Below are 71,234 nucleotides of genomic sequence, written 5' to 3'. Positions count from 1 at the left end.
CTTAGTGAGACTCTGTCTCTGCGAGGTCCTGGGTTCAATCCCTAGCATCACAATTGGGATGTATTTTCAACTAAATAAAACAAATAATATGTACTTAAATTTGTGGAACTCAACTTCTCAAAATTAGAAGGAATTTTATTATCTTGCTTAAATGGTTGTGATAGAAAATAATAGTGAAAATTGATGAACTGAAAATATAATTCAAGAAGTTAAAAAATTTAAAAAGGACCAAATAAACCAAAAAAAGAAAGGCAAGTAATGATAAGGGCAGAAATTAATAAAATAGAAAACAAGAGGTTTAAAACAGCTAATAGCTGGGCTTTGAAAAGAGTTCAAAAATTGGGAAAACTCTCCACAGACTGATGATGAGTTAAAAGAACAGAGAAATTACAGGTAATTATTATTATTATTACTATTATTATTAGGTACTGGGGATTGAACTCAGGGGCACATCCCTTTTTTTTCAGGGGCACTTGACCACTGAGCCACATCCCTTTTATTTAGAGACAGGGTCTCACTGAGTTACTTAGCACCTTGCAGTTGCTGAGGCTGGCTTTGAACTTGAGATCCTCCTGTCTCAGCCTCCCGAGTCGCTGGGATTATAGGTGTGCACCACACCAGCTCAAGTACATATTATTTTAATGTGAGTTCTCATTCTTTTTGCAGTGAAGCAAGTGCTTATTTCCTTAGGCCTGTTTGCAAGTCTCTTCCAGGGAGGAAATCCAGCCAAGGAAAATATTAGAGGACATAGGTTCTGCAAACACAATTTGGCTTCCAATTATTTCATCCCAGTGTTAGAGAAGCAACAATGATGCTGAAGATTGAAACTGATTTATAGAAAAAAATGTGGTAAAGTATTATACAGTTTATAGATTTCAGGCACTGCACAATATTCTTGATTCAGTAATGTCCTTCCACACCGAAAGGTGGAAAGAGAGGCATGTTTCAAAAGACAGGCAAAATAAATCAGAAAATGCTAGACTCTAGAGCAGTGGAGAAATAGTAACACGCAGGTGAGCACTCTCCTGACCTTAGAAGAAAAGGAAAAATATCAATGAACTAAGATTACTCTGCCTGGTTTTTTTAAGTAAATTATGTAAAACTTTAAAAACTACATTAATTCTGGGGCTGGGGCTGTAGTTGAGTAGTAGAGCACTTGCCTAGCACATATGAGGCACTGGATTTGATTCTCAGCACCACATTAAAAAAAATAAATAAAGATATTGTGTCTATCTACAACTAAAAAATAAATTTAAGTTTAAAAAAGACTACATTAATTCTTTTTTTGTGTGTGGTGCTAGGGTTAAACCTAGGGCCTTGGGCATGTGAGACAAGCACTCTATAAACTGAGCTAGCTATCTCTCCAGCCCCAAACTACATTAATTCTAACTTTAAAAACTAGATGATGTAGCTTTCTATTTATCAGGAAAAAGATGGCCAAAAATACTTTGATATTCTTAAAATTTTTTTTTTAGTTATAAATGTACATAATACCCTTTATTTTATCTATTTATTTTTTATGTGGTTCTCAGGATCAAACCCAGTGTCTCACACATGGTAGGCAAGCACTTGATATTATTTTTTTTAAAAAAACATTAATTTTTTAGTTGTAGTTGAACACAATACTTTTATTTATTTTTATGTGGTGCTTGAGGATTGAACCCAGGGCCTCTCACATGCTAGGTGAGCGCTCTACTGCTAAGCCACAACCCCAGCACTTGATCTTCTTTATCAGAAATAAATATAACACTGATCTAAACACTAAAAAGGTTGATAAACTATAAACCAATTTCACTTTGAATTCTAATGTGAAATTTTAAAGCGCTGACAGGCAGAATCTAGTATCATACTAAGGAATAATGCATCATATCCAAGTGAGCTTCATTCCAAATGCAAAGACCACTACTAGAAAACCTGCAAACCAAAACTGAACATATAATATAAAATCATGGGAGAAATCTAAAAATATAGAACTGACCTTTAACAAAACTCCTAGACATTTTGAGGGGAAAAGAGACAACAGATAGGAATAAGTATACATTTCCTTAACAGGATACAATATATTCATTTCAATCCAAAATACAGCACTACACATTAAAGCCAGGAAAAAGACAAGGGTACCTTCTCACCTATTTTTATTTATACTGAGTTGGAGCTTCTAGCCAAATCAAGTCTACAACAGAAAGGAATAATGATTATTAAAAATTAGAAAGGATGAAATGAAACTATTACTCTGTTAAAGATATGACTGTATAACAAATAAAAATACAAACAATAAGAACACATAAAGTTTAATAAAGCACCACAAAATAAATGAAGAAAAAAATCAGCAGCATTCAGTTTATAAATGACAAAACTTCATTCACAATAGCTATAAACCAACCACCAATCTTGGGATATACTTAAAAAAAATGGGCAAGACCTATAGAAGGAAACATTAAAAACAAATCTTGGGACATGAAAAGTACATGAACAAATGAACACTTACCACGTTAGTGGAGAGAAAGACATTAATTTTCACATTAAAGTATATAAATTGAATGTAACCCAAATATAAAATAAATAGCATCAGCTTTTGTAAAATCTAGAAGTCAAGTTGATCCTCAAGTTATATGATAGCTAGAAAAACTTTGGAAAAGAAGTGCAATGAGGGTGGAATAGCACTCCTAGAACCTAAAACATTCCAAACAATTTTAATGTTAACATTTAAAACCAAAGTATTCCTGCAGGACATAGTGGCAAACGGCTGTAGTCCCAGCAGCTTGGGACACTGAGGCAAGAGGACTACAAGTTTTCAAAGCCAGCCTCAGCAATTTAGGGAGGTCCTAAGCAACTTGGCAAGACCCTGTCTCTAAATAAAATATAAAAAGGAGGCTGGGGAAAACACCTCTGTGTTAAAGGACCCCTGAGTTCAATCCCCAGTACCAAAAGTAACAACAGAAACAAACAAAACGAAAAATCAAAGTATTCCTTCATAATCCAGGAGTGGCAAAGCATTTCTAACTATAACTCAAGCTCTAGAAGCCCCTTTTCTAGAAGAAAAACTGAATATATCCAGGTAATTAAAACAGTTTTATGCATGGAAAAAGGATCAAAAGCAATTCAAACAGAGAAAATGTATTTCCATCTCATACCACAAGGGGCAAATTTCTTTAGTGACTGATAAACAAATAGTCTTGCAAGGCATAAAAAAATGAGTAAACATATGGACAGAGTTCACAGAGAAGCAACAAATGGCTCTTACACACTGAGACCACACATCTGCCCTCACAGCTAGAGAAATGCAAATTGAAAAGACAGAGAGGAATGATTTTTTTCACTGTCAGATTTCCCAAAGCCAGATCTGAATGGCCAGGCTGTGGAGTAATCACAAGTCATCACCAGCTGAAGGGAAGGTAAACTGGGAGAGCCCCAAGGAGGGCACTCTGGTAGTACTTGTTAAAATTCCCAAAGCATATGCCCTTGAATCAAGAGCTTCCACTTACAGAAGTCTACTCTATGGAAAAACGAGTAAACACACAGAAATACACAGAAAATATCAAAACATTTTGGAAACAACCAAGATGTCCAAAAGATTAGTTCATTAGATTGAGATACAGCCTTACACTGTAGTTGCTTAAAAAAATAAAGAAAAAATATCTACAACATAAGTGGAAAAAAAATCAAGATGCTGATAGAGGCATATAATAATATGCTACCTTGTCATATTCTACCTTGACTTTTAAAAGGGAAACAAGTATGAATATCTAGATTGATATTAATTTGTGTATATGGTAGGAAACTGTTGAAGGCATAAGTTAAAAACCAAACAAAAAATAAAACCAACCAACCAAAACCAAAAAACCTAAACAACTGATAACCTGTTAGGAATAGTTTTCAATTATCCTGTCTAGAGGTTGATCGGGCTAACTTCTCACAACATATCTTTTGATACTTTTTTTGAGTCTTGTAAATAGATACACATACTAGAATAAAAACAGTTTAAACATTAACAAAAGCAAATCTATTCCCAAACCTACCCCAATTTTGCATGGTCTTGAAAATATGTTAATCTCACAATGAATATGTGTTTTTGCATTTGAATATTTACTATTCATCTAAAGAACTTCAAAAGACACAAAATTAACCTTACACTAAGATCTGAAGGCTGAGAATGAGAAGACCACAAATTCTGAAATTCCCAAGTTCTTTCAATAGCCTTCCAAGCCTCATGACTAAAGATTCCCTAACTGTATCTGCTTAAATTCTTTTGTCATCTTGGTTAATTTCTATGGATTCTGTAACTGGCCATTTTTCTTAGATTTTGTTTGCAAAACCACTCTTTCTGATGAAGTAATCTTGAGCTTCCACAAACGCAGACAGGGATCGCTCCACAGTCACCAGGTGGTAAGTCAGAGGCTCCAGAACCTCTCTGGAAGCCAGCTCCACGCTTCTCAAGTGCCTTGAGTTCTTCTTCCGAGTGCTGTCTGTCCGCGGTGGCTGCATTGCTTCCTAACCACTGACTGCACGGGCACGGCCTGTCGCCTGTGCTCCGGGAGGCACCTCCCTTCCTCACCACCTCTTATCAGTCACAGCCAGCTCAGTCGGCCAGAGGACTGCCAGCTTCCGAGGAAGTCAGGGCTAGAGTAAAAGCTACGGCCTCGGAGTCCAGCGGAGGGGGATTCGCATCGAAGGCCGCCTCCCTGGCCTTGCAGCCTTCCACAAACAGCCTGCGGCGTTCCTCGATAGCTCGGAGCAGTCTGACTGGGACCAGGGGGCACCTGTCCAGGTACTGGTGGAAGAGCCGCTGCTGATTAACTCCCAAAAGGCCAAGCTGCCCTGGAAGGTTTGGCAGTGACATCGGGCCTGGGGCGAGGCCTGGGTCGCGCCTGTGAGTCGGGCCGAGCACCCGCGCCATGGGCTGGGCGGCTCCGGCTACTGGCCCTTCCTGGGCCTCCGGAGCCCGACTCCTGCCGCCTACGCCAGCCTGTAAGACGTCGCTGACGCCATTCATTGGGTTCATCTCGGACATCTCTACCGCTGAGCCCACTCCGCCAACGCCAGAGCGTTTCCACACACACACACACACACACACACACACACACACACACACACACACACACACACACACACACACACACACACACACACACACACACACACACACACACACACACACACACACACACACACAAAAAAAAAAAAAAAAAAAAAAAAAAAAAAACGGTAACGGGGTCGAACGCTATTGACGGTGCGCATGCGTGAGTGGCGATGTGCGCGAGCGTAGAGCGAACACTCTCCCGAGCGCCCCAAGCGGTCCTGGATGCTATTACGGCAGTAGCTTCCTGCTGTATTTTAAAATACAAGTTCAACACTCATGTGAATATTGAGGAATAAGATCCTTTTCCAGCTCCCATCTTAATTAAACTCTGCAGATTTTAATTCTGCAAATTTGAAGCAATCCTTCTGTTGCTTTCAGGAACCTTTTCTTGAGAACTGGTCTCCTGCCTCATAGGCACCTCCTTTTTGTCTACTCTGAAAAATGAACCTCTAGGTTCATTGTTAGGCTGGTGCTGTTTATGTAGACAGACTTTCAGGTGACCCCCAATGACTTTGCCTCCTAACATTCATATCTTTTTTGTGTATGTATTCATATGTTTCTGCTGCGTCAAGGTCTCTACCAACACCATGAGCATGCCAACCAGGTGACCAGGAGCACCAGTGTATAACCTTGGTTCCTGCCACATGTTCCCCTTCGTACTTCCCTGGCCATGACCTAATAACAATCAAAGTACCCATGAAATCCCTTGCTCATTTTCTTGTGTGGTCCACCCTGGCTCCCAGTAAAGGCTCTTGCCCACAGGTCATCTGGTTCTCTGCTTCCCTCCAGCTTGGTGGATCAGGCTCCCTCTGCACTTCTTTCATGAGACCTTCCTGTCACCATGCAGTGACTCTGTTTTTCTAGGACCTGTGAGTGTAATAAACTGTTTTCCTGAGCCTCTCCCATGCTACTTCGTTTGACAGCACCTGCCTGATCATCATCTCAAAAAACACAGAAGCGTATGTGAGATCAATTATGGCAAAGGTGATGGGATGCCACTTGTGATTCTTAGCCTATGTAGTTAGAGACTTCCTTGGTGACCTTTAAAAAGTAGGATGTTGCTGGTATGGTGGCACATGCCTGAAATCCCAGTGATTTGGGAGGCTAAGGCAGGAGGATTGAAAGTTTGTGGCCAGCTTCAGCAACTTAGTGAGGACCCTAAGTAACTTAGTGAGATGCTGTCTCAAAATAAAAAGGGACTCAGTGGTAAAGCACCCCTGAGTTCAACCATGGTACCCCCCAAGTAATAAAATAATAATGATGGTACCAGGACTAGGGTTGGAGCTCAGTGGTTGAGCATTTGCCTGGCATGCATGAGGCACTGGATTCGATCCTCAGCACCAAATAAAAAATAAATAAATAAGGATATTGTGTCCATCTACAACTAAAAAAAAATATTTTAAAAAATGATGCCATGTCCAGTAAAGGTATATCTGGGATAAGAGCTCCAGTTGGAATCACCATCTGATCAAGTTTATGATTATCCAGTCATTCTTCCAGATCCATTCTTTCTTCTACACAGGTTGAGTTAAATGGGGATGTGTCAGGTACTACACCTATGCTTCTCTGAAGTCTTTGGTGGCATCAGTCCCCGAAATTCTTACAGGGATGTAGTTTTTCTTTCGCTCACTGTATTGGAGGGGAGTGAAAGTTCTAGGGGCTTTCAATTGGCCCTTCCCACCCTAATGTATGCATCAACAGCCAATATAGAGAATCTTCCATTTGCCAAGTGTTTATATTCCAATTATATACTCAGACACTGAGAAAATGCCTATATTTGATCAGCTGGTCCTATTATGATTTGAACCTTTGCTAAGACTCCATCTATCACCTGACTATCATAAGTCTCCACTTTGACTGGTTCCTCCATATTAGCACCAATTCAGAGCCAGTATCTAGAATTATCAAAAGGTCTAGGTATTTCCTTTTCCCCAAATGCACTATCACTCTAGTAAATGATCATGGGACCCAGTGGGAAAGATTTAGATGAAGTTTTATAGGGTATACCTTGGCAACAGTGCAAGGTCTTTCCTCAAGGGGACCTGATCTCCTACTCAATCAAGCTTTCTGGGCCTGTGAATTGACTTAGGTTTAGAAGTAGAATAAGAGTCTATAACTTTCCATTGCAGAGGACACCCAGCTGGTGTTCACTACAGTACTGACTGCTTGCTTGCTGTTGGAGAGAAATCCCCTAATCTTTTGAGGCCATAGAACTGATCTGTGTTGTTAGGGTACAGTAGAAGAAATTGAGTCACAGTTTGTTTTTTCCAACACTCTTCCCATGAACATCATACTAATATTACCACTGTTCTCACTGTTTAACCAGTCACTAGGTACCAGGCATAATACACCATACTTTGTTTTTGTTTTTTTGGCACTGGGGATTAAAACCACAGACACTTAAACATTGAGTTAGATCCCCAGCTTTTTTTTGTGTGTGTGTGTGTATGTGTGTGTGTTGGGATTGAACTCAGGGGCACTCGACCACTGAGCCACATCCCCATCCCTACTTTGTATTTTATTTAGAGACAGCATCTCACTGAGGTGCTTAAGGCCTCACTAAATTGCTGAGGCTGCCTTTGAACTCGAGATCCTCCTGCCTCAGTCATCTCAAGCGATGGGATTACAGGTGTGCGTGACCGGCCTGGTATATCAGAGCTTCTCAACTAAGAGTCCGTGAGCCCCAAGGAGTCAATGGATAGAATTCAAGGCAGCCATGAACCAGGGTGGAAAAATATTACATGTTTATTTTCACTCAATTCTGAAATTTAGCAATTCCATCATCTCTTCCCTAGATTTTTATAGTAGCCTCCTACACTGCTGTCTGCAATCTAATTTTTTTTTGGGGGGGGTACCTGAGATTGAACTCAGAGGTGCTTAACCACTGAGCCACACCCTCAGCTCTTTTTAGTATTTTATTTAGAGACAGGGGCTCACTGAGTTGCTCAGGGCCTTGCTAAGTTGCTGAGGTTGGCTTTGAACTTGCGATCCTCCTGCCTCAGCCTCTGGAGCCGCTGGGATTACAGGCATGCACCACCATGCTCAGCTGCAATCTAATTTTTTTTTAAATATTTATCTTTTAGTTGTAGTTGAACACAACACCTTTATTTATTTATTTACTTACTCATTTACTTATATGTGGCACTGAGGATTGAACCCAGGGCCTCACATGTGCTAGCGAGTACTCTACCTCTGAGCCACAACCCCAGCCCTGCAATCTACTTTTAATGAAGTATTCATAATGATTATTTTAAAGGTCAGATAGCTCCCTCATATTATAATAACTCATTTCACTCAGAATAAAAGCCAAATTTCTAACAAAGGTCTATAAGGCATGTATCAACCTTAAAGAAAAGTGGGACAGTCAAAACACTGTGTCCCTGAATGCCTCCTTTCTGTTTCCCAAGAGCTATCCATGTTAAAGTAACAATAAAAGCAAGCCTGGGCCAGAAAGTCCAGATACATACTATCTTAAAGGACATTGGTGTTCTCTCCTGCAGGCTTCTGTAGAAAGTTACTTTCTTGCAAGTACATGGGGACAACTGGTCCTTGGGATGCTGCTTATAAAAGCAAACAAGCTAATGCTGATAATGTCACTGCTTCTGCAGCTTAACAAAATTCTTGAGTGGGCAGGGTGTGGAATTGAGGGCATTATGGAAAGGGTATGTGCCACTCATCCAGCTGGCTGCCACTAGACAAAACACTGCTTGTCAAAGCTCCATGAGGAATGGAGGTGCTAGTTGTCAGCCTGTCGCTATTACTCTTTTGGGGGGCAGTCTCTAATCTAGTGTAAGCCCTGCCCAATGACCAAGTCTCATGCTGTGTCCAGGAATGTTCTTTGACTAGTCTGCAGCCTACCCTGCTTGTCACAGTGGGCTGTGGAGGGGACCAGGCCCCACTCTGGCACCAAGTTGGGCCCTCTTGTTACTACTCCAACTCAGTCACACCACCGTCCCTTACTCACTCTGTGCCATGTCACAGGGCTTCCTCAGGGGTCTTCAAATACCTCAGAAAACTCCTGCCTTAAGCAGTGATTGTTAATTTGCCTGAATACATATAACGACATATAGTACCATGTTATATATAGCCATATAATTATTTTTTAAAATATTTTTTGTTATACATGGACACAATATCTTTGTTTTGTTATACATGGACACAATATCTTTATTTTTATGTGGTGCTGAGGATTGAACCCAGTGCCTCACATGTGTGAGGCAAGCACTCTGCCACTGAGCCCCAGCCCCAGCCCTATGTTTTTATGATATATAACAACATTCTGCCCATTTCCTTTTGTCTGAATTGAAGTTAAATTCCACAAGGGCAGGGAATTTTTAAAATTTACTATTTTAAAATATTATTCTCTATTTAAAAACCAAGTTTTTCTCCTGATAGCACTTCTGCCACTAAATATATTTTTGTACATTAATTCTCCAACACCATTGGGTGTCTTACAAGTCAATTCTCACACTGTCTGCAGTTAATGAAGCCCCGCCCCCAATCCCACAATACTGCCCTGCTATCAGATGCAAGTCTCAAATGGGATGCTCAAGCTACCCACATTTCTGCCCAGCAAACTACAAATTTGGGGGTTCCCATCATCCCTCTCAGGGTTGATAATTCACTGGAATGACTCACAGAGCTTAGCAACTTTATTTACTTCAGTTTGAGTTTCTTTTATCTGAAATGCTTGGGACCAAAAGTGTTTTGGATTTTGGATTCTTTTAAATTTTGGAATTTTTGCATAATCATAATGAGATATCTTGGGGATGGGACCCAAGTGTAAATATGAAATTCATTTATAAACACAGCTTGAAGATAATATTATATAATACTTTTAGAGCATCTGCCTCTTAACTACAGCCCAAAGCTAGGTGTGGAATTTTCCACTTGTGGTGTCATGCTGGCACCTCAAAGTTCTGGATTTTGCAGTATGTCGATTCCTCAAAGATGAGGAGTGGAACCACCATGTGACCCAGCTATCACACTCCTAGATATTTATCCTAAAGAATTAAAATCAATGGTACATACATGCCCGTGTAAATAGTAGCACAATTCACAATAGTCAGACTATAGAACCAACCTAGGTGTGTCCATCAATGGATGAATGGATAAAGAAAATGTGTTGAGGTGTTGGAACTTCTCAGAGGTGGGGCATAGTGGGAGGCCCTTTGATCAACTAGGGGTGTGCCCTCAGAAGAGACTGCAGAACCCTAGCTACTCCTTTGCTTCGTGTCTTGTCATGGGACAGCTTCCTCCAGCTGCCATCCTCCATGATGTAATGCAGCCAGAGGGCACTCATCAGAGCTGAGTCATGACAGCACCATGCCCTTGAACCTCCCAAACTGTGAGTTAAATAAACCTTTTCTTTATAAAATTATCCTGCCTCAGCTAGGTGTGGTGGCTTTTACCTATAATCCCAGCAACTTGGGAGGCTGAGGCAGGAAGATTCCTCAGCAGCTTGGTAAGGCCCTGTCTCAAAAAAAAAAAAAAAAGGCTGGGGATGTAGCTTGGTGGTAAAGAGCACTTGGGGGTTCAATTACCAGTACCCAGAAATAAACAAACAAATAAATAAACATTATCCTGCCTCAGGCATTTCATTATAGTAATGAAAACAGACTAATATGGGATACTCAACCTGTATTACAGTTTCCTATAAAGGACACCACTCAGAATAGTTAAATGGAAGAGATGCACAGGGTTAAGGTGTGGGGGTGAGGGATGCACAGAGCTTCCATGCCCACTTTGGGAACTCCCCTCCAGCATGATTAACTCATTTGCAATTGGTGATTAACTGAATCTCTAGCCCCTCTTCCCTGGGAGATTGGAGGCTGGATGGAAGTTGAAAGCTTTAATGAAGGCTTGGTCTTTCTGGCATCCAGCCAGGAACCAGTGACAAAAACCAAACACATTTCTCATTATATCACAAAGGGTCTTTTAACTTGAGGAGGAAATGAATTCTCACCTGGTGTTTGCTCCTTTTGGTCCCAGGTGACTCGTCCCTTGCAGGAGAAATGGAGGGATTTTTGTCCTCCTTTCCTTGCAGAATAGGAAGGGGCAGATCTTGGAAACAGGAGGAAATAGGAACCATTTAATCATTTTCATTAGCAGGCAGAGAACTGTTCTCCCTTTCTTTTTTCCTAAGATTTCAAGCATTTTCTTTTCTTTCTGGGAATTTCCTTTCCTGGGTCTTCCTTTCAATCCCTAAAGAAGATAGATCCTTTCCCACAATCCTATTCACATTCAACCCAGGGAAAATTGTTTGGTGCCTACTCATTTGAAGCCCTTCCCTTGCTCAGAGTTCTGCGGGTATTTCTTGATCAGCTCAGCTGGGAACTGAGTAATGAGGTGATTTGTTTATTTTTTCATAGGGAAACTGAATTCACTTTATATTAGACAATATGTACTTACCTATTCTAAGGATGTGTGTTGGTCCAGGAACTCTAGCTTCATGTGTGTCCCTGACCCAGATCCCAAAACTTGATAAACTTTCATTGTGTCTAAGAATGTTGAAGTTTTGAACTTAAGATGTACAGAGTACCAAGTAATATGCTTAGGGTCACACAGATAATGTCACAGCCAGAATGTGAGCCCAATCAATTGGACACCAGAAGTGAGGCTCTTAATACTTTCCCTCTGACCCCCAATTCTGCTCTCTTGTCCTCTGGAGAGGCCAACCCTACTGCTTGGACACTGCCCTTTTGTCAGAAAAGGTCACGATGTGGAGATGTAGAGTCAGTGGGCCTTGGAAAAGTGTTCAGAGCTGTGGAAATCTGTTATCACAATTCTTACTGTTTGGGCAACAAGTTCAACTTCTGTCAAGGGCAGAAACCTGTAACTTCTATCTCAGGCCAAATTCTAGAAAAAAACTCAGAAAAAAAAAATAGCCTTCCAATAAGTAGAAACTCCAGGTTGGTTTTTGGACTCCAGGGAGACTGTTTAGATCTTGATATACCCATCATTTCAGAGAAGAAAGTGGTAAGCTAAAACCAAACTTTATGAAGACTATTTTAGAGTTTCATGTGTACTTATAAATTGTATACCATTTTTCTAAGTTCCAAAACTCCCATGTTGCCAGTAAATATAAAGAAAGACATGCAATCAGGAAAAATGCTACCTTCTAATTCCCATGTTTTTTTTTTTTTTTTTCCCAAAGTACTTAGAAACCTACTGCTGGTACCATAGGGGTGGCAGAGAAAACTGGGAAAGAACTATTACCCTTCAGCACTCTAAGCCCCAGCCCAGAGAGCTTCAAAGGCAAATTTTCTTCCAAATCATAGAAAAATAATTTCAAAGGATTTTTAAGTGTTTCAGAACTTAGAAAGGAAGAAAACTTTCAAGTTATTTATATAATGTAATGATCACATCAATACCTAAAAGGGATAAATACAGCATAAGAAAATGTTACATCTGTCTCACTTATGGACATGAATTGCAAATATTCTTAAAAAAAGACAAAAGTGATCCAATAGCACATGAAAAGAATAAAAAAAGGTTAATTAGTAAATCTGAAGAATGTAAAGATCATGCATTACACTAACTATTTCATAATGGTGATGAACTTGAAAATTACTCTAGGATCACCTTCCTAATTTCTGAAAAGGCCTTTCACAAAACTCAATATCATTCTTGATAAAAACACAAAAATAAGAATAGATGGATATATAAGGAATTTTCACAAAATCACAATAAAGATGCTTCATCGTCATCCACCATTACTTTATATTACAAGGTATGAACCAGGAATTAATAAAGAAGTCAGAGGTGTTAAAAATTGTAAGAAACAAAACTAGAACTATTTGCATATGACTAATTCTGCAACTTAAAGAGAATTATTTTAAAAACTATTATAAGGGTCTGAGGTTGTAGCTCAGTGGTAGAGCACTTGTCTAGCACAGTGAGGCCCTGGGTTTGATCCTCAGCACCACAAAAAAAAAAAAAAAAAAAAAAAGAATAAATAAATAAAGGTATTATTATCCATCTACAACTAATTTTTAAAAAAAAAATTTAAAAAACTATTATAAATGTAAAAGAATTTAGTACACTAACAGGCTATCAAATAAATGTGCAAAAATCAATTATTTTCATCCAGATGCTGTGGTGCATGCCTGTAATCCCAGTAAATCAAGAGGCTGAGACAGGAGGATTTAGGTTCGAGGCCAGCCTCAGCAACTTAGTGAGGCCCTAAACAACTTAGGGAGACCCTGTCTCAAAATAAAAATAAAAAGTGGTAAAGCACCCTGGGTTAAATCCCCAGTACAAAAAAAAAATTATTTTCAAAGACATAGGCAAACTTAAAATATAATGAAAATGTTGTCACTATGGAAAAACATAAAAAAGAAAATGTCTAGGAATAAATGACTAGACCTGTGAAAGATCACCTTTAGGGTCATTAATTTAAGAATAAACATTAATAGTCTGCTAAAGGATACAAAGGAATGCTTTTTAAAAAAGGAATCACTGTATTCAAAGTTTCAGTATCTTAAAAAGACAGCAGTTACCTCTGGGTTACTTGAGTGTAACATGACTAATAGGTTTTTTTGTTGTTGTTGTTTTAAATCAGGGAAGCTAATTTTGAGATTAATGTAGTAATACATATAATATACAAAACCAGTCAGAAACACTATGAAAAGGAAGTATACTAAGGGGTTTTGGTATTAAGATTTAGAACTAGTTAGAAAATCTAAAATGCAGTTTGATATATGAAAAGGCATCTTAAAACAAAATTAGAGGGGAAATAACATATTATTTAGTATCCGATTAACCAGGTGGCCATTTAAAAAAAAAAAAAAGATCCTTCCTTTACACTACTATTCCCCAGAATAGATTACAAATTGATTCAAACATGAACAATGAAATCGTGTGTGTGCGCGCACAAATACACACACACACCAAGAGAACATTGGGATTCAAAATCCTGTAAGTTTTTAAGGTTAAACAGGAAATGAACAAGAAAATCTCCACGCTCAAAAGGTTTTCAGAAAAGCCAAAGACAAATGACAACTGGAAGAAAAAGTTCACAATGCACATCACAAACTATTACCATGCCTCATGTCACCAATATATATATACTAGAATCAACAAAGGAATGACAAAATTATTCAGGAGAGAAACAGACAAAGGATACAATAAAGAGTTCACAGAAAAGGGAATATATATGATTCTTAAATTTAACTTCACTTATAATAAAAGGCAAAATAGAGCTGATACACCATTTTTTCAACTATTGGATTGGTAAGATCCACACATTGAATGGTTTACTGTAGGCTAAGCATTAAGGGATATTCTGTGGGAGAACAGTGAAACATGTGTGGAAGGCAATTAGCAATAGCTATCAAATTTCAAATGGAATATCTTTGGCCCAGAACTCTCACTTCTGGAAATTCATCCTATAGATAGTATACTTTACAAAGTATCTAAGAAGTTACTGGTTATAAGATAGACATGGACCATTAGCTTTAGGAAAACCTAAGGCAGACATGCTCTACCACACTATCAAAGATAAAAGTACCCTGATTTGAGATGTTAAAACACAAAAAGTGCATTTAGAATCAAAGCAATACTGTATTTGCATACATGCCACATGATATGCATTCAAGATAACTACTACAGTAACTTTTTTTTTTTTTTTTTTTTGCCAGAGGGAAAATGATGGGAAACAATCTAAATGTCCATCAGTACATTTCTGGTTAATTACACATAACCACAGACTGGAAAGAAATGTGGTCCTAGGAAAGAGGAGATATAGTAGTTTGGAAGGATCTTCAAGATACGCATAACCCAGTAAATAAAATATGCCAACTTTCGTGAAGAAACCAAAAATTTGTTTGCTTGTGTATACACAATGAAACTAGGGCACAAATGTGGCTGCTAACACAGAGGCTATGTTAGGTGCCAGGTGAAGGGGGACAAGGATGGAAAGCTTTTTCTATTTTATATTCTTGGGGCTGATGACTAATGACACTGAAAAACTTTAAATGAGGATTAACAACTGAAAGAAAAAAATCCAGAAATTTGGTATTTTTGAAAACACACTTTATCACTTAATATATACAATATTTACTTTGCTTGCCATCTGAAATGCCTCAGGAAAAACACAAACGCAGTCTTACACTAAAAACTTCCGTTGAATCGCACATGAAAGGAGCACATATTCTGACAATGTCAAGTTCTTTCCATAGCATTCCAGTCCTAAGAACAACTGTAATTCTTTATTCTTCTCATGGCTATCTGATAATTTCTTTCTTCATCATGGGCTCTAGTACTGGCAATTTCCCTTCAAGTCTCAACTTCATAAAACCACCCTTTATTTTTGAATGAAGCCATGTTGACAGACATATTTCATAACTCAGGGAAAAGAATCTGGATCAATCACAAACTCAAAGAACATCACAGAAGTATTACGATGCTGTGGACATTTCTTCTATTTCTTTTCTGATGCTTTTTATCACGATCAGCTTCCTTTTCTTCCCAACTGTGTGCACTGCCTTGTTCTCCGTACGTTTTGACTTTTTAAAATCAAGTTGCAGGATTGGGTTGACTGTCTTGAACGCAGAGGTTCTCTGGGAGGTCGCTGCATCACTTAACTATTCTCTGTTGATAAACTTATCACAACCAAGTTCTTCTATCAGAGGATTGATCACTTCGGATGCAGTCAGGGCTATGGTAAATGTTAAAATATCGAAATCCACCCGCTGAGGATTGCGCTGGTACTCGGCGTCAAACGCGGCTTCCCGGGCTCGGCAGGCTTCCACGAACCGCCTGCGGCGCTCCTCCAGCTCCTGTATTCTGCCCGGAGCGATCGGATAATTTTCCAGGTAGTGGCGGAGGAACTGCTGGTAATTAATTCCTAAAACGCTAAGCGGGTGGCGGAGGCGGAGATAGGGCAACGCGGCCAGGCCCCCGGCGTTGCTGGCCCTGGACCTGGGCCTGGGCTCCGGACTCTCCTCCTCCAGCGGCTCCCCCAGCAATCGGGCGACCTCCGCCATCCGGGCATCCCTGGATGCCCCCGCCATCGCGCCTTCTCGGGCCGCCGGGCCTCCCCGGGCCGCCGCCACAGGGCCTCCTCTGGCCTCCGCCATCCGGCCTTCCCTGGCCGCTGCCATTCGGCCTCCCCTGGCGGCCGCCACCGGGCCTTCCCGGGCCGCCGCTACCGGGCCCTCCCGGGCTGCCGCCACCGGGCCCTCCCGGACCTCCGCAGCCGGCGCCGGGGTCGGCTCCCGCCTCCCGCCGCCTACCTCCGCCTGTGGGACGCCGATGTCGCCACTAGCTGCGTCCGTCTGGGGGACGCTGCTGTCTGCGGGCAGCTGGGACATCTCGGACCGCAGGGATAGCTCGGTGGCTCCCGAAAAACTGGAATAACGGGGCAGTGCGACTACGGGTGTGCACGCGAGGGCGCGTACATGAGCGCAATGCGCACGGGTAAACGCTGTGTGCACAGCCGTGTGCGCAAGCGTAGACGCTCTGTCACCTAGCAGCCCTGCGCATGCGTAGTAGCCCGGCGCCCAGAGATTTAACATACCAACTACTGGCCAGCACTGCTAACGCATCTGAAACCGCAGAATGTGCAAGGGTGGGGCCCAAGTTTTTACATTTCTACCAGTTCAATGTTTATAAGAAGAGTCTTACAAGATCGTTTTCTGTAAGCGTTCCTAAGCTTCCATCTTAGGATGCTTCTAAACTGTTACCTAGTGATTGTTATTCTCTCTCTTTTGTTCTGCGGATTGAAATCAGGGCTTTGCACATTCTAAGCAATTGCTCTACCACTAAGCTACACTTCCCAGCCCCTTTGTATTAATTTTATTTTGAGACAGAGTCTAAGTTTTCCAGGCTGTCCTCAAACTTGTTATCCTCCTGTCTCAGCCTCCCGAGTAGCTAATGCCACCCACCTCTATTATACACCAAGATATTCTGGTTTGATGTCTTTGTTAGGATTGTTTATTCTTTTCCATTTATTCATCTATTTTCACTCATATCAATTCAATTAATTATTAAAGCTTTATAATAATACTCCCTTCTTTTAAAAAAATTTTTAATTTTTTATGTGGTGATGAGGATCGAACCCAGTGCCTCACGTATGCTAAGCGAGCACTCTGCCACTGAGTCACAACCCCCAAACTCCCTTCTTGTAACTTAAAAAATTTCTTTAGCTTCACTTGGACTTTTTTTTTCCAAAATTTGTGTAGTATAATGCATATGCAGAAAAATGAATGAAATATAAATGTACACAGCTGAATGAACTATTACAAAAATTTGTTAAACTACTTCCAGGTCAAGAAATTAAATATTTCCAGTATCTAGGAATCCTTCCTTCCTTTCTTTCTTTTTTTTATAATATTTATTTTTTGGTTGTAGATGGACACAATACCTTTATTTATTTTTTATGTGGTGCTGAGGTTCGAACCCAGGGCCTCAGATATGCTAGGTGAGCACTTTACCCCGGAGCCACAATGCCAGCCCCCTTCCTTCCTTTCTTATTCCTATCCTCTCCTTCTACCTGGAGGTAACTACTATCCTGATATTTATGGTAATCATTTCCTTGTTTTCTTTTTTGTTCTACCACCTAAGGGTGCTTTCCTAATACTGCAGTTTGGGTTTTGCCTGTGTTTTGAACTTTATATACTCTTGTGTCTGGTTTCTTTTGAATAACATCATTTTTAAATGAAATTCACCCATGTTTTTTCATTGTATTATAAATACTTTATTTCCTGAAAGTTACATATTTATTACCATTCTTTTTATGGGTCCCATCATATTATATTGTGCATCTTAAATAGTGACTCTCCAAGTCACAAACCATGACATGTCTCTGTAATCTCAGCTACTGTGAAGGTGAGGCAGCAGGATCCTTGAGCCCAGGAGTTGGAGGCAAAACCTGGGCAACATAGGGAGACCCCCCCAATCTAAAATATAAACAAAACCCTAAAACCCAAATACCAATAAAATGGCTAATTACTTTCTCTTATTTCAAATGTAATGTGAAAAATGTCACATAAGGAAATTCCACCTTTGATTTTGCTGGTGGTAGTTCTGTATCAGCAAATACCTTTAGTGAATCAACTGCTTTCTTCTCTGTTGGGAATGAGCTATTTTGGCATTAAGATCTCATCCTCAGATCACAGCCTGTGCCCTTCTTTTCCTGTTCCAAGCAGCAAATATATAAAGTAACATCCAGCCTACCTGCTGCTTTAAGCACAGATTCTCACTAGCATCTCTGCAGTTATTATGTGTGTGGTTCCTTTAGGGCAGCTCCAGGATAGCTTGGTGACTTATGATGTATTGTTCCCACTCTTTGGCTGCCTGGAGAATCACAAATATTTGACAAAGGAATTCCCAGACTTCAGTGATAACATACATCATTTGAGAAGGAACTAGAAGTTGTAGAAATTTGCTATAGTCCTATGAAAGCAGATACAATCCTGCCATCTGAGTCTAAATTCACCTTATAGCATAAGCTAAAAAGTGCTTATATCTTCCAGGAATAGAAACGGCTGTAAATAAAATTGTATTTTATTTAGAGAATTGCATTTTATTAAACAGAAGCAATATAGAAGCTGTTGTAGGGGCTGGGAGGTTCATGGTCCTGGGTTTGGTTTTCCCCAGTACCACAGGGGAGAAATGTTCTAGAAAAATGAAGTAAACAGAAATGAAACAGCTAGCTAGAGGGAGGCAGAAAAACTTGATGATAATGTGGGAAGATAAAAATGACAATTGGAGATAAATTCCAAGTGAGTTATTGCTCTCAAGACTGTTCCTGCAGTGGCTGCTGTCTCTTGGTGACTCATGGACGGTGATTCAGGTTTATCTGAAGACAAATTCAATCAATCATGTTGCAGACTAAACATTAAAGGGTGGCATCAGGGGATTCACATGCTTAAACTCTTGAGAAAGAGGCTGGATGTTAATTTAAACCCCTGGTCATACAGTTAATATTCTGAAATAGTGTCAAGAGTTTAAACAGAAGGGGACAGATCTGCCGCTAAAATAGAGCAAAACCTGTGATGGAAGTGAGGCAGAAATTTGTCCTCTCCACCAACAGCTGAAGTTGGGAAGCGGGCTTTACCTAGCTGCCACCTACGTGATCTTGCAGGATGTTGGGGTGAGGTCTCTGTATAGCCAAGTCTGGAGGTGAAATGTTTTATTAATTGATCAACCACAATTATTTGGCAAATGAGGAGGCTCAGTAGCCCTGGTTACTAAGCTTCCTGATTCTGATTCTCTTCCCTATGAACATAATTACTAATCATTACTATTGTTCCATTTTCTGAGCACTTAACTAGGGACCAGGCACTATTCCACACACTTTGTAGACCATAGTATGAATTGAACTGTGTCCCATATAGGGCACAGTTATAATTATAAGTTATATAACTATAATTTATGTAATAAATTATCTTTAAGGAGATAATTAAAATTGAATGAGATCATAAGCATAGGACCCTAATCCAATAGGACTAGTATCCTTTTTTAAAATTTTTAGTTGTAGATGGACACAATGTCTTAATTATTATTAATATTTTAATTTTTATGTGGTGCTGAGGATCGAACCCAGGGCCTCGCATGTGCTAGGCGAGTGATCTACCACTGAGCCACAACCCTAGCCCAGGTCTAGCATCCTTATTAAAAGAGGAAGTGACTAGGTGTTGCGATGCACACCTGTAATCCCAGCTACACGGGAAGCTGAGGCAGAAGCATCACAAGTTACTGGTCAGCCTTGGCAACTTAGTGAAAGCCTATCTCAAAATAAAAGAAAAAGGAGTGGGAGCGTGGTTTATGAAACACTTGCCTCGCATGTGTGAGGCTCTGGGTTCAATTCCTAGTACTAGGTGGGGCGGCGGAGGGGAGGGAAGACTTAGGAATGTTGTAGACCCAGGTACTCTGGAGATTGAATAAGGAGATTGTTTGATCCTAGCAGTTAGAAATCAGCCTGGGTAACATGGTGAGACCCTGTTTTAGAGAGAGAAACAGAGAGACAGAGGGAGTGGACCATAAGGATGCATGCTCAGAGAGGAAAGTCCACGTGAAGATACAAGGTGACCTTCTACAATATAAGAAGGCCTCACCAGAAGACAAACCAGCAGCATCTCCATCTTGAACTTGCAGTTTCCTGAACCATGACACCATACATTTCTGTTACTTAAGCCTCCTGGTCTCTAGTGTTCTACTAAGACAGTTCTGGCAGCTCGAGGCAGCTAACCTCTTTCTCTTCTAATAGGTTCCTCATCCCCCGCATCTCTTTGGCTCCAAGTTCTGGAAGATAGTCCAAAGATAGTCCAGAGACTATCTCGGGCTCAAGGTCAAGCTGTTGACACTCCTATCCCTATTCTACCTCCTTATTCAAAGACTTATGGGACTTCAGCTCAGAGTGGGGATACAAAATGATAATGGGGTCACCTGGAGAGCTGTGGTGGAAACTCACCAGGGTGTGGAGATGGTGGAAAGGGAACTCTGCACCTGCCCCCTAATCGGCCCTGAAAATCTTTCTTCTCCCCCTCGATTCTCTCTTACCTAGACAGTACCATCCTTCCGGCTTCGGTTTAGCTCATTCTTTCCACTGTGAAGATTCTGGGGAGTTGATGTGTGGCTCGTTTGTGTAACAGTCCAAGTGACTTAATAGTTCTGTGACTCAGTTTCTTTATCTGTAAAATCAACATAGTAGTGCTTAGAGCACAGGTTTGTGTGAGGAATAAGTTAATTTCTGTCACATACCTTTACCAGTGGCTGGAACGTATTAAGCTTCATGTAAAGGGCAGGAATTATTATCATTATTATCTTGCCCATCAATGGGGTGCCAACGACCCACCTTGAGTTCCCCCTCAGGCTGGTGTTGGTGCTGGGCAAAAGTCTGGCCACTTTTCTCGTTAAGGCTGGAATGTTCACTCAGAGAAGACAGGGTAAGGGACAGCTGATTTGGAGTAGGCTGAGAGAGTGGACAGGCACAGTCTCCTCAGCCCTTCCCCTCTGACTGGAATAGAGGGAAAAAAACGCAAGTCAGCCGCAAGACAACCTGAGAGGCTGGGGAATATGGGGGAGGCCCGGAAGGACACTCAACCACTGAGCCACATCCCTATTTTGTATTTTATTTAGAGACAGGGTCTCACTGAGTTGCTTAGTACCTTGCTTTTGCTGAGGCTGGCTTTGAACTCGGATCCTCCTGGTTTTGAACTCTGGATCCTCCCTGAGCTGCTGGGATGACAGGCATGCGCCTGTCACACCGGGCTCTTTTCCCTTCTTCCCGCCTCGTTCTCCACGGAGAGCTGTGGCTTGGCCCCTGAAGAGAGGATCACAGCTGCAGCTCATCTCTTCAGCCTTGTCTGGGCACTATCCCCTTCCCCTTGTGTCTTGGAGTTCTTGGAAGAAGACCTTCAAGGTGGTGGGGGAGCCTGGCGTGATGGCACTCGCCTGTAATCCCAGCGACTCGGGAGGCTGAGGTAGGAGAATTGGAGACTGAGGCAGGAGCATTGCAAGTTCGAGACCAGCCTCAGCAACTTATTGAGGCCCGATCTCAAAATAATAAATGAATGAATGAATTAAAGAAAAGGCTGGGGATGTGACTCGGGGTGTAAGCGGCCCCTGGGTTTAGTCCTCAGTTCCGAAGGGATGGGAGGAGATCTGATAATAATTCTTCACATCATTCTCTTGACACCTGTGCCAGAAATGTTCTCTTCTCCCTTAATTAAAATTATTTCATTTTCCCAAAATAATAACGATCTCATTGTAGGCGTGGCGAGCGACTCTATCTCGAATGAACCCAAAAGAGAAAGGCAGGGTTTCTGGAAATAGCTGCCTCTTCTTTGGACGTAAAAGACATAACGTAATTACTCCTTGTTTTTCAACCGAACGCAGCCGAGTTCTGCAAGCAGACTGCGAGCCACTGACGCAGAGATGAATGTGCAAAGATCCAGACGGACGCAGAGGGAGGGCTACTTCCCTGGCTCCTCAGACGTGTGCTCAACACCCACGTGGGGTCGTCCACCTGGGTTGCAGCAGCTCAGACATCTGGGACTGCAGGGTCGGCTTCCCTGCTTCAAAAAAAAAAAAAAAAAAAAAAACTGGAATAAAGTAACTGCGCGTTGGTGCGCATGAGTGTCGCCGGGAGCGCGCGTGCAGTGCGTGTGCACGTGCAAACGGGCGCGCACTCGTCTTTAATGCCCCACATTTGGGTGGAGGTCGCGGCGATGAGGAAAATTGGGGCAGCCCGGCGAGAGGCTGAGGCAGGAGGATGGTGAATTCAAAACCAGCTGCAGCAACTTAGTGAGGCCCATAGCAACTCAGCGAGACCCTGTCTTTAAATAAAATATAAAAAAGAGCTGGGGTGTGGCTCAGTGGTGAAGCGCCACTGTGTTCAATCCCTAGTAGCCCCCCCACCACCACAAAATAAAATTATGGGAAGTTTATTCAGGGATGGGAGGTGGGAGAGGTGGCCCCTGGTGACTAACCAAGCGACAAGAACCACGTCTTATTTTAAAATGTCGAGTAATTCAATGTATCTCAGTCCCTGCCTTGTTTTCTTTTCTACATTTTTAAAATTCTGGGGTTATCGAAAGTTTCTTCCCCTTTATTTTTTTAAAGTTTGTCTTCTTAAATTTATTTCAGTTGTCAAAAGGCTTTATTGATTTAAATGTGGTGCTGAGAATCAAACCCAGGGCCTCACACATGCTAGGCAAGTGCTCTACCACTGAGCCACGATCCTAGTCCCTCCATTTATTGTTCAATGTGCAGAAGGCTATTCTAACCTGGCGTGCATCTTTCCTTTTCCAAGACTACACGTAATATTACTGACCCTAAGTATGCATTTGGAATGGTTTATAGTTAGGTTCACTTGCAAAAGCAAGAGTTCCCCGTCTTTTGGGGGAGGTTGTAAACATTTGCTAACTCCCTCCACTTCTCCCACGCATTAGGATTTAACCCAAGACCTTGCACGTGCTAGTGAAATGCTTTTTTATCACTGAGCTACATTCTGATCGTCCTGTGGTTAACTAGCTATTATACAATTATTATTTGTCAATTTAAAATACAATTCAAAGAGTAAAGTATACTTAGGACTCGATTATAAAATATAACAAATGCTTATTGAGAATCTGCTGCTTACAAGTAACTCTAGAACTCGAGGATGGTGCACAGCCTACAAAAGTTTTGGTGTATATTACAGCCAAGGCTGTACCCCTTTTCTCTTCACTGGTATCACTTTTTTTTTTTTTTTTGGCTTGTGGAACTGGGGGTTGGAACCAGGGTTCCTCTACCACTGAGCTACCTCCCTAGCCCTTTAATTTTTTTTTAAATTTGAGACAGGATCTTGCTAAGTTGTCAAAGCTGACCTTGAACTTGTAATATTCCTACCTCAGCCTCCTGAGTAGCTGGGATCACCGGCATCACTTGGGGTTTTGGCTAAGCTATCTTCCCATTTTCCTTTAGGAGCTCTTTTGAATATTACTCTTTTCCAAAAACCAGGCCCCATATTGAGAAAACAACTTTTGGAAAATGCTGACCATCTGCTCCACCTAGACTGTCTGGTGTTCTCCAGATGGCACTTTAATGGATCTGCTTCACCATAATTGCATAATTCAAGGCATAACACACAGGAATATGGAGAGGATGCTAGGCATGATTAGGCAATAGGGTATGGTGCTCCAGTTCTCCCCACATTGTAGGAAGAACTAACAAAGAAGCTCATTATCATTTTTGGACTTTTGTGGTTTTATATATATATACACTTTGATTTAATTTAGCTTTCTTCCCCTCTGTTATTGTGATATGTAATTGTATTAGCTTTTCGGTGCTGCAATGAAGTACCTGAGGCAGTTAGCTTATAAAGAGAAAAGCTTTGTTTAGCTCATGGTTCTGGCCCATTGCTTGGGCCCTCTGGGGAGGGTAGTACATCATGGTGGAAATACCTGGAAGAGAGAACTCTTGTGTCATGAGTCAGGAAGCAAACAGAGAAACAATGAGATTGGAGTTCCACAATCCCCTTAATGAACATGTCCCCAATGACCTAAGGATCTCCCATAAGGTCCCATCTTCTAAAGGCCCCCAGCATCTCCCAATAGCTCCACCCTGGGGACCAAGCATTTAATACATAGACCTCTGGGGAACACTTATACAAATTGTAGCAATAATACAAACAGATAATGTCTAATGCAAGCACACATAGTTCAAGAAATAGTCACTGAGATCAACTTGGTTCTGTTTATATACTTTGTATCCTTTAGATAATTTAGGGATGGATATTTTTCAGGTTTAGTTTTTGTGTGCTATGAATAATAATTGACATATATTTGGTGGAAATGTTTATAAAAAGCATGAGCTCTAGGAACACATCAAGATTGCATAACAAGCAATGCTCCATCTGTATTTAGAAGTGTAGAAAATGAAATCTATAGGAAACGAGCTGGGGTTGTGGCTCAGTGGTAGAGCACTTGCCTAGCGTGTGTGTGTGTGTGTGTGTGTGTGTGTGTGTGTGTGTGTGAGGCACTGGTTCAATTCTCAGCACTGCATATAAATAGATCAATAAAATAAAGGTCCATCCACATATCAAAAGATATTTAAATAAAAAATCTATAGGAAAAAAATACAAAGGGTCTTCCTGTGTCACTGAGTTGAAGACTAGGTAGTTTTCAAGTTGTAGCCAAGAAGGAAAACCGTTGAACAGCGTTGCGTGTTTCTCTCAGTGTGAGTCTTTCCAGAAGCAGATCCTGAGACCTGAGGAAAGTTCAAGTAGTTTATTTGGGAGAGCAAGATGGCACCAAAAGCGGGTGGGAGAGCTTTGGGAAGGGAATGCAGTCAGGAAAGGTGTGCTGTCGTCAGCCGCTGCAACACAGTGAAGTTCAGCCCACGGGAAAACATTGGAAAACTGCCTACAACAGACTTCAGAATCATCTCAGCCGAGGGAGTGTCTTTGATCAAGGCCGTTCCTGGAGGGTGTGATTCTTTGGCATTTTCAGACTGCCATTTACACAAGAGCCACTTGGATTTCTCTAGTTTCAGAAAAAAGATAAGGAACAGCTGAAGATAGTGGCAGTTGGGAGAGATCTACATATCTTTATATCATGCCAGTGAGTGTGTGAAATGAGATTCCAATTCATCTTTCTTTTTTTAAATTTTTTTTAGTACCAGGCATTGAACTCAGGAGCACTTAACCGCTGAGTCAGATCCCCAGCCCTTTCTTGTATTTTATTTTTAGACAAGCCTCGCTGAGTTGCTTAGGGCCTTGCTACATTGCTGAGGCTGGCTTTGAACTTGTGATCCTCCTGCCTCAGCCTCCTGAGCCACAGAGATTACAGGTGTGCATGCACCACTGCGCCCAGCTCATTTATCTTAATATACAGCTGATAAGCCGGTTGTGTGCATGTAGGTCTATTTTGCCATTGTAGTTCCATGAGTATAAAATAAAAGAGCAACTTTTACAATACTTGTCCCTCTGGGAGAAAAATCTGGAAGGAAAAAGATTTTAATAATTTCTAAATGATCCATGTGTGGAATGCTGATGAAAAATGAGTATTTCTTTAGTCTTAAACTTTGTTGAATAGGAATTTGTGGTAGGAAAATCTGCAGCAATTCAGAAATTTTAGTTTAGAATATCTAAAGTGAATTCTACTCATCATAGAGATTTTGAGCTATGATTCATAAAAATTCCTCTTATTCTGTTTTTTTTTTTTTTCTTTTTTGTAGTACTGGGGATCAAACCTGGGGCACCCTACCACTGAGTTACATCTCCATCCCTTTTTATTTTAATTTTTAGACAGGGACTCACTAGGTTTCCCTGGTTGGCCTTGAATTTGGGATCCTCCTTCCTCAGCCTCCTGAGTAGCTGAGATTACAAGTGCACATCACCAAGGGCTCCTCTTACTCTTTACGTCTTGCCTGCTCCTCACTCAGAAGCAAAGCCCAGGCCCATGATTAATCAGTAATGTGGACAGGACAGCAGAGGAAAACCAGGTTTGGGGGACCTTACCATGAAGGACAGTATTGTCTAACTTATTCCTTCAGGGGTTTAGCCCAGACTGGAGAGAGCTGAAGACATTTGTATGTTTTCATAGCAGGGCCTCCCTGTGGGCTTATGTAGATCATTAAGACAGAGTAGCCACTAGCCAAAGGGCAAGTGGTTATCAATTCTAAGTCATGCTCGGGTCAGCAAGTCACGACTCCAGGATAGTTTTTATCCATTAGAGCAAGCATTGCCTGATTTCCCCAAAATGGATTACAGACTAACACTGGGGTCCTATGAGTCATAATCAAACTACAGGGATGACCAAGCAAGAGACAGGGAAGGCGTAAGGAAGGAAGGAAGGAGATGTGTTTAAACAGAAGCCAAAAATTTAGACAGGAGGAAATTTTATCCCATACTGGAATGAAACAATGAAGAAAGGTCTGGAGCCTGTCATCATCTGGGCACAGGTGGCTGTGAGTACTTGGAAGTCAGGCTGGAAGAGGGCGAAGGGAGGAGGCCCTAGTGAAGCTGGAGTCGAACACACTGTGGCAATTATACCGTAAGAGTGGATGACAACAATCAAAATTGATGGCTGCCATAGTCCTCACGTACGAAGACGCTATTTCACAGGATGTCACGTTCCTCACGACTAAAACACTCACGGTCACTCCAGGGGAACTGGGCTGCACGAAATAACCACACAAGAGTCAGAGATACCTTTTTCTTTGGGGTCCTGGGACGACTCCTCTGAACTTAAGGGTCCGCAGAAAGAGAGAGAGAGAGAGCATGTGCTGACCCCTTTTACTGAGGAGAAGCCATTCAAATGAGGCAAGGGGTCGGGTGTCAGGGGGCTGAGTCTAGCTTCATGATGTCTGCTGTCACATGTTGGCTGACATCTAGGAAGGCCACACCCAAAGACAGAGCAAGAGAAAGGGACACACAAAGGGTGTTTCCATGGAACATTCTATCCCAAACAGGGCAAAGGGTAATATCACAAAGGAACAGGTGATATTATTACAGGGCGACACACCTATGTTGTGTGACAATCCACAGGGCGACACACCTATGTTGGAAGACGCGTCCTCAAACTTTTGGGATGGGGGCAATGTCCAGGTCACTATGAGATGTAGTGAAGGTCAAAGCCTCTCTGCTCCTGGATGGAGAATGCGAATCATTCAGAGTGGCCTCCCACATCAGGACCTCATTAGATACACCTTGATCCTTTTTTTTTTTTTTTAAGGTGATATCACATTTCTCCTAAGTGGTTCTCAGACTTGCAAAGGAGCAGATCACCAGAGTCCTTCCAGACAGAGGGGCTGTCACTCTCTCATCTTGGCAGGAACTCAGAAAAGTTAAGAAATGGAGGGCAGAGCCAATTACTGCATTCCCAAAGGGAATGATAGATGCGTGTCTGGCTGTTTTCACAAATGACATGGATCAGTGACTTCTATACATCTCCTGTTGCTCCCTCTTGAAAATATGCAGGTTAGCCGAGCACAGTGGCACTCACCTATAGTCCCAGAGGCTCGGGAGGCTGAGTCAGGAGGATTGCAAGTTCAATGTCACCCTCAGCAATAATGAGGTGCAAAGCAACTCAGTGAGACCCTGTCTCTAAATAAAATACAAAATAGGGCTGGGGATGGGGCTGAGTAGTACAGTGCCCCTGAGTTCAATCCCTAGAAGCCCCCATATCCCGACCCCCAAAATAGGTATGTTAACTGCATTTCATCCTGTGTCTGTTTCAGTCTTATATTTCTTGTTGTGAAGGGGGCAGGTAACTTGTCCTTTTATTGCACATGTTGATAAGAACCAAATCTGAGACTATATATTCAGTTCACCTCATAGGCACCACTTCTGATTTAGATCATCTTGGACTTCAACCTATCGGTATAGTTGTATTAAATTTGGCTTAGGGGGCTGGGGATGTGGCTCAAGCGGTAGCGTGCTCGCCTGGCATGCGTGCGGCCCGGGTTCGATCCTCAGCACCACATACAAACAAAGATGTTGTGTCAGCCAAAAACTAAAAAATAAATATTAAAATTCTCTCTCTCTCTCTACCCCCTCTCTATCTTTAAATAAATAAATAAATAAATAAAATTGGCTTAGTGTTCTGGTTCACGGAAACATGGGCGCTTGAAGGTGGAGCGATGGGTCTCCAAGGCTGCTCTCCCACCTCCACAGGAACCACAAATCAAAATAACCAAGCCTGGATTTGGGCTGTGTCTGGGATACACCTTAAAAAAATAGACAAATAGACATATGACTTTCAGAGCTAGGTCCTATGATTCCTCGCACCTTCTGCTTGAGCCCTTTGGACAGGTCACTCTATTAAAAGCCTGTCACCATTCAGTAAGCCCTGCTACCATGAGACATCTGAAGTCCATGACTGAGGAAATCTGAGATGGCTATGGAGGTCAGGAAGAGATGACCAGCCAGCCCAGGGCAGTTCAGCCACCCGCTGTGAAGAGCTAGCCAGGAGGAAAGCATCTGCCCAGCCCAACACATGCTCCAGAAGTTTCTCCCCTTCCTACTTCTGATCAGAACCACATGACACACCCTGTGAGTCCAGAGAACCTGTAGACCTGGAAGACACGATAAATTATTGTTTTAAACAGTATGTTTTGGGGAGGTTTGTCATGCTGCAGGGCCTATCTGAATGGGTGCAAAACCAAAAACTGGTCTCTGCCTCCATGTGTATAAATTGTGTTTGTAACCAATAATAAATTATATATTCCTTGATTTAAAACCAAGACAATAATTCTCAAACACAGATCCTGCAGGTTTCTGGCCAAATAAATTGGTAAGATTTTGAATTAGAGGAATAAAGGTAGGGGGGCATTATTTGAGGGCTGTTGTCACAGCATACGACTAAACCAGTCAGGGTCACTCCAGGTGAACTGGGCTGGCATGAAATATTCACACAGAGACAGAGAAATACCTTTTTCTTTGGGTTCTGACCCAGCTCCCAGAAAGGAGGCAAGGAAGGCAAGAAAGAGAGAGAGCACGCCTCGAATCCGGGGTGGGGGGTGGGGTTATTGGGGGAAGCTGTTCCATGGAATATTCTATCCCCAAAAGGGCAGAGGGGTAGGATTACAAAGGTACAGGTGTCACTCAACCCCAGCAGGTGACGCCTACTCCTGGAAGGCGGGGTAACACCCAAGTTACTGCGACCTAGACCTAGCACTGCCGGGCCAGACTGAAGGCAATAATTGTTCAGAACCCAGTGTGTCAGGACCTAAAGGCATCTGCATCCAGGGCAGCTCCCAACAGGCTGCCATTGAACTTTTTTTTTTTTTTTTTTTTGGTGGCAGACTTGAGCTCAGGTGTCCTTTACTACTAAGCCACATCCCCATTCCTCTTATTTTTTAATTTAGAGACAGGGTCTCGCTGAGTTGCTTAGGGCTTCACTGAGTTGCTGAGGCTGGCTTTGAACTTGCGATCCTCCTGCCTCAGCCTCCCAAGCTGCTGGGATCACAGACTTGCACTACTGTGCCTGGCCCCATCGTTGAACTTCTGTGGTTCTCTAACTGGGCTTGGGCTGAGAATTTCAGGTTCTCACTTCTCCATTTCCTGCGCAAGACAAGGCACAGCCTTGATACAAAACGAACAGCCTTTAAATGGATGAATTAAGAAATCTCATCTCATGTTCCTCAAATGACCAAGTTTCCCCCGACACCAACCCAGCCCTGTCTGTGGCTGTGGACTGCTCCCTAACAATTCAGTTTGGGCATCTGAACTGGGTCGGGTTTTTGGTTTACAGTGTCTGACATCGAATAAGTACTATACAAGGATGGTGTTACTAATGTCTCAGAAATTTCAGTGACTTATCTTTTGTTCTCTGTGTCCCAGAAAGATTTATCTTTGATTTCTTGATCCCTCCCCTGGAATACCCACACCCCTCTTGGTGATGACCACTTGGTTTTGTTTTGTTTTGCTGTTTTCACTCTAAAGCAAATCCCATGAAGTTTGGCAAAGTTTTAATCACCAAGGGTGGGGAAGAGGTAAGGAGGAATCATTTCTGTTCATGGACTCTGGGAAGGCCTCAACCCTGGGGAGCCCGGTCACTCTCTAGGAGATCTCCATGGAGTAGAGGAGGACATCTCTCCACACCTCTACCATCTTCACAGAACTTGGCGGGACTCGATGGATGAAGCTGTAGAGGTGCTCAAACGTGTCAGAAATACAGTACAAGTGTCCAGCCTTCTTTTCCGTGTCTGCCCTCGCACCTACCCTGTCCACCAGAACACTCCTGATGGTACTCTAGAGCCTCACACACACACTTCTATCTTTTGTGACTGTTTCAGTCGTTCACTGTGTTTTCAGTGTTCCCTCTCATTTCTCTGTTGAGGGTCTACCATTCTATGTCACATGGTCTATTTTGCTTGGCTTCCTCTCTATCCTAGATCCCCATGGCCAGGGACTGTGTCATGAACCTTGAATCCTTGTAGCTTGCAAAGAACCTGCCATTAAGTTAGTGCTCGGTACGTGCTCATTGATGGAATATGTTTTGGGTCCACAATCCTTGGCAGTCATTCACGGCTCATGGCAGTTTCTTTTTTGAGTAGCTCAGATTGGGACTACTGCAGGTAGAGAATGAAACCTCAATGTTCTTTTTTTTTTTTTTTCTTAAGTTGTAGGTGGATACAATATCTCTATTTTTATTTATTTTTATGTGGTGCTGAGGATTGAACCCAGGACCACACAAGTGCAGGGCAAGTGCTCCACCACTGAGCTACAATCTCAGCCCCTCAATGTTCTTAAAGAGGTAGATGAGCACAGATGATTTGATAAGCAGGATACTAGGGCTGGGGTTGTGGCTCAGTGGTAGAGCGCTTGCCTAGTACGTGTGAGGCACTGGGTTCCATCCTCTAAAAATAAATAAATAAAATAAAGCTATTGTGTCCATTTATAACTAAAAAAATTTTTTTTTAAATTAAAAATTAAAATTAAGCCGACCAGTGTGGCGCATGTCTGTAATCCCTGCAGCTCCAGAGGATAAGGCAGGAGGATCGTGAGTTCAAAGCCAGCCTCAGCAAAAGTGAGGCGCTAAGCAACTCAGTGAGAACCTGTCTCTAAATAATATACAAAAAAGAGATGGGGATGGGATTCAGTGGCCAAATGCCCCTGAGTTTAATCCCTGGTATTAAAAAATTTTTCCTGTTAGCTGATGTGAAACATACAATTCATGTTCAACCATAGCTCCCTACCATGCTACAGATCATTAGAAGTCACTCTGCTTATGCAAGGGCAGCTCGGTAACCATTAATCATCCTCTCTCCAGCTCCCACCTTTACTCACATCCTTCCTGGGCTCTGGTAACCACTATTCTACTTTCTGCTTCTTCCTCCAAATATATTCTTTGACAACAAATAAGCTCTAGCTCCTAAAGTGTAAAGTATGGAGAAACTGACACCGTCATTTATATATGCATCTGCATCAGCCAGTCCCTTCCTTGTGGGTGGCACACACCCTCAGGGCACCAACAAACCTTTTCCTACCCTTTTCACATGATGGAAGGAAGCCTTCCTGGGTGATGTTTTGATTATTACTTATATAATATAAACATAAAGTTTGTAATATATAACATATACTTAGATATTTACATATATTACCAGTATATTTTTGCAATATATATCAATATATTATATACTTATCATGTGTGTGTGTGTGTGTGTATATATATATATATATATATATATATATATATATATATATATATATATCCACACATACACAATGTTTATATGAATGTAGATTATCTCTGGAAGGAGAGTAAAAGAGCTAGTAATTGTAATGGACAGGAGGACTGAAGTTCAGGGGTAAGAGGAAGACTCAATTATGGACTGATTAAAATAGTTTTATTCATGTGCATATTTTAACTGTTCAGCTCTATGAAAATCAAAATCACAGCATAAGCAGAAATGAGAGCTGTGTGAAGGCAGAAGAGACGCTCCATCTTGGTGGAAAGGGCCTCTGAGCTGACCTTGATCCTGGTCATATTAGGGAAAAGAACTGAGAAGGGCAGTACAGGCAGAGAGTGCCCAGGCAGGAGCAGTGTGGATGACAGACTCCTCTGGGCCAGGGGGGCGGGTGGGAGCTGCTCCCGGGCACTCACCTGGTATTCATTGTTCAGCACCAAGAAGCGCCCTTTGAATGGTTGGTTTTCCTGAAAGGGCATCTTGTGGGACGTCACCTCGGTTCTCCAGCCCCCGTCCTGCAGACTGTTCAACACCACAGAGTGGCCAAAGTACACGTGGAAGTGGAAGGCGATGTCAGGTGTGGGGTCCCGGTCAGTGTGGAAATCCACCTGCAGCTGAGGGTCCTTTCTGAAAGGCAGAGCACAGAGGAGGCTGGGCAGGGTCCTTCTTTGTAGTGACACACCCACTCGCTCCATGAACAAACAAATCCTTGTCTTGCCCCCCACCTCCCCCCCCCCCCCCCGGGGATGGGAGGAAGACTTTCCAGGGTGAAACCATAGTCCTTGTCCCTGTGGGGGGGAGTGAGATACTCTGTCCTTTAGCTCAAGAACCAAGAGCAGCAGCAATCATTGACCTGGGCCTACTGGTGTTCATACCCTGAGAAGTCTATGTCCCTTGACAAAGCGCCACAGCTCAAACTCTGAATGTCCCCCAGGCCCCTGGCCGTGCCTGTAGCCCAGTCACTAAAGGTTTAATGCTTGCTGCTGTAGGAGCTCCGGGACCAGCACCTGCCAAGTGCCAGCATTGTGCTAAGTAAACATTTTAATAGATTCTATGGGCCCCAAAGCACTAATATTCTCACTTCTCCTCCACCCGCCACACGTGCATTACAGAGCTCACCTGAACGTGTTGCTAGCAATCCCCCTGATGGTCACCGAAGAACCAACAGATAAATTCACATTCTGTGAGTATGGGACCTGCCATGGGAATTGAGAGTGGATGAGAGGGACCAGGCCAGGTGTGGGATCCCAGTGGGGCAGCAGATTAGAGGTCAAATGACAAATTCCGAGGACCCTTCTACCTCCTGCACCACCATGGTCAGGTGCCTGGATCCTTGTCAAGATGGTAGGTAGTAGAAGAGTCAGGCTATCTGAATTCGAACCCAGGTCATGCCTCTCACTAGCAGTGAGATTGTTACATCCATTACTTGAACACTTCGTGCCTCCGTTTCCCCAGTACAAGGAGGATTATCAGAAATTCCTATTTCCTAAGTTGTTTTCAGGAACACAGGAATAGATACACGTAAAACCTTAATTGGAATCACAGACACAGGGAGGGTCTGCAGAGGGTTTACCCATCAGAAGGGGAGGATGCTTTCTGGAATCTCATTCTCAGATCATTTTCTGCTATCTAAAATTGTGAAATGAGACATGGATGTAAAAATATAACAATTGACTCAAGATAAAAACAACACTGGGAGGGGTGAAGGTCAGCGGTAGAGCAAATGATTAGCATATACAAGGGCCTGGGTTCCATCCCCAGCATATCTCCCTCTCTCTCTCTCTCTCTCATACACACACACACACACACACACACACAACCAACAATGCTCCTTTGTTTTTATTTATTTTTTTAAAAGTAGGTGATTATAATGCCTTTATTTTTATTTATTTATTTTTATGTGGTGCTGAGGATTGAACCCAGTGCCTCACCGTGCTAGGTGAGCACTCTACCACTGAGCTACAACCCCAACCCAATGCTGCTCCTTTAAATAGAGGGAAACAGCTGTGTGCATTGGCAAATGCCTGTAATACGGGTGACTTGGGAGGCTGAGACAGGAGGATTGCAAGTTCAAAGCCAGAGTCAGCAATTTAGCCAGGCCCTAGGCAACTCAGAGAGACCCTGTCTCAAAATTTTAAAAAAGGGGGGAACAGGCACTGGGGATGTGACTCAGTGGCTAAGTGCTCCTGGGCTCCCTGGTACCAAAAAATTAAAATGAAGAAGGGTTATGGGGTTGTGGCTCAGTGGTAGAGCACTTGGCTCACACATGTGAGGCCCTGGGTTCGATCCTCAGCACCACATAAAAAGTAAATAGAGGTATTGTGTCCATCTACAACTAAAAAAAAAATATTAAAAAATGTACATAAAAATAAAGAAATAAAAAAATTCTACGCAGAGTTTCACTAAGTTGTCCAGACTGGCTTCCAACTTGCAATCCTCCTGTCCCAGCCTTTGTGTCCCTAGGATTACAGACATGTGCCGCAGCACCCCTGCAAGGATCTCTTATGTCCCCAGGGTCTGTCTCTTGCCCACACCCACAAATATCAGTCAAACATTCACAGTGGAAATGCTCATTCTTTAATCCCACGAAAGCTCCCCTTTTTCCTTCTCTCTTGTGACCTGGGACCACCCAGCACAGCACCTTGTCAACTCACCCGTTTCGTCATTGTTCCCTTCTGCACTGCTCCAACCTTCAGCGAGTCGCCGGTTCCTCAACCCCCTGTGGCAGGCCCCGCCCCCGGTTTCTCTCCTGTTTCCAAGCTCCTCCCAGCAAGGGTTCCCGCGGGCGACGTGGGGTGGGCTGTTTGGAAACAGATTGATCAGCTGAGCCTGCCTTGCTGGCTTGTGTCTGTGCGGTCAGAAGCCAGCGGCGTGGGTAGAGTTTCCTGATTTTTTAGTCAGTGACAAAGACGAGGTGGACCAAGGGGTCAAGTCCTTGACCGTGATGGAAATTATCCGAGAGAGCATAGAAATTGATCCTCAGCACATTTTGAACCCATGCGAAGTCCCGGTGGCAGCGTCAGTGTTGCCCAGGGAGGGCTGCTCGGACTCTTCTCACACCTGTTCCAGCCACATCTTCTGGGGGCGCGCGGGGCGGGGGGACAGTCAATGTACTGTTGGGCGGTGAGCTGGAAAGCAGCCTGCGCTGCCTTTGGGAGGGGCTCTTAGGGCTCAGCACAACCATCCGGGTATTTGTGGTTTGGGTCACGGACCACGACCAAGCCCTTGGTAACCTGGCCACCCCCAGGTGCATAGCATGTACCTTTACCTTAAGCTTTTGCCTCTGACCTTTTTAGCCCCTTGGTTGCCGCTGGTAAGGGTGTTGCTGGGTCACTGGATTATTAGGACCCTCAGCTAAATTTGCCCAGTAACAGACCATGCGTAAAAAGCTTGCCCATGCAATAGTAATTAAAGTGGATCGAGTTCTCTGAAACTGGGCTCCTGGGGTCTCTTTTCGACTTCGTGGCCACACCCTCCTCAGCTTTTAGGGGGACTTCCGCTGGATCCAGTGAGCTCAAATGTACATCTAAATTTCAGAAACGGTGCCCAACCAGTGGATTCCGGGAGAAAAGTGTGATTCATAAGTTCTAGTTCTCGATTAGCGTGTGCCTTGTTCCGAAGACAGCGCAGGCAGAAGGACTTCCATCATGATGTAGAGGATGTTAAAGGTGGAGGACTGAGGACCCTTTCTCAAACTTTCCTTTTGAGATGAGAGGAAACATCCTCAAAAGCTAAATTAGGATTTCCTTTTCTTTTTGGTCCTGGTGAAGTGGCACCCCCTTTCTCCACAGAAAAGTCTTAACTGGGCTTCTCCAGAAATCTCCACCATGGCTGATTTTAGGACTGTCAGCAAAAGAGTCTCTGCAAAAGAGTTCAAGGTACATAAACTTCCTATTTTCCTGTCACCCTGTTTTACTTGGCCACTAACCAAGAAGATACCAGCACTCCAGGTACTGGACACCCCCTTACTAGTTTTTCACAAACATATCCAGTAGAGTAGTTTGTAGAAATGTGCAAACAAGGCCTCTGGCCTTGAGCTGGGCTTCACAGAGATGTCTACATTCCTAAGATGAGAGAAGTTACCAATTGGGCTCCTTGGTAACAGCTAGCAAGGGGAGGAAAGAGAGGGAGGAGAAGCTCTCCCCTTCTCAGGTGTTGTCCTTGAAGGGTTAACTTGCCCAAAACAGTGAAAGAAAAAGCTGCTGCTTTTATGTGAACTTCTACAGACTGTGAACTTCTGAGCCCCTCCGCTTGCATGCTGGCTATAAAACTCTGAAACTCCCTGAACTCAGGGTTCAGGGAATTGACTGATGACAGCAAAAGTTGTGCGCTCTGAACCTGGCTGCAGCCAAATAAAACTGTGTCCTGCTATCTTTGGTGCCTTGCCTCGTCTGTCCCTACAACAGTGGTACTGGGAATCCAACCCCCAGGACCCTGTGCGTGCAGACAAGTGCGCTACTGTTGAACTATACCTACAGCCCTAAATCAGAGCTTTAAAGAAGGAATGTGTTATTGTTCAGTCATCATGGATACAAAATAGTGCTTTCATCAGCTGCTCATTGAGCGGTTGGGTCAGTTTCATCAAACCAGGCCTCTTTCTGAAGTATCAGCAGATTGGGAACGGAGGTCAATCAGCCACTTTAGGCAGCGAATGTGACTTGGGACCACTGAGCACAGCACCCTGTCAACTCACCCGATTCGCCATTGTTATCTTCTTCTGCGCAGCCCTTCATTTCCTGCCCCTGAGAGTCTCTGCAGGTACCTCAGGCATCCTCTGTGATGGTATCCTCAATGAACTTCATTGCCCTGAAAATCTACCCAAGAGATGTTGGCGTTTATTTATAAAGTACTTGGGTTTCACTTTTATGTTTGTTTAGAAAAGGGAATTGGATTGAATCCCCAGCTCAGTCAAAATTTATAATCCAAGTCATTGGAAATGGTTATCCTTCAGAGCTAATCTGCAAAACAGGGCTTCATCTGGGAGTTTTGGAAACTCAAAGAGAGAGCAGCTCCAAAATAAACATGATATTCAGGTCACCAAAGGGTTTTTTTCTGCCCCCCTTGGATTGGGTTGAATTGGATGGTTAGTGTTAGGATCCCAAACTATTTCTATATATAGAGCATCTTTTTTTTTTTTTTTTAAGAGAGAGAGAGAATTTTTTTAAAAGAGTGAGAGACAGAGAATGAGAGACAGAGAATTTTTTAATATTTATTTATTTTTTGGTTCTCGGCGGACACAACATCCTTGTTTGTATGTGGTGCTGAGGATCGAACCTGGGCCGCACACATGCCAGGCAAGCGCGCTACCGCTTGAGCCAAATCTCCAGCCCCATAGAGCATCTTTAAATAAGTTTCATCACTGAACTTGAGACCTTTTTTCCCTCACTCATGTGCTCATGAAAATTAATGCACATACACATGCATATACTTGCATACATTTGTACGTATATAGAAGTAAGTTACTTTGCCATTAGAATAAAAGTAGACACTAGGGGCACAACTCTGAGGAACAGTTTGGTCTTCTGTGGAAGTCTTCCTCTATGCTGAGGAAGGCAGGTATAGTTCGCTGAAGGATGTGATGAGACTGCAGGAAGTTTTCTCATCATCTGTCAATCCTGCATTGCCAGGTCTCACCACCACAGATACCTGCACACCTGCTTCCTCAGCAGCACTGGCCTCTAAAGTAACATCTGTTGGAAACAAGATCTTGTTGGTTGAGCATCCAATGCTGTTTGCAATCACTCTGGAAAACTCTCACTCTCCACTTGGTGTCCAATTTGGGTATCAAAGTGACCATCAAAAAGGTCAAGAACATTTCCCTCTGTAGAATGCCCAGATAATAGTTTCCGAGCCTCTGCACTTCCAGAAGAATAGATATACACCTTCTCTTCCACTTCCTGACGGCTGCAACTACATCTTCAAAGAACTCTGCTTTCATGTGTCAAGCTGTGAATGCTGCCCTCCACACGTGGCCCTGCAGTTGTCTGAGTGCTGAGGTCTCTCGGACCAGAGACCTCTGCCAGCACACATTATCTACGATGGCCCAGATTATCTGCTGTAGTTCATCGGCCCCATTTCCAGATGCTGCAGGGATTGGAAGAGCCCAGTCAGGTGGGCATCTTCTTCAGCCTGTTTTCTCAAAAGATTGACATCCTGCTGGCACCCCTCTTCTTCCCAGTGTGTCTGCAGATACTCTTTAACATTATCTTTGATGTAAGGAAATAAGATGCCCAGCAGCCATTGTCCCCTCTGCTCCCGCTACTTTAGCCTCCCGAGGCATTTCCCATGGGTGGCCAAGGCCACCTCGCCAGCTCCCTTCCCAGAACCTAACCTTCTTATCCCCATGGGCTCCCCCTCTTCTGCCTCACCCCCTCCTTTTTATTCTTGGTCCTGGGGATTGAACCCAGGAGCATTTAAGCCCTAGCCCTTTTTCTTTCTTTCTTTCTTTATTATTTTGAGACAGGGTCTTGCTGGCCTCCAACTTTCAATCCTCCTGCCTCAGCCCTTGAGGAGCCGAAATTACAGGCGTGCACCACTGTGCCTGGCTGTGCTGCCTTTTTTTTTTTTTTTTTCATCCAATCATCTATCCCTGGGCACTTAGGTTGATTTTATATCTTAGCTACTGTGAATAGTGCACGGTAAGCCTAGGAGTGCAAGTATCTTTCTGATATCGCATCCATCTTGATCAATATTTATGCTCTACAAGAAGGTATCTTCCCAGGCCACTGTTGGAGCCAGAAGCACCTCATCTATGAAATAACCTTTTCCTGCCTTGGCTTAGAGGCAGGAGTGGGAGGCATGATCATCCTCGAGTCCTCTTTAAGTGAATAAGTTAGTTCATTTAAGTGGAGTTTCAATTAATTCAGTTGAGTGGAGGGAAGTGGGAGCTGTGGGGTCCAGATAGATGGAAAGGCAGCCCCCAGGTTGTGCCCACTCCTCTGTGTTACATGGAGAGCGCCCAGACTTAAGCCCAGCCTCCCTCAGCCCCCATCCAGCCCCCTCTGCACACAGCTGCTCTTCCCATTATTCAGGTTCCAAACTCCATCCTCAGCCCAGAATCCTCAGTGCCATTCTGCACTGTCCTCTTTCTGTCACAAATCTTATGGTTCCACTTTCATGAAACACTACGAATTGGCCCCCATTGACCCCTCAGACCCCAACAGGTAACTGGGGACAGCTAATTGCCCAGGACATCACTCTGATTGCTTGGAGAACTGTTTCTTTCATAAACAAATGTCTTTTCCTAGAACTCCTTTAGGAATTCCTATCCAGACAGCATTTCTCAGAAACCACCCTGAATTAGGAAATCCAAGCTATTTGAACTGTGTGTCTCTGCAGGAACTATTCCTGGCTTTACAACCAGAAGTGAAAGTAAAACAGAAACAGATTTCAATGGGTTTAAAAAATCAGCCAGTACATGAGAAAAAAAAAAAAAAAAATCAGCCAGTGTAACAGAGAACTGGATAGTCCATCCTGTGCTCACTTTCCCTTTGTCTTTTTTTTTTTTTTTTCTCTTTGGTCCTGGGGAGGGATTGAACTCAGGGGCACCTGACCACTGAGCCACATCCCCAGCCCTATTTTGTATTTTATTTAGAGACAGGGCCTCACTGAGTTGCTTAGTGCCTTGCTTTTACCGAGGCTGCCTTTGAACTCACGATTCTTCTGCCTCCCAAGCTGCTGGGATTACAGCACTTTTCCATTTTCTGAGGGCATCATTGGAATGGGCATGTTCAGCAATTGGTAGAATCCCATGTCTTATCTCTGACCTGTGCAATGAAGGCTAGGATGGTAGGAAAGGCCAAATGAAGGCCATTTGAGCTGCTTCCAGCTATAAATATGGTAACCCAAAGCCATAGTGCCTTCCTGGAGGGTTTGAGGAGATCAGTGCAAACATGATGGACTTAAAGATGCAGGGGTGGCCATCAGCACCACATTCCCATTCACTCATCTATTTGGCCTGTGTAGGAGGCAATTACATCTCGGACAGTGGCAGCAGACTGTCATAAGCTTCACCAGACAGTGATTCCAATTGTAGAGACTGAGTCAAATGTGGTTTCACTGCTTGAGCAAATTCACACATCCCCTGGTACATGGTATGCAGCTATTGATCTGGCAAATACCTTCCTAACTTGGCAAAACTTCTAGACATCAGTGGCTGGGCATGTTAAGAGATCCATCCCTTCTAGTAGATATGATGGGATATGCCAGTCATCCCAGCAACTCAGGAGGCCCAGGCAGGAGGATCCCAAGTTCCAGGCCAGCCTCAGCCACATAGTGAGAGCATCTCTAAACAAAAAATAAACAAGAAACATCATCAGTGTGATGCTTAACCTTTGATTTCCATCACATCCTTCATACGACGAATCAGAAAGCCCCATGGCTCCTCCTTCATAGAAAAAAAAAAAAAAAAACAAAACCCACAAATCAACCACTTCTCATCACCTGTGGCCTGATTTTGTTTTCTTCTGGGGATTGGGGATTGAACTCAGGAGCATCCAACACAGAACCACCTCCCCAGCCTTTTTTATTTTTCATTTTGAGACAGGGTCTCACTAAGTGGCTTAGGGCCTCACTAAGTTGCTGAGGCTGGTTTTGAACTTGTGATTCTCCTGCCTCAGCCTCCAGAATGGTCTGTTATGTTATGGTCTGTTATTTACACTGCTGTATTGTTCTACTGAGTGTCTTACTTACAGTAGAAGCTCAAAAACTTTTATAATAAATACATGTCTTTCCTAATAATTACAGAAAAGAACCAAAATAATGCCATTTTGTTCTGACCTGATTCCATTGTAAAATGTCTTCTTTTCAGCCTCCTGATGGTTATATCTATGTTGATAGTACAGTGGGACCTTCCAGCGTCCCTGACTACGGCCCTGATGTATGACAAAAATGACTCTGAAATGTGTAATCAAAACAATTCTCTCATGTAATCAAAATATCTGTCTAAACAGGATTTTTCTGACCTACATGGGCCTCAGTTATTCTTGTGGGTTTTGCCTTTATAGATTCTGTGCTTCCCAAGTGCACGTGCTGGGGAGTTCTTTGAGGCGTTAGCCTACTCCCCGCTGCTTGCCTGGCTTGCTCATTCATTAAAAGACCCTTTCCCCTTTGACTTTGGCTCAGCACGAGGGGTGGTTTGTGATTCTCACTCCATAACACTGCAACTTCTTTCTAGAGTACAAACCAGGGAGCATTTCTCAGAAATCAGCAGTTAGTTGAGCAATGAGCTGTGTTTGGACACCGTTTCCTCCGAATCTACTGAATCTACTTCTATGATTAGAAGTGAAAATGAAACCAAAAGAGATTTTCAGCTGAATTGAAAAGTTCAGTCAGTATAACAAATAAGGAAAGTTCTGGAAGGCAAAGGGGAAGGGTAGGCAGTCTGTTCCTAGGAGTGCAATGTTGTCTCTTGGTGAGCTGGCTTTTGTTCCCATGACAAACTGGGACAGATTTTGCAGTCTGTAAGTGAAACGTTAATAATAATATCTGACAGATAAGAAAGCACACCCAAATAATGAAACATCTGTGCAGGAGAAGATTAGAAAACTATCTGACTGGGCCAAATCACAGAAGCAATAAACATGCCGGTGACGGAAACGAATGCCCTGGGAATAAGGAAAGTTCAGACACACAGTCTGATGATACTGCTCCATGATAAGCATGTAGGCAAAAGATTAAAATGTGAATCACTGATGGGCAGGTGGCACACACCTGTAATCCCAGCCGCTCGGGAGGCTGAAGCAGGAGGATTTCAATTTCAATTTCAGCCTCATCAACTTAGCAAGGTCCTAAGCAACTCAGTGAGACCCTGTCTTAATAAAAAATAAAAAAGGGCTGGGGTAGGGAGGCTGCAGTTGTGGTGAAGGGTCACCCCCTTTCTCCACAGAAAAGTCCTAACTGGGCTTCTCCAGAAATCTCCACCATGGCTAATTTTAGGACTGTTCGCCAAAAAGTCTCTGTAAAAGAGTCCATTGTAGATAAACTTCCTATTTTCCTGTCACCCTGTTTTACTTGGCCACTGGCCAGGAAGATACCAGCCCTCCAGGTGCTGGACACCCTGTTACTAGTTTTTCCCAAACATGTATCCAGTAGAGTAGTTTGTAGAAATGTGCAAACAAGGCCTCTGGCCTTGAGCTGGGCTTCACAGAGATGTCTACATTCCTAAGATGAGAGAAATTACCACCTGGGCTCCATGGTAACAGCTGGCAGGGGGAGGAAAAAAAGGGGAGAAGAGGCTCCCCCTTCTCAGGTGTTGTCCTTGAAGAGTTAACTTGCCCAGAACAGTGAGAGAAAAAGCTGCTTTTCTGTGAACTTCTGCAGACTGTGAACTTCTGAGCCCCTCCCCTTACATGCTGGGTATAAAAACTAGGAAACTTCCTGAACTCGGGGTTCAGGGGATTGATTGATGACAGCAACAGCTGTGCCCTCTGAATCTGGCTGCAGCCAAATAAAACTGTGTCCTGCTGTCTTCGGTGTCTTGCCTCGTCTGTCCCTACAACAGTGGCTCAGTGGTAGAGCGCTTGCCTGGCATGTGTGAGGCCCTGGGTTCGATTCTCAGCACCACATAAAAATAAATAAATAAAATAGAGGTATTGTGTCCATCTACAACAACAACAACAACAGCAAAGGGCTGGGGATGTGGCCCAGTGGTTAAGCCCATTTGGGTTCAAACCCAGTACCAAAAGGGGTGGGGGAGATAGAAAGGTGATGTGAAGAAAGAAAAAATTAGGATTTTATTTCAGAAGTTCCACATACTTTTCCAGGCCTGTCACCCTCCAAACTGTCTCTTTTGCAGGCCTGTTCCTCTCAGATTCCTGAGAAATCTATAAATCGCCCTGTGCATTGTTTTGATGTGCTTGCCTTTTGGGGGACTGAACCCAGAGGTGTTTTATCACTGAGCCACACCCCCAGTCCCTTTCCATAATCTTTCATTTTGCGACAGGGTCTCACTGAGTTGCTTAGGTCCTCACTAAGTTGCTGAGGCAGGACGGGTGATCTCCCACAGGCAGCCAGGATAAGGGACTTGTGAGAAGGCCAGGAGGGGAGGGGACATCAGCCCGCCTGAAGGGAGACAGCAGGTCTGAGAGACATCCTGTGACTCTCTGTGACTTAAGTCACAAGGCCTTCTTCTGACCTCTGATCCTCACGCTGCAAACAGGGCTGCCCAACCTTAGTTACCCTGTCCTTCCCCCTAGCAACTGCCCACCACACAGACCCCCACAGGAAATGCTGCTTCTTTCAAATAGACAGGTCCAAAGCCACCAGGAGAGGCCGGTTTCCTTAGGGATTGAAATTCTGAACTTCTATTTGGCTAATTAAGCTCTGAGCTTGAAAAGCTTGATCGGTCCCACCCCCCACCCCCTGTGCTGGGCCCAAGGACACTGTCCCTCCCTTGAGCCTCTCCCTGTCGGGAGCTTGGCTTTCTATTATTCTAATAAATCCTGTCACTTTTGAGGGGTATGGAAATAGTATTCCTGCAAGGCAGCCCCTGGGGGAAAAGAGGGTGTGGCTGGGGAGCAGGGAGGGAAATAGCCTCTTCTGGAAGTTAGTCCTTTCCCAGAAACAGTGGGCCCTGAGGGAAAGGGCCAGCTTTCACCCCTTCCCAACCCCCGTGGGTCCTCTGGGAGGAGGCAGGTACTGAAATGCTAAGCCCTGACCTTGACCTTCCCCCACGGCCGTTTAGTCCCAGTCACAGCAAAGAGTGAAACTCTGGGAAACTCTGAATCCCAGAGAAAGGAGAAGAGCAAAGGGCGGGATTTGAGCTCTCATCCCTCAAAATCTGAGCTTCTCTCTCTCCAGGAGCAATGAGTTTCCGACTTCTTACGCCTGCCTTCCTGAGTTACAGTGGTAACCTGCACAAGTGGGTCCCTGACTGCCCAAATACCCTGTCCACAGTCTCCAGTGGCCAGTCACCCTCATTGTAGACTATAAAACCCAGACTCCTTCTCAAACCCACCGGCCATTTCTGTACCCAGAAAACGAAGGAGCCCTCTGGTTCCTGAGTAATTGACTTGCTGCCAAATAAAGGAGAGCCTGTGGATCTCTAGAAGGTCTGCTCTCACCCTTGTGTCCGGTGGATTTCATCCTTCAAATTTGCAAGACAAAAAACTCAACTGCCTAACTCCACCTTTACTCTGAGGCTGATCTTGAATTTAGGGTCGTGGTCTCAGACTCCCTAGCAGCACCAATTACAGGCACGGGCCACCACTCTCAGCCTATGCACTGCTAATTAGACCCTCGATAAAAGAGATTAAGCAGAGAGATACCATATCTCCAGGAACCTGTAAATTAGGGAATTATCCGGCACTATCTAATTGATCAGATAATGAAGACCACGTCCCCCTATGGTTCCAGAGACTGACCAGAGCACAGAACTTACCTTGGGATGACAGCGCTGATGTCATTCCTACACACCTTCCCATATTCACTCCTCACCGAGGTTCCTTCAAAAGAAAAGCCGGACCTTATTTCATTCTCAAGACAGCTCACACTCTGCCTTGAAGGTGGACTCCTTGCTTGACGCCCAAAGACGTCTCCCCTTTGAGATGGCCCCCCGTGCATTCTTGAATTTGTGTCTACTTTCCCAAATAAACTTCCAAAATATATATGCCTCTGACTGTCCTGATTTGCAATGCTCTTCTGTCCTGTATGCCAAGGATGCTTTTGGTCCTGAGTCAAGGTCCCTCTTCTCTCGGGGAACTCCTCAGACGCTTCATTGGAGACACCCCTTCTCCTGTGACATTGCCAAATGCCACATACCCAATTGAAACTTTAGAAAGCAGGTGGATCCCTAGACCAGCAGATTCTAGTCTCTCCATCTCAGCAGGCAGTGTGATGAGGAAGTCCCTTCAAGTCCCTACTCTGATGCTGACCTTGAACTTGGGGTCCTCCTGTCTCTGTGCAGGAATTACAGGCACATGCCACCACATCCAGTCACTCAGTAAATAAACACCCAGGAAATATTAACTCTTTTTTTTGGGGGGGGGGATGTTGGTACTAGGGACTGAACTCAAGGGCACTCGACCACTGAGCCACATCCCCAGCCCTATTTTGTATTTTATTTAGAGACAGGGTCTCACTGAGTTGCTTAGCACCTTGCTATTGCTGAGGCTGGCTTTGAACTGGTGATCCTCCTGTCTCAGCCTCCTGAGCCACTGGGATTACAGGCATGTATCACACCCAGCAAATATTAACTCTTACAGAAAAGTGAGTGTTCTCTCCTTAACTAAGTAAACATCACAGAATGCTGATTTCAGAGATTAGAGGTCACTCATTTATTGCAATTAGATTTTAGAAATCTAATCTGTACAAGCTGCTTGCACAAATAAATCTTTTGGCATGCCTGCTTGCTGTTTATTGAATGCAGTTATTGTGGATTTTTAATTTATATTTAATTTTTTTTTGTACCAGGGATTTAACCCAGGGGAACTTTGCCACTGAGTCACATCCCTAGCCCTTTAATTTTTTTTTTAAGTTGTAGATGGGTACCATACCTTTATTTTATTTATTTATTTTTATGTGGTGCTGAGGAAGGAATCCAGCGCCTCACACATGCTAATCAACTGCTCTACCACTGAGCCACAACACCAGTCTGAAGCCCTTTAAAAAATTTCATATTTTATTTTCAGTCAGGGTGTGGCAAAGTTGCTTAGGGCCTTGCTAAATTGCTGAGGTTGGCCTTGAATTTGTGACCCTCGTGCCTCAGCTTCCTGAGTCACTGGGATTATAGGTTTACCCCTCAAGATCCACTCTTTGTATATTTTTAAAAATGCATTCATATTTAATGCTCTGAACCCAATTTCCTTCCCCCAGAGTAGACTAACTTCTCCGGCAGTGAGATTGGAGCCCTATTATTTTGTCCTAGATAGATAGGGACTCAGCTGAGTTGATTGGAGTTAGGCTTTGATGCCTACAGTGCTCTAGCTACACCTACCCCTCTGGGGCTTAGCTTAATACCTTCTGCCATCTGACAGCCGGAATTGTTCTGTAATTTCTTTCTTTCTTTCTTTCTTTCTTTTTTAATATTTTGAGACAGCATGTGAGGATGGCCTTAGGCCTAAGCCTAAGCAACTCCATTTAAAAAACTGCAGTTTGAAACCTGCAGTCTCATCAGGCAACACCCACAGAGCCCTCCAGTGTGGTCTCAGACAAGTCACTTCCCCCCACCCTGATACACAGTGAAGCCCCTGGCAGGCTGTCCTTGCCTGATAAGAGAGAGAGGTGGGAAGATCAAGGTGGAGACCACCAGACCAGGTGTTTCTGACCCCAGGGTAAATGATGTCCTGGAGAGATCTGGTGGTAGCTGATAAGGATTGCAAGGGGGGTTAAAAGCCCCCAAATTTACTATAATTAATAGAACTGATGAACAGGGATTCAGCCAGCCGAAACAGGGATGCACTCGAGCTGGAAAGCCTGATGAGGACCTGACATCCCATCACTTGTCATCGTTTGCCTGATCCTCTTCAACACAAAACAGGGCTGGAATGTGGCTCAGTGGTTGAGTGCCCCTGAGTTCAATACCCAGTAACAACAAAACAAAACAAACCTATAAATCTTAAAAATATCTTAGTTAATCTTATCTTGGTGTATTCAGTCTTAAAGGCAGATGGGACAGGTTAATTAAATTTAAAGCTAATAAATCTTGTGTGACCAGATTTTAGATGAACATTTCTTAAATGATTAAATGTCCACGTGCAGCAGACCTGACCCTCAATGACAGATAATAAAGAGACAGACAAAGGCAGAGATGGCGAGTGGTGTCCTCCTTTAAGTTACCCGTTGGGCACCTGCAGGCTCAAAGAGTCAGTGTTTTTAGGAAAAGCAGCTTCTGATCGTCTATTTAAATTTCCCCAATTATTTCAAAATGACCCTTGTAGCTGTTTGTAAATCTGTCTTTCAATCAACCTTCCTGTCTCTTGGTGTATGGCTAAGCCTCTTTAGGTGCTTTAACTTAGAACATTTTCCTTACTCTCAATAAAACACAGAAAAGGGCTGGGGATATGACTCAGTGGTTAAGTGCCCCTGAGTTCAATTCCAGATACCAAAATAAATAAATTAATAAGAACTGGATGTTCCTACAATGTTCCAGAATCCATGATGTCCTAAAGAAAAAAAAATCCTTTAAAATTAAGAACAAAAAAGAAAAAATAATCATGAAAACCTGATATTGATATTACCTGAGAGAAGTACTACATTGACCTAAGGCCTCTAGTTCATCTGCCTATGAAGAGGTTGGCCCCGGATGATAGGAACAGGGATTCTGAAAGTGTAGTCTCAGACAACAGCAGCAGCAGCTGCTGCACCTGGAAACTTGTAAACTTGTGCATTTTTGCAGGTCTCAGCCCAGATAGCTGATGCATAAGCTCTGAGTTTAGGGCCCAATATGCTGTGTTTTCACAGGTCAGATTCTTATGCACACAAAAATTTGAGAACCCTTAGCTTAAAACCATCTTCCCATCATTTGCTAAAAAGCAAAGCAAAACAGAAAACAAAATCTGGGAACAGCACCTGGGAATCCTAGACTATAAAAGGCCACAGTGACCAGCTCAACAGATAACAAGAAGAAAGGAGTTTGCAAAGTGTGGTGGCCCACACCTGTAATCTCAAGAGATTGGGAGGGTAAGGCAGGAGGACAGCAAGTTCAAGGACAACCTCAGCCAATTAAGTGAGGTCCTAAGCAACTGAGTGAGACCCTGTCTTTAAATAAAATGTAAAGGGCTGGGGATGTGGCTCAAGCAGTAGTGCGCTCGCCTGGCATGCCTGCAGCCTGGGTTCGATGCTCAGCACCACATACAAACAAAGACGTTGTGTCCGCTGAAGACTAAAAAATAAGTATTAAAAAATTCTCTCTCTCTAAAAATAAATAAATAAAATGTAAAAAGGCCTGGGGATATGGCTCAGTGGTAAAGCTAGTACTTCTACCTTTCTTGTGGTGCTGGGATCAAACTCAGGGCCTTACCCATGCTAGGCAGGTGTCCTGCCACTGAGCTATACCCCAGCCCAGCCACCATCTTTGATTTCATTTTCCTGTCTTTATTTTACTGTTTATTTTCTTCTACATTTTAGAACATTTCCTTAACTTTCTCTTCCAACTCTGCTATTATTGTATAAGAGTTTATTTTTATTGATTTAAATTTCTATTTGAGGGCTGGGGATGTGGCTCAAGTGGTAGTGCGCTCGCCTGGCATGCGTGCGGCCCGGGTTCGATCCTCAGCACCACATACAAACAAAAGATGCTGTGTCCGCCAAGTACTAAAAAAAATAAATATTAAAAAATTCTCTCTCTCTCTCCCTGTCTCTCTCTCACTCTTTCTTTAAAAAATAAAAATAAAAAAATTAAATTTCTATTTGATTTCTTTTGGTACTGAAGATTGAACACCCAGGGGCACTTTATCACTGAGCAACACACCAGCCCTTTAATTGTTTCAGGTAGGGTCTTGCTAGTTTGCCTCATGAAGTTGCTGAGGCTGAATTTAAACTCGACTTCCTCCTTCCTCAGTCTCCTAAATTGCTGGCCTTGGAGGCATGAGTCATGGCGACCCACTACAAAGTTTCTTTTAAAAGAAGCCTACAGGGCTGGGGTTGTAGCTCAGTGGCAGAGCACTTGCCTAGTATATGTGAGGCACTGGGTTTGATCCTCAGCACCACATAAAATAAATAAATAAAATAAAAGTATTGTGTCCAACTACAACTAAAAAAAAAAAAAAAAGAACCTAAAAAAAAAAATAAATAAAAAAGGCATTTTGTCCATCTACAACCAATAAATAAATAAATAAAGCAAGCCTGAAGATTGGTGTGGTGGCCCTGTCCTGTCATCTTAGGAATTCAAGAGGTTGAGGCAAGAGGATCACAAGGAAGGCCAGCCTCAGCTATTTAGCAAGACCCTGATTCAAAGAAAAACTAAAAATACCTGGGGTATATGTAGCTCCGTGGAAAATTGGGTTCCACCCCCATTATCATAAAAAATACAAATAAAAAAATAAATTTGGGGCTGGGGATGTGGCTCAAGCTGTAGCGCACTCGCCTGGCATGTGTGCGGCCCGGGTTGGATCCTCAGCACCACATACAAACAAAGATGTTGTGTCCGCGGAAAACTAAAAAATAAATATTAAAATTCTCTCTCTCTAAAAAAAAAAATTCTCTCTCTCTCTCTCTCTCTCTCTCTCAAAAAAAAAAAAAATTAAAAAAATAAATTAAAAGAAAAGGCTGAGGGCTGGGGATGTGGCTCAAGCGGTAGCGCACTCGCCTGGCATGTGTGCAGCCTGGGTTCGATGCTCAGCACCACATACAAACAAAGATGTTGTGTCCACCGAAAACTAAAAAATGAAATATTAAGATTCTCTCTCTCTCTCTCTCTCTCTCTCTCTCTCTCTCTCTCTCTCTCTCTCTCTCTCCCCTCTCTATCTTAAAAAAAAAAAAAGGCTGAGACTCCAAAAGCAGTTCTTGGTCTCTAGCACCTGCACACCTTTTCCCCTTGAGTTTGCACCGTGCTCTACTGTTTGCTTTCCTGAATAAAACTCCTTGCTTTCCTTAATAAGCCTCTGCTTGTACCTCTTCCTGAAATTCCTCTGCGGTGTAAGTCAGAACCTGGCAGAGCCCAGTGGAGGTCCGCTTTCGGAGGCTCTGTGGCCAGAGAGAAGCGCGATTTCAGACGCAAATGCGATCCGCAGGCTCAGCTCCGCTGCTTATTGAAACGCTTCCTGGGCTCCAACTGCCCCCAGTGCAAACTCTTAACTGAGACTAGAAGGTCCTCCAGGATTAGGCCTTGGAAGGTCTTCCTCTGTCGCTGTCTCCCGGGGAAGGCTCAGGGCTGGGGATCTGACCCCGCATCCCGGCTGCTGTGCGGTGGGGCTCCAGGTCTGGCCCAGAGCTGCCCAGGCACCGAGCCCCTCCGACCCCTTCCACGTCCCAGCGTCTTGCCAACGGGCTCTTTTCCTCGGCACCTTGTTTATATATATGTATGAATGACATCGATGGGCCTTTATTCTATTCCTTTACTCATATGCGGTGCTGGGAATCGAACCCAGGGCCTCACACATGCTAGGCCAGCGCTCCACCACTGAGCCGCCACCCCAGCCCCACCTTATTTATTTACTCCTTTGTTTTCATTTTGTCCCGAGTGAAATTTGGGGGCATTTTCCTCTCTTTTCTGTTTGCACAGTTTTGATGAGTTTTCCTCCAATCCTTGAGGTCAGGAATCAGTCGTCAATCACTCTGCCCAGCCCCATGCCAAGAGCAAAATCCTAGAATGATCACTGGAGGGTTTGGGATTAGGGAGGGTTAGGGCAGGGGTCTGACTGGATGCAAATTTATAAGCAGATTCTCAAGTAGAGCAGACACACCAACTTCGGAGGTCTTGAGTGCGCAGAGGAGACACCGATCGCCCTTCCAGAGGCTGCGATGGCAGGTAAGCGGGTGGAGTTGCCGTTGGTCACGGATAAACCAAGATGAGCGGTGTGGGGCTTCATGATGGCGCTTGGTTTTGGCAAAACCAGGTAGACAGTTGGGAGGATCAGCGCATTGTACCTGGGCACGGTGGCGCATGCCTGTAATACCAGCCGGGCGGGGACGGAGTTAGGAGGATTAGGAACCAATCCAAAACCAGACTCGGCCCAAGCCAGATGCTTAAACAACTCGGGGAGACCCTGTCTCTAAAGACAATACAGAAAAGGGCTGGGGATGGAGCTCAGTGGCTGGGTTCAATCCCTGGAACTATGCATCTATCGATTTGTCTATCTAGTAGGTACCATGTATATACGTGTATATGGGACCAAGCATAATAATCCCAGCAACTCGGGAGGCTGAGGCAGCCAGATTGCACGTTGGAGGCCAGCTTCAGCAATTTAGAAGGCCCTAGACAATTTAGTGAGATCCTTTCTCAAAACGAAAAATTAAAAAGGGCCAAGCGCCCCTGGAGTGTTCAATAGCAGTGTGATATCTGATCCCCTCATGCATAGAGTTCTTCTTTCTTTTGCGGTAACTCTACCACTGAGCTACTCCTCAGCCCTCTGTCATGCATTGAAATCTCTAGCGGGTGGGTATAAAATGGTATGTGATCTAATTTCCTTTTTAAAATTATTTATAGCTTTTTCTGTGATAGGGACTGAGTTCAGGACCTTTTGACTGCTAATCTTTTTGCCCTGGACTAACACCAAGGCCTTTCCTGATGTTTTTTGGGGGAGGTAGTAGCAGTACCCAGGGTTGCCCCCAGGGGCGCTTAACCACTGAGACACATCTCTAGTCCTTTATATTGATTTTTAATTTTGAGACTTGCCTAGGGCCTTGCTTAGTGGCCGAGGCTAGCTTCAAACCTGCAATCCTCCTGCCTCAGCCTCTAGAGCCACTGGGATGTCAGGCAGGCGCCTCTGAACAGTTCCATTTCTTTCTTAACCAAAGCATTTGAGCCTCTTATTTGATTTTCATTCACTCTATTTTAAAGACTATCATTTTAAAAGTTGTTTCCCCCTCCCCAGAGCATTAGTAGAATGTTTTTATTTTGTTTTTGTTTTTGTGGTGCTGGGAATTGAACCCAGGGCCTTGTGCATGGGAGGCAAACACTCTACCAACTGAGCTATATCCCCAGCCCCCAATAGAATGTTTTTTTAAAAATCTTTTTAGTTGTAGATGGACACAATACCAGTATTTTAGTTTTATGTGGTGCTGAGGATCCAACCCATTGCTTCACATGTGCTAGGCAAGTGCTCTACCACTGAGCTACAACCCCAGCCTCAGTAGAATGTTTGTTTTGTTTTGTTTTAATTAGTTACACATGACAGTACAATGATCTTGACATATCATACATTTGAATCAGATGGGGTATAATTTCTCATTTTTCTGAGTGTACAGGTTGCAGAACCACATTGGTCATGCAGTCACGTATATACCCACAGCAATAATAAAGTCTATTTTATTCTGCTGTTCTTCCATTCCCCCCTTCCCCTCCCTCCCCTCCCATCACTTCTCTCTACCCAATCTAATGTGACCCACTTCTTTTTCTTTTTTCCTCACATCATCATACCTGTATTCTGTATAACGATGAAGATCTCCTTCCATCTTCTGTGCAATTTCCATTCTCCTTCCCTTTCCCTCCCACCTCTTTCCTATTTAGGGATAATCTTCTCATGCTTTTCCTCCCTACCCCATTTTGAGTCACTCCCTTTATATCAGAGAAGACATTCGGCCTTTGTTTTTTAGGGATTGGCTAGCTTCACTTAGCATAATCTGCTCTAATGCCATCCATTTCCCTGCAAATGCCATGATCTTGTTATTTTTTAGTGCTGAGTAATATTCTATTGTGTATATATATGCCACATTTTTTTTAATCCATTCATCCATTGAAGGGCATCTAGGTTGGCTCCTCAGTCTAGTTATTGTGAATTGTGTTGTTATAAACATTGATGTGGGGCTGGGGATATGGCTCAAGCAGTAGCGCGCTCACCTGGCGTGCATGCGGCCCGGGTTCAATCCTCAGCACCACATACAAATAAAGATGTTGTGTCTGCCGAAAACTAAAAAATAAAAAAAAATTAAAAAAAAAAAAAACATTGATGTGGCTGTGTCCCTGTAGTATGCTGTTTTTAAATCCTTTGTGTTTACACCGAGGAGAGGGATCGCTGGGTCAAATGGTGGTTCTATTCCCAGCTTTACAAGGATTCTCCATACTGCTTTCCAAATTGGCTGCAAGTAGAATGTTTTTGATGTCTTCTAGACACTAAATTTTTTTCTCTTACATTTGTTGAACTCTGTGGCTTATGTTTTTAAATTTACTTATTAGTTGTATTTTAAGTGTTGATGCTGTCATACTTGTTAGTATTCTTTTATGACTGTATTTGTAAAACTGAGTGTAGAACTGTATTTCTTGTCTGGAGAGATAAATATTTTACTTTTCTCCGAAAAATTTTAAAATGACTTTCATTGTAGAAAATTTGTGTACTACCATGCTCACATACAAAAAGAGGTAGCTCTTCTGATACAAGTTTTATTAAAAAAGCGTTTTTTAATTGGTTTTATTTCTATCTAGAATTCGTCTATTCCTCCCGTGCTCCCTCTCTCTACCCAACTATGAGTCACTCACCTTATATCAGAGAAAACATTCACCATTTTTTGGGGGGGCAGGGGATTGGCTAACTTCACTTAGAATTATCTTCTCCAACTGCATCCATTTACCTGCAAATGCCATGATTTTATTCTCTTTTATTGCTGAGTAATATTCCATTGTGTATAAGTGCCACATTTTTTTAAAATCCATTAATTTACTGAAAGGCATCTAGGTTGGTTCCACAGTTTAGCTATTGTGAATTGTGCTGCTATGAACATTGATGGGGCTGTGTCCTGTAGTAGCTGATTTTAAGTCCTTTGTGTATAGACTGAGGAGAGGGATAGCTGGGTCAAATGGTGGTTCCATTCCTATAATGGCTGCACCAATTTGCAGTCCCACCAGCAATGTATGAGTGTGCCTTTTTTCCCACTTATTGTTGTTTGTCTTTATAATAGCTGCCATGCTGACTGGAGTGAGATGGTATCTTAGAGTAGTTTTGATTTGCATTTCTCTAATTACTAGAGATGATGAACCTTTTTTTTTCATATATTTGTTGATTGGTTGAATATCCTCTTCTGAGAAGTGTCTGTTCATGTCCTTGGCCTATTTATTGATTGGGTTACTTATTTTTCTGGTGTTTAGTTTTTTGAGTTCTTTATATACCATAGAGATTAGTGCTCTATCTGATGTGTGAGGGGTAGAGATTTGCTCCCAAGATGTAGGCTCGCTACTCACCTCACAGATTGTTTCTTTTGCTGAGAAGAAACTTTTTAGTTTGATTCCATCCCATGTATTGATTCTTGGTTTTAATTCTTGCACTGTAGGAGTCTTATTAAGGAAGTTGGGGCCTAATCCCACATGATGGAGATTAGGGCCTACTTTTTCTTCTATTGAATGCAGGGTCTCTGGTTGTATTCCTAAGTCCTTGATCCATTTTGAGTTCAATTTTGTGCACGGTGGGAGATAAGGGTTTAATTTCATTTTATTGCATATGGATTTCCAGTTTACCCAGCACCATTTGTTGAAGAGGTTATCTTTTCTCTAGTGCATGTTTTTGGCGCCTTTGTCTAATATAAGATAATTGTAATTTTGTAGTTAGTCTCTGTGTCCTCTATTCTGTACCATTGGTCTACCAGTCTATTTTGGTGCCAATACCATGCTGTTTTTGTTACTATTGCTCTGTAGTATAGTTTAAGGTCTGGTATAGTGATGCCACCTGCTTCACTCTTCCTGCTAAGGATGGCTTTAGCTATTCTGCATGTCTTATTTTTCCAGATGAATTTCATGATTGCTTTTTCTATTTCTATGAGGAATGCCATTGGGATTTTGATCAGCATTGCACTAAATCTGTATACTGCTTTTGGTAGTATGGTCATTTTGATAATATTAATTCTGCCTATCCAAGAGCAAGGTCAATCTTTCCATCTTCCAAGGTCTCCTTTGATTTCTTTCTTTAGGGTTCTGTAGTTTTCATTGTGTAGATCCTTCACCTCTTTCATTAAGTTGATTCCCAAAAGTATTTTTTTTTTTTGAGGCTATTGTAAATGGGGTAGTTTTCCTAATTTCCCTCTCAGAGGATTTGTCACTGATATACAGAAATGCCTTTGATTTTGAGATGGTCTCACTGTTTCCCAGGCTGGCCTCCAACCCCTGGACTCAAGCAATCCTCTAGCCTCAGCCTCCCCTAGTAGCTGGGACTTCAAGGATCTGTCACTAGGCCATGCAACTTAGGAAAATGATTTTTTTAAAAAAGCCACTTGTGGCTTGAAAATACACCCTGCTCAGAAGACGTTGGTACTGGTTTCCTGGGGGTGCAGAAGAGTTCCAGCAAGATGGTAAGGAGGGGGGGGTTCCGTGAGTTAAGGTTTGAGACCAAGCTCCCGATTCTCAGGGCAGCTTCAGGCAAGAAGATCACATGAGGATGGTTTTCAATGGAAGCCTTTTGATGTTCTCTGGCAGGGAACTCCCAGCACGTTCGCCGGCACCGCACGACCTTCACTGCAGAGCAACTGGAAGTACTGAAAAGTGTTTTCCAGAAGACCCAGATACCCAACTTTGAAACCGTAGCAGAACTGGCTTCCACCCTCAGTCTTGATGAGGCTGTCGTCAAGGTTTGTCCCTGAGTGTGTCTGTCTCTAGGTAGCACACCTGACCCAGGGCTCCCTTCACACCTTCAACCACCATGACAGAAATTCCTCTATTTGTAATTTTGTGGGTTAGTCTCTGTGTCCTCTCTTCTGTACCATTGGTCTACCAGTCTGTTTTGGTGCTAATACCATCCCATGTATTGGTTCTTGGTTTTAATTCTTGAGCTATAGGAGTCTTGACCACTGACTTGTGCAAGCACAGAGGTCAAACATGTTATAGTTTAGTCTCAAGAACACCACAGCTCACCAGAAGAATTGCCTTCCAGGAGCTGGGGTTGTGGCTCAGCGGTAGAGCGCTCGCCTCACACATGCAAGACCCTGGGTTTGATCCACATAAAAAAATAAATAAGTGAAATAAAGGTATTGCATCGACTACAACTAAAAAATGAATATTAAAAAAAAAGAATTTCCATCCAAGGATTAGTAGCACAACAGCCTGATTGGGACCCAGGCCTTTCTGATTCCAGGCCCACAATGCTACATAGGCCCCTCTCGGGCTGGATCTCAGATACTACCATTTAAATGGGTTTGTCCCCATGTTGTCTTAGCCCATTGTGTGTTGCTAAAACAAAATACCTGATTTCAGGTGATTTAGAAAAAAAAGAGGTTCATCTTGGTTCATGTTTTTGGATACCGTCAAGCCCAGGCGTGGGTGGCCATGTCTTGTAAGGGCCTTGTGCTACCTCACTGTGTGGCAGATGGCACTCATCCCTTGTGGTCCAAGTGTAGATGAGACAAGTGAGAAGGTAAAAAGGTGACCCTACTTTTCAACAGCCGGTTCCTGTGGGTCATCTTGTTGTAGGGACAGACGAGGCAGGGTACCAAAGACAGCAGGACACAGTTTTATTTGGCTACAGCCAGGTTCAGGGGGCACAGCTGTTGCTGTCATCAATCAACCCCCTGAACCCCGAGTTCAGGGAGCTTCAGAGTTTTGTACCCAGCATGTAAGGGGAGGGGCTCCAAAGTTCCCAGTCGGCAGAAGTTCACATAAAGCAGCTTTTTCTCTCACTGTTCTGGGCAAGTTAACCCTTCAAGGACAACACCTGAGAAGGGGGGAGCTTCTCCTCCCGTCTCCTTCCTCCCCTGCCAGCTGTTACCATGGAGCCCAGTGGTAACTTGTCTCCTCTTAGGAATATAGACATCTCTGTGAAGCCCAGCCCTAGGCCATAGGCCTTGTTTGCACATTTCTACAAACTACTCTACTGGATACATGTTTGTGAAAAACTAGTGACGGGTGTCCAGCACCTGGAGTGTCTTAGGTCCCAGGGCATGGCCCTCGGAAGAGATGAAGGCCCTTTCTGTATCTGGTATCTTCCCGGCCAGTGGCCAAGTAAAACAGGGCGACACGAAAATAGGAAGTTTGTCTACACTGAACTCTTTTGCAGAGACTCTTCTGCTGACAGTCCTAAAGTCGGCCGTGGTGGGGATGTCTGGAGGAACCCAGTTAAGATTTTCTTTTTTGTGTGTGGAGAAGAGGGTGCTGGGAGGCCTGACCCCCCTTCCTGAGAAAGGGCCTTCATCTCTCCCGAGGGCCATGCCCTGTGACCTGATTACCTCCCATCAGGCCCCCCTCATAGAGGGGTCTACACCTCTCAATGCCATGACACCGGGGACTAAGCTTCCGGCACACAAATCTGTTCCCAAGTGACAGCTTACAGATTTCTAGCGTGGTAGTGACTCGGTCTTTTCCCACTCGGATAGCAAGGCCAGCCTTCTGAGTAGCCATACCCCTGGGGTTGAGCGACACTCACCTATTCTTTTGTAATCCTACCCCTTTGCCCTGTTTGGGATAGAATGTTCCATGGAAAGGCCCTTTGTGTGTCCCCTTCTCTTGCTCTGCCTTTGGGTGTGGCCTTCCTAGATGTCAGTCAACTGCTGACAGCGGACCTCAGGAAGCGAGACTCAGCCCCTGAAACCCAACCCCTTGCCTCATTTGAATGGCTCCTCCCCTATAAAAGGGTTCATCTCTCTCTCTACCCATCTCTAAGTTCAGAAGAGCCATCCCAGGACCCAAAGGAAAAGGTATCTCTGTCTCTGTGTGATGATTTCGTGCAGCCCAGTTCACCTGGAGTGACCCTGAGTATTCTAGCTGTGAAACGAGACACTGGGCCCTCTTCTGCCCATTGCTAGTGTAACCCCTCGGCACCCCTGGGCTGCAGGACAGAGGACAGGTAGAAAGAACTTCCCTTTTCAGATAACCAGCAACAGAGGCAACGTGGGCAAAAATCTCACTGAGGAACATGAGGGCGCCCCTTTGCACTCAATTACATTTTCTTTCCTTTTTTAACTCATTCTTTTTAGTCATCCAGGACAGTAGAATGTATTTGGACATGTCCCACATACATGGAGTCTAACTTCCCATTCTTGTGGTTGTACAGGGTGTGGGGTTGCACTGGTCGCAGATTCACATATGAACCCAGGAAAGCCATGTCCGACTCATTCCACTGTCTGTCCCACTCCAATCCCTCCTCCTTTCCCCCACTCCACCCTGTCCAGTCCAGCCGACCTCCAGTACCTCTGTCCTGGGCCTGTTGTGAGTCACCACCCACATATCAGAGAACATTCGGCCATTTGTGTGGGGGATTGGCTTATTTCGCTTAGCACGATCGACTCCAGTGCCTGCCATCCATTGACCAGCATGTGCCACGATTTCATTCTTCTTTATGGCTGACTCAGATCTTTTCTCACCCTTTCCTCTCTGCTCTCAGACGTGGTTTAAAAACCAACGAGTAAAGTGGAAAAAGCAGCAGCAAGAAATGCAGCCAGAGGTGTTGCCAGGACCCTCTACCCAGAATGCCGCAGAGAATGAGGTGGTGTCGCCCTCACCTGTCACCGCAGAGAATGAGGTGGTGTCGCCCTCACCTGTCACCGCAGAGAACCGTGTCCCATGGAATTCTGCCACTACCCATCACCAGGATGACGATGTATCCAGGTCTTCTGGGCTTGGGCAGCCTGTGTTGGATTCAGGGAGGGACTGTCTGCCTCCTGACTTAAAGGATATATGTCTGAGGGCTTCCGATAGTCCTTGGGCCAACACTACCCTGGACATGGACCAATTCATCAAAATGTACCACATATCTGGGGAGGAGGATCCCAGAAGCCTGGACAGATATCTCTTACTTTTAGCTTGATGGACTGAAGAGATGTAGGTAGCTACATCTCTTGATATTCAGGGTGGACCAACATTCACAGCTCCCTGCCCAGGTCTGTGATCCAAATGGAAAGATCCCGAAAAACAACCCCCAGAGGGAAAAGGAGAATCACGGTCCCAGGGACAGAAGGAAAACAATGGGCGCTGAGCTTTTGAAGCTGGGGGACAAAAAGACAGTCGAGATAGATAATCAATGATTGGGTCCCATCAGGTAGGTGGGGCGATGGGCACGAAGATCAAGCCCTGCTTTTTCCCAAACTCTTCCCCCTGCTCCTGCTCCAACCCGTTCCTCCCTGCAGGAAAGTCGTCACCTTGTTCATTAACACCTCCTGGCTTTACTTCACTGCCAGATCACTCCACCATCTGCCCCCCACTATTTGGCCCAGCCACTGGCCTCTGGTCACTTAATGCACTAGCGGGAGCTAAGGGGAGAAGAGGGCAGGAGAACAAAGGAAATCTAAGAGGTGTGAAAGGGGCAGGAAGCTCCCACTTCCTGGACACCAGCTCTGGGTCCCCTTGTCTGGGGAGAAGTGTGGGTTCCTATTCTTTTTTAAAAATTTTTATTTATTTTATTTTTTTTTAGAGAGAGAATTTTTTAATTTTTTTTTTTTTTTTAGTTTTCGGCATACACAACATCTTCATTTTAGGTGGTGCTGAGGATCGAACCCAGCACCCCGCACTTGAGCCACATCCCCAGCCCCGTGGGTTCCTATTCTTGAAATAAAACTTGCTCTCTACTCTTGCCTCGGCCTCACTTTCTGGGGAAACGGAGCTCATCCTCACCGGTGCCTGGCGGTATTATTTTCACAGCTGTTGCCCCTGATCGCACCTCCCCACCACCACCATGTTCTGCTATGGTTCAAGCAGAATCCCCTGAACCCTGTAAAACTCAGACCCTGACTCTGACCAATGGCCATTATCTTTCTGGGAAATGTGACAATCTGCTGCTTAATAAGGAAAGCCTCATGGATCCGATCCTGTGAGGGCTGCTTCTGTCTCCCTTTCTTTTTACTTTCTCTTTTTCACACGCTGAAAGGGACACACGGCAGCCTCACCACACGGGGGCCCTGGGCAGCTCCCCTCTCCAGGGCCAGTGGCGATCGACCTTCACTACTTCTGCCCACTTTAGAAGCTGGTGACCCCGCAGTCCATTAATGGGGTTAGAAAAGATGCACCACGTAAGGGGAGCCACCGGGTGGTGACAAAGAATGTGGCAAGGTGGCTCGTGTCTGATTTCAGCAGCTACCAGGCTGAGGCAGGAGGATCCTCAGTGTGAGGCCAACCTTGGCAACTTAGTGAGACCCTCTCTCAGAGTAAAACCTAAAAAGTGCTCAGTTATAAAATAGAGAAGAAATAAAGACACTAAGTGGCTCAGGCTCACTTGGAACTCGCCGTCCTCCTGCCTCAGCCTCCCAGGGTGCTGGGATCACAGGTGCGCACCACGCACCCAGCTAGCTCCGGACCTTTTGGATCCATGAGGGAGAACATTCCTTCTCTCTGGATGGCCAGTGGAGCTGGTCTACCTCTTTGTTTCTCTGACCAGGAGAGGCTAAGTTGATGGAAAGCAGAGAGGGGACTCTAAGCCACCTCTCTGTAGAATTCCGAGAACCTTTGTTCCAGCGCTTTGCAGTGACCCTAGCCCTGCACAAGAGGAAACCTGGTCACTCGCGCCCCCTGCTGGCAGCCACCGGAGTCTCCCATCAGCAGAGTCCACACTGGGCAGCTTCACACAGGAGACCTCCTGGGGAATGTACTTGAGATTGGTAGTGACTTTGGCTGCTCTCCTCAGGAACCCAAGGGCATCTTAACACTATGGAGTCCCTCAGCCCCTATCCTGTGACCTGCTGAACTCTGATGCTCTTCCCATTAAAGACCAGAGGGCTAACCGGTTGGTTCCTTCGTCACTCAGGGACACAGGTGAATTCAAGACCTGAACTACTCCTGTTCTAATTCTCATTCATTCCCCAAATTGCCGCTTCATGGATATTTCTGTTATTATTTTGGCATATAATCATAACTACTATGCCCTTTCTATGAATTAGACCCTGTGATTTTATAAAGAGTACTTAATGCTTTTGAACCTGAACATCACTCTTTTTTGATATGGAAATGATACCATGATTTATTTTTATTTTCTTGTACCTGTGTATCATTTCCTATCTTTCTATTTTCAGCATTTACAATACACTTAGCTTTGCTGTTTCTCTATGTAGCACGCAGTTGAGCAGATTTATTTTTTAATCCTATCTAGAAAATATTCTAATTGAGTAAATCTTTAATAGGGCATTACAACTGGGCCTCAGGGTGGAACCATCCGGCCACGTTCTCACAAACCCGAGATTCATCAGTCACTCCCCAGGGCTTGCCCTTTCCCTTCCCTGGATCTAATTTCTGTTATTTCATATAAATTTTCTTTGTAAAGAAAAGCAGGTTTTTTTTTTCCGCCAGATACTTAACAAAATTGTATATTTTCAAGGTGTACAATGGGATATTTTAATATACAGAGATATTATGAAAATGATCATATGCAAACCAATTAACATATCCACACCTTCATTATCATCCTTTTCTCCTTCTCTCCTTCTCTTTCATTCTGTTCATTTTGTATGTGTGGTGAGAACATTAGAAGTCTCCTGTGTTCACTCCTTACCTAAGTAGTCTGAATCCTTCGAATCTTTTATTTGCATTGGACTTTTCTGATGTTGTGTTCTCCTGGAAGCCTTCAGGATATTTTCTCATAATCCTTGTGACCTTTCATGACTACAGACAGTACCTGCTCATCTCTGTCCCTTGTGGTGATGACGAACCTGGCCTCTGATCCCTTCTTCTCTTCCCTCCTGGCCCAACATTCAACTCTGGGTGTGATCTCAATATTTATATTTGTATCATCCCTAAAGAAAAGGGGGACAGTGAAGCCCCATATCCCTGAATGTCTGGGATGCTGGTCGGATCAGCAAACTTGACGTCACTGCTTCTGCACCCTCACATACAAAAGCCCTCTCTCAGTGGGGACTAGCACAGAATGGAGGGCACTGTGGCTTGCCAAGCTGGTGGCTATGAGGGGGAGGCAGCGCTCCTTGGCAGAGTCCTTTAGGGACAGAGGTGCTAGCTTTCAGCCTGTGGCTGCGGACTCTTTCTGGAGCAGTCTCTCATGTCTCTGATCTCCTGCCCCAAGAAATTCAAGTCTCCTTCGCCGTCTCCACGCACTTTCTTTGGCCTTCCCACAACCGGCCCCACTGCCCAGGCACAACTGGGCTCTGGAGAAGAGACCTTTGTTCTCATCAATAAGCTTTTATTTGTTCTATTTCAGCACAAATAACCACAAGTGATACCATTGGCTCCCAATAGTTAATATAAGTAATTGATAAGTTTGCTCTACTGTCATTTTCTTTCCTCTCCACTCCCACCCAAATCACAAATGCACCACTGGATCCAGCTGTTGAAACTCCGCCCTTCTTTGGGCTTCAAATTAATAGGTTCATTGCTCATGGCCCCTTCACCGTCCACTTCCTAGTTGCAAAGTTTATCCTTTGGTAATTCCCACCCCCAAGAAACATAACATCTAGAGTATTCCAAAAGCTACTTCAAGGGCAAAACTATTGGCCCATGGCTTTTGCACTTGAAGTAAAACTCTGTTGGATGTAAAATCTTTGGTTTGCCCAAATCCTTTGTCTGATACATGCAGGATTCGAGAGGGTCCCTGACCACCTTTATTCCACCGAAGGTTGAGTGAAATATCCCTAGAAAACCCAAGGAGCAAACTAGATGCAAGGAGTCATGGAATTCTGATTCCATTTCTTCTGGAGTGAATGCCTTTAGGTTCCGTAAATTCTCAAATGTCTACAACAGAAGTGCAAGTTTTCATTATCTTAATTGTAGGGATGCTTTAAATGTCGTAGGTAAAAATTCACCAAAGCTTACACTTTAGCTGTATATTGTATGATTTCATTTATATGAAATATGCTGAAGAGGCAAATCCACAGAGACTGATTAGTGGTTTCTAGAAGCTGACTGGAGGGGGTGCGGGGAGTGGCTGCTGGGTATGAGGTTTCTTTTGGGAGAGCAGACAATGTTCTGGAATTTTTGCTGATGGTTGCACAACTCTGGGAATACATAAAAAGCTATGGAATCGGACATTTTATTTTTTCAAGTGGAAAATGTTTATTAACATTAAAATTCCTCTCATACAAGGCCATATGAAACTTCTTAGCATTTTGATTATACTCAAGTCTATGCTTTTTGTATAGTTATGGTGATGCCTAATACAATTTACCTCTTCATGATACATTGTTTCAATACATCAGTTCTCTTAAGCAGAAGCATTTATTTTCAAATCTAATATTTGAAGAATTTCCTCTATACATAGTTTGGCAGGGCTGATTAGCTGAAGATGTTCTTTATTAAGAGGTACTGATCTGGATATTAATCATTGCTGGAATTTGTTATTTTTATACAGCATTTTACTTTTGCTTTGATCACAACACAAAACCCTTAAGGACACTAAAATCCAATAAGAAAAGCCCAGAGACATTACTTTAACTGTCGATTCAAATTCCTACTTAACCCTGTAGTATTAAAACCTTTTTAAAAGACTTAAAATCGGCACTTGTTACAGACTTTTGTACACTTTAAAAGGGTGAACTTTATGGTAGGTGAATGATATCTCAATAAGCAGCCTAAATTTTGATGCTCAGTTGCTCTGTCGGAAATTCTCAGCTAAAAAGTATTATACTTTAAACATGTGCAGTTTACAGTGTGTTAGTTATGTTGATAAATATATACAGATATATTTATTACAGAAAAATAAGAATAATTAAAAAATTCTTTTAGTTGTAGATGGACACAATACCTTTATTTTATTTATTTTTATGTGGTGCTGAGGATTGAACCCAGTACCTCCCACATGCTAGGCAAGCGCTCTGCCACTGTGTCACAACCCCAGCCCAAGGGGAATTTTTAAATGCCAAATAAAGTTCTGAGAAAAATTTAGTAGTTCCAAACCCCAACCTAATACGAAAGCCTAAAGTTTGTCAACTTTCGGGGACAAATTCTGATCAAAGTGCCCACAGGTAGTGAAGCAGGTTCATTTCTACAAAGATTCTATTCCTGGGATTTCCAGGAAGGGTGTTATCAGTCTCTGAGTGAGAAGGGAGTCTGTTTATTCATTTATTCATGTCTCTAGTGTAGAATTCAGTGGACCAGAACATTTGTCCTAGGTCAGCCTAAATTTTGAGGCTCATTTGCTCCGTGGGAAATTCTCAGCACTCATTGGATGTTGCCAGGACTCCCGTCATAAAGACAGTTTCCACGGAGCCCAGGCCATCTCCTGGGAGACGACTCGGGAACAGTGTCACCCCGGGGCTGGGGAAAGCCTTTCACTAACGAGAGCCGGAGTCTGGCTCCGAGGAATCTAGCTGACATGTGGAACTGGGCCCAGGGTCCATGAGAAAATTGCTGGTTTCTTTGTTTTCCTCGGGACACTGGATTATTTACTCGGACGTGGAAATACGGGGGATGAGGAGACAGGGAAGGAAAGGCCAAAGAGGAGAATGAGGGCAACATCAAGTGCATTTGTTCCCAAGCCTTCTGAGGCTGGAGGCAATCTAGCGCTTCCAAAGGTGCTCCGTCCCCGGGGCAGGTGTGCCTGACCAAAGACCTGCCCCCGCCTGGTTTTTGGAAAGAAAAAACCCTGAAGGATTCTTAAAAGCACTTTTTGAAATAGGGACACTACTGCCAGGTTGTTGCCTAGTTGCCCAACTCCAGGGTCACGATCCTCTTTGGGGCTCCAGGGGGCGCCACTCGCATACGACATGAGTGGCTTCTCAACGGTCCTCGGAGCCCTCTCCTGCGGGGGGCAGCACTCCTCCTTGGTGAGCACGGGGACCCCGCTTCCCAGGTCCCCAAACGGGTCGGTAGAAGACGAGTCAATCGGCAGTCGCCCAGTCGCCCAGACCCACTTTCCGAGAAGCTGCCGTGTCCCAATTCCCTGAGGTTTCCCGCAAGTCACTCAGCGCCCAAGACCCGCCCCTGACCCTTGAAGTCCAATCAGGAACGAGACTGGATTCCCGGGCCACCAGCCGGGCACAAGATTTAAAAACGAAAACAACGATTGTATACAAAAAAAATAAAAATAAAAATAATAATAAAATAAATTAATTAAATAGGGAATTCTGCATGCAAGTATTAATATCAATAATGGGCATATGAACAAGCAGGAAATCCGGCTAGACTAGTAAGCAAGGAATTGCAAAGGGAGTTAAAGATCTAAGAAAGGCACTCAGTGATCCTAAGGGCCACTTCTTCCCTACGTTCAGTTAAATTCGAATTGTGTGGCTCTTGATTGTTATGTATCTTCTTAAATTTTCCGTAAGTCTAAACAATTCTAAAATTTAAAGTTTACTTTGGGAAAAAAAGTATCCCCCAAAGAGCCTTAGAAATGTTACCAGTTGAAACAATTCCTCAATGCCTCATTGTAGAAATTTTTGTCCGTTTTAAGAAAGAGTATTTATTGAAAAAAAGGGAGTTGTTCTTGCACTCTCCAAATGCAACGTGTCCCTGTTTTCTGGCTGTTTTCCTTTTGTGTGTTCAGACTGGCTACACCAGGGGCGGATTGTGCTTGACAACCTGGTCTCCTGCCTTTTCAGACTCCACCTTCCGCTTCATGAACCCTGCTCCTTTTTAAGTTGAGCACGTGCCTGATGGACGGGGAAACCCGGGCGCTTTGCTGTCAGTGGACAGCGAAGTCCTCGGGTGGAGCCCTCCACTGGCCATCTGATTTTTTTCTTCTTTTTTTTCTTTTTTTTTCTTTTTTTTTTTTTTTTTGTAGTTGTAGATGAACGGAAGGCCTTTATTTTATTTGTCTTATTTTTATGTGGTGCTGAAGATGGAACCCAGTGCCTTACACTTGGGAGGCAAGTGCTCTGCCACCGAGCCACAGCCCCAGTCGCATCTGACTTTTACAGTATGTGCCCTTTGACAGTTTTCAGCCCCAGGGTTAAAGGGGGAGGCAGATCTGGAGCCGGCAGTGCTTGGGGAAGGGAATGACAAGCTCTGGTGCGCTCTGATCCAGGCCTCAGGGGAAGTGTCAGGAAGGGCTTCCCCCTGCTCCCTGCCCCACTCCTCTCTTTCTTCTGTCACCGTGGTGGCTGAGGGTGAGGGCCATGGCCGGTGAGCCTGAGTAAGAGTCTTGTCTTGGCAACTAACTTCCTTTCCCTCCTCCTCTCTCTCTTCTTCCTTCCTTCCCATCTCTTTCTGTTCTCCTTCCTTTCTCCTCTTTCCCTCCCTTCTTCCTTCCTTCCTTTTCATTCATTCTTCTTTCTGATTGAGATCCAGGGGCACACCTGTAAGCAGCTCAGGAGGCTGAGACAGGAGGATCGTGAGTTCAAAGCCGGCCTCAGCAACTCATCGAGACCCAGTCTCTAAATAAAATACAAAATAGGGCTGGGGATGTGGCTCAGTGGTCGAGTGCCCCTGAGTTCAATCCTCAGTATGCAGCCCCCTAGCCCACCGCAAAAAAAGAAAAGAAATCCAGGAGTACTTTACCACTGAGCTATTGCCCCAGTCCCTTTTCATTTTATTTTGAGATGGGATTTCTCTAGGTCGAACAGGCTGACCTTGAATTTGCAATCCTCCTTTCTCAGCCTCCAGTAGCTGGGATTATAGGTGACCCAGCTCTTGCCTCTGCAAGTTCTAAGGAGCTGACCTGAGCAACTGATTCACCCCCAAGGAAACCAGGACCTCAGTTTCTTCACCCATGAACTGGAAATAATGATACCTATTATCTACTGCAGAGAGATGTGAGAACTAAAATGAATTAAAATATATGTTTACTGTGCTTTGAACAGTGCCTGGAAGATGTTGAGCACTGTGTGTTTTTATTTATATTATTTTGAGGAGTACATGATATTCTGTGAATATCATATCATGCTTTTTTCTCATGTGAGGCAAACTGAGATGAGGTTAAAAATATTTTGTTTTTAATTTTATATTCTTCAGGACTTAAAACACTTTGCTATTTTAATGTTTCACTTTCTTGGGGATTTTTTCTTTTTAATTTTGGCTAGTTCTTTTTCTGGACATCAGAAATATCCAACCCTCTTAATCAGATTTCCTGTCTTTTGTAAAGCCACTAGAAAGACTCCTTAGTCACAGAAATGTGAAGCCAGTTTACCCTGCTTCCTTAGCAATCAGGAAAGGAAAATCTGCATGAGAAACTGAGGTTCCCTGAGGGAAGGTATTGATATCCAGACACCTTGAGATCAGAAGTTTTGGGACATTTATGTTACCGTGGAATGACAAGATTACAGTCACCTGTCACGGGAGGATGGAGGGATTTTTATAGGAAAACTCATTGTAAAAGACAGAGGCATGTACATTAGGTTTATTTTGGATTCTAGCATTAGATCATAAAACTGAACAAATATTCACAATTGTATGTCTATTAAAGAGCCCGAGGGAGGAAAGGAGAGCATGTGTACATTTATGACTTTCGCTATATTAACTTTCTTATCATTTCTGATTCTCTTCACTTGCTATGTTCACTTCTAGTTACCATTTAGGGTCCTTTCCTTACCCAAACACAGCTTTGCTCCAGGTTATGTCCTTTGTGTTATTATTGGCAATTATATTACACTTCTATATAGACCCAACAGTTACTATGAAGATCCAGCCATGTTACATGTGTAGTTAGAGACCCAACAATACCATAGATAGATAATCATAGTGTTGTATTAATGCTGCACTGCAGCTTGCTATCAACCCATCTATCTATCCATCCCTCATTGATCTATATTTTAAATGACTTGAGCTGAGCACAGTGGTGTATGACTGTAATCCCAGCAACTCGAGAGGCTGAGGCAGGAGGATCAGAAGTTCAAAGCCAGCCTCAGCAACTTAATGAGGCCATAGGTAACTTAGCAAGGTCTTTCTGTAAATAAAAATTTTAAAAAGGCTGGGGATGTGGCTCAGTGGTTAAGCACCCCTGGTTTCAATTCCTGGTACAAAAAAAAATGCATAATTATCTTTAGCAGTGCCCTTTGTTTTCTCAGGTGTATTCAAATTACCATCTGTGGTCACTTGATTTCACTTGAGGAATTTCCTTTTGTAATTTCTGTAAGAGGGACCTGGAAGCAACAATTGTCTCGGTTTTTTATTATCTGAGAAGGTCTTTTTACAATTTTTATTCATTACTATTAATTAATTAATTGGTTATGGGGATCGAACCCGTAGATGCTTTATGACTGAGGCTACATCCCCAGACTTTTATTTTTTTTAAGAAAAAAAATTTCTTTTAGACAGTCTCAGCTAAGTCGCTTTGCCCCTTGCTAGGTTGCTGAGGCTGGCTTCTAACTTGCAATCCTCCTGCCTCAGCAAATCACTGGGTTTACAGGTGTGTACCACTACTCCCAACATATTTTATCTTATTTCTTTATTCATTTACTTATTGGTACCAGGGATTGAACCCAGGAGCACTTAACTACTGAGCCACATCCCCAGCCCTTTTTATTGTTTATCTTGAGACAAGGTCTCACTAAGTTGCTTAGGGCCTAAATTGCTGAAGCTGGCTTTGAACTCACGATTCTCCTGCCTCAGACTTCTGAGTTTCTGGGATTATAAGTATGCACCCCTACACCCGGCATTATTTTGTCTTTATTTTTGAAAACTTTCCTGGATGGAGGCTTCTTGCTTGACTTTTTGAGTATTTTGAAGATATTATCCCATTGCCCGGTGACCTCCACTGTTTGAGCTCTGGTGTCAGCTGTGAGTCTTTATTAGGGTCTCGGTTAAGTGATAATTTTTTTTCAAGTTTTTCTCCTTGATTCTGGTGTTCAGCATTTTTACTATGTGTCTGTTTGTGGGTCTTTTTATCCTACATGGAGTATTGAACTCCCTGGATAGGCATTTGTTTTTCAGTAAGTTTGGGAAGTTTTCAGCCATTATTTCTCAAAACATTTTTTTTTTTCTGCTTATTTTTCTCTATCCTCTCCTTGTACTCCCTTTGCAGGTATTTATTTTGCATAATGGTTTCCTGCATTCCTGTTCATTTTTCGCCTCCTTTTTGTTCTTTGGGTTGCATAATCACTTGAGTTTGCTCATTTTTTCTGCCATTTCAAATTTTACTCTTAAGCTCCTTCCATGAATTTTTCATTCCATTGTAGTTTTCAGCTCCAAATCTCCATTTGGTTCTGTTTTGCAATGTTTGTTTCTTGATACTTTGGATTTGATTATACTTTTACTTTTTAAAGGTAAAACTGAGTGCCCTGTGGTTACTTGAACATGGTCCTAATGGCTACTTTGAAGTCTTTCTAAAAAAACTGACATCTGGTCCCAATTTTGATCACTTGCTTTCTAGCCAACGTTTGAGTCACAATTGAAGTTTTGAGAGGAAACTCCATTCTCTGAGGCTATTGGCAGGTGAAAGCAGAGTTTCTCTGATTTTGCAGGCAAATGGGGATGGGGTCTGCCTGAGGATGTTGGCCTCCACAGCAGACAAGTGTTGCAGCCCTTAATGGTGGGCTGTGCCCTCCAGTGCTGCAGAAGACCCCAACCACCAGCTCGACATCAATTTCTTTTTCTGAGTTCTTGTGAAGTTGAAGAATGGAATCCACAGACCAGGATGAGCGAGTGCAAGAACAGGACTTCCTGAAGAATAGGAAGGAGCTCTTGCAGTAGATACCCTGTGTGCTAGCCTAGGGGTGATTCACTGCTATTGGTCCAAACTTATGCTAATTAAGGAAACACACTCATGCTATTGGTCAATTCTTGAGGTCTTTCAGGTCTGCTCCACTTACATTTTCTGGTCGCAGGTGTGAAACGTTGAGGTTGTGGGATGCGGTGCAGCGTGCTTCAGAAGCAGGCATCCTTACTGTGTCTAGGCCCTGGTGGCTGACAGGTCATCATTGCCTTGGTTCACCTGGGCTTGCTGTGCCTCTGTGGCTGATGCTCCAACTCACCGGGCCATGGCCTTTCCACTGTCCACTGCTCTGCTGCCACTTCTCAGTAGGGACCAGTGGGCTGGCTGCATGGCTTGGTGGCTGGGGAGCCATGCCATTCTCTTTCCTAACCAGCATTGCCTGGCAGAACATAAAGCAGCAATAAAAATGTCCTTTGGGGCTGGGGCTCAGTGGCAGAGCACTTGCCTGGCATGTGTGAGGCACTGGGTTCGATCCTCAGCACCGCACATAAATAAATACAAAATAAAGGTACTTCAATAACAAATATATATATATATATATATTATATATATATATATATATATAATATATATATATATATATTTTTTTTTTTTAAAGATGTTCTTTATCTGCACTGTCTAGTGTGTGTGTCCCTAGCCAAGTGTGGCTACTGAACATCCAAAATGTGGCTAAAGTAACTAGGAAGCTGAATTTTTCATTTTATTTCATTTTGGTTGATTTAAATAACCAGATGTGATTCACGGCTACCTTCTTGGACAGCACCCCACGACTTCATAGGATGAGTACCCAATATCCTACCCAAGTGTTCCCGGGCATGCTTTCAGCACCTGGGTGGGCCTCTTTCCAGTCCCCCTTCCTCCCAGCCTCCAGGGAAGGTCACACTGATGTGTGCACCCCTAGACCCAAGGAGTGGGCAAGAGGTGATCTGGGGGAGATGAACCAGGCTCCACTGTACAGATTGGGGTGTCCACGTACAGATGTAGATAACCCCTTAAGGGTGCAGGACAGACAGGGGAAAAGAAGGTGTGAGCTCTATATTGGGAGCCTCCATTGTGCTCCTGCCCTGGGACTGCAATATTAGAGATGACTTTGAGTGGCAGTGTTCTCTCTCTTATTCCTGATGGTTGCGTGTGTATGCACTGTATTTTTTTACTATAAATATATGAATTTGTATTTATAAACGTATACACACACATATCTATATCTCACAGTTTAAATTCTTCCCAATTTGACCACTATGAGGATAAGTAGAAGCTCTGCTCATGACAGAGACTTGTGCAGTCCTTCATCTCCCGGTCTCTCTGACCTGAGCTCCTGTCTCCTGGACTTACTGTCAGCTCCAGTCACAGTGGCCCTCCTGCTCCGCTGGCAGGGCCACCTTACAGAGGCATTTGCTGGAAGAGGCTTAATTGGCCCTGCCGTGAAACCCATTTGAACCAGCAAATCAAAGAAATGAGTGTGACGGGGTCAAGTGAGGACGGCAGCCGAGGTGTGCCAGGCATAATGTTGGTTGGGAAGAAAGGTGTCTGCTTATGTAAGAAAGCTGGGGACGGTTCTGAAGGCGGCCAAAAAAGGAATGCTCGCGGTTGAAGGAGCTGTCAATCGGGTGGCCTCAACAGGTGGGGACCCGGCCACTCTCAGCGGAAAGCTGGGCCGGGGCTCAGGTTACCAGCCACGGGAATCCAAACGATCAGAACTGATGCCAAAAGGGAGGGAGAGGAGGAGACGGAGGCCTGAGTCAGTGGAAAGAGCAAATTCAGAGCACCTGAGGTGACCGAGGAAGACCAGAGATGGAGCTGGAGAGTAGGAGCTATGCCACCCACTCAGCCGTTCTCCAAGTGGGGTTCCCCGGACAAGAAGCATCACCTTGAACAGAGAAGGAATGCTCATTCCCAGGCTCCCCTGAGAGATCGTCAGCAGTTCTGAGGGAAATGGAGGGTCCACACATCAAAGTTTGAAGAGCTCTACAGGGTGAATCTAATGTCCAGTAAAGTCTGAGAACCACGACTCTGCACCAGGCACTCAGGGATCCACATCCCAGCAGTATAAAATAGAAGGTGTCCCATTTTACAGATGAGAAAGGGGAGGCAGGATAATTTACGTACCTTCCATCTGAGAGCCAGCTGGAGGTAGAGACACAACCTGACCCTGGAGAGCAGCTCTTGGATCACCCGTCCTTTCCTGTCGCGATGCTCAGACTTCATACAGCCCCTGGGGGACTTTGCAAGCTTGATTACTGAAACCACATCTCCAGCCCTTTTAACTTTTTATTTTATTTAGAGACAGGTCTCGCTAAATTGCTTAGGGCCTCGCTAAGTTGCTGAAGCTGGCTTTGAACTTGTGACCCTCCTGCCTCAGCCTCCTGAGCTGCTGGGTCACTCAGGGTCTTGAGTATGGTTATAGTCAGATGGTGGCAGGAGCTGAGGTCACCTTAGAGGTTCACATGCCCAGCAGCTACTGCTGCCTGTTGGCCAGAATATTCACATGTTTCCTCTCCCTG

At 43.7% G+C, this 71,234-nt stretch overlaps 4 protein-coding genes, 1 non-coding gene and 1 pseudogene across 5 annotated transcripts; 1 reads left to right on the top strand and 5 right to left on the bottom strand.

Annotated features, from left to right (window-relative positions):
- Positions 1–2,090: 2,090 nt before the first annotated feature.
- Eid2b (EP300 interacting inhibitor of differentiation 2B) lies at positions 2,091–5,047 on the bottom strand. The gene has a single exon (XM_076838729.2). The coding sequence runs from the start codon at positions 5,009–5,011 to the stop codon at positions 4,580–4,582; it is 432 nt and encodes a 143-aa protein (XP_076694844.2). The 5' UTR covers positions 5,012–5,047; the 3' UTR covers positions 2,091–4,579.
- Positions 5,048–14,043: 8,996 nt separating this feature from the next.
- Positions 14,044–16,521, bottom strand: Eid2 (EP300 interacting inhibitor of differentiation 2). The gene has a single exon (XM_076838366.2). The coding sequence runs from the start codon at positions 16,393–16,395 to the stop codon at positions 15,667–15,669; it is 729 nt and encodes a 242-aa protein (XP_076694481.1). The 5' UTR covers positions 16,396–16,521; the 3' UTR covers positions 14,044–15,666.
- A 15,426-nt stretch (positions 16,522–31,947) lies between these two features.
- Positions 31,948–34,409, bottom strand: Clc (Charcot-Leyden crystal galectin). Its single transcript, XM_076839317.2, has 4 exons — positions 34,360–34,409; positions 32,825–32,901; positions 32,122–32,332; positions 31,948–32,018 (listed from the first exon to the last, which is right to left on the bottom strand). Exons 1-4 carry the CDS (start codon positions 34,369–34,371, stop codon positions 32,001–32,003), a joined length of 318 nt encoding a protein of 105 aa, XP_076695432.2. The 5' UTR covers positions 34,372–34,409; the 3' UTR covers positions 31,948–32,000.
- Positions 34,410–37,243: 2,834 nt separating this feature from the next.
- LOC143383173 (enolase-phosphatase E1 pseudogene) lies at positions 37,244–48,238 on the bottom strand (annotated as a pseudogene).
- A 1,866-nt stretch (positions 48,239–50,104) lies between these two features.
- Leutx (leucine twenty homeobox) lies at positions 50,105–58,020 on the top strand. The gene is made up of 3 exons (XM_076837524.2): positions 50,105–50,111; positions 54,702–54,853; positions 57,598–58,020. The coding sequence occupies exons 1-3, from the start codon at positions 50,105–50,107 to the stop codon at positions 58,018–58,020; spliced, it is 582 nt and encodes a 193-aa protein (XP_076693639.2).
- Trnag-ccc (transfer RNA glycine (anticodon CCC)) lies at positions 51,213–51,286 on the bottom strand. The gene has a single exon. It is a non-coding gene; the product is annotated as a tRNA-Gly (tRNA).
- Positions 58,021–71,234: the final 13,214 nt, after the last annotated feature.

Source organism: Callospermophilus lateralis, chromosome 18, assembly GCF_048772815.1.
Source record: "Callospermophilus lateralis isolate mCalLat2 chromosome 18, mCalLat2.hap1, whole genome shotgun sequence".
NCBI lineage: Eukaryota > Metazoa > Chordata > Mammalia > Rodentia > Sciuridae > Callospermophilus > Callospermophilus lateralis.
Note: the sequence above shows the minus strand (reverse complement) of the source record. Positions and strands in the feature narration are given on the sequence as shown.

What these genes read in the sequence shown, in the direction of transcription:
- Eid2b (XM_076838729.2), bottom strand. Translation starts at nt 5,011, where the DNA reads ATGTCCGAGATGAACCCAATGAATGGCGTCAGCGACGTCTTACAGGCT.
- Eid2 (XM_076838366.2), bottom strand. Translation starts at nt 16,395, where the DNA reads ATGTCCCAGCTGCCCGCAGACAGCAGCGTCCCCCAGACGGACGCAGCT.
- Clc (XM_076839317.2), bottom strand. An exon ending in ATTGCTAGCAACACGTTCAG is followed by an intron (nt 32,333 to 32,824) that starts GTGAGCTCTGTA and finishes TCTGCCTTTCAG; the next exon opens with AAAGGACCCTCAGCTGCAGG.
- Leutx (XM_076837524.2), top strand. An exon ending in TTGATGAGGCTGTCGTCAAG is followed by an intron (nt 54,854 to 57,597) that starts GTTTGTCCCTGA and finishes CTCTGCTCTCAG; the next exon opens with ACGTGGTTTAAAAACCAACG.